Source organism: Pseudophryne corroboree, chromosome 7, assembly GCF_028390025.1.
Source record: "Pseudophryne corroboree isolate aPseCor3 chromosome 7, aPseCor3.hap2, whole genome shotgun sequence".
NCBI classification, from domain to species: domain Eukaryota; kingdom Metazoa; phylum Chordata; class Amphibia; order Anura; family Myobatrachidae; genus Pseudophryne; species Pseudophryne corroboree.
In genome coordinates this window covers 413976625-414048713 of record NC_086450.1, presented here as the reverse complement: position 1 = coordinate 414048713, position 72089 = coordinate 413976625, and the positions used below count along the sequence as shown (strand labels likewise).

The 72089-nt window shown below is 48.5% G+C and overlaps 1 long non-coding RNA gene across 1 annotated transcript; it reads left to right on the top strand.

The window, feature by feature from the left end:
* The first annotated feature begins 13324 nt into the window (after positions 1-13324).
* On the top strand, positions 13325-66031 carry LOC134943805 (uncharacterized). The gene is made up of 2 exons (XR_010181767.1): positions 13325-13385; positions 65894-66031. It is a non-coding gene; the product is annotated as an uncharacterized LOC134943805 (long non-coding RNA).
* The last annotated feature ends 6058 nt before the right edge of the window (positions 66032-72089 follow it).

Sequence of the window (72089 nt, the reverse complement as noted above, 5' to 3'; positions counted from 1 at the left end):
TAATACCGCATTTGGGGAATAATCAGCATGGATAGTTATTCTGAGAAATTGAAGTTGTCTGCGAGTAGAAAGGCGACGCCCTGACAGAAAGAGAAAACTCCCCGTGCAAGTTTGCGAATGCATCGCAGATCGCTATCTACTCGCAGATGCATACGCAATTTCCGGAACATTGAAGATTTTTTGCCGTCTGAGCAAATGTGAGTAGGTCTGAGGCTGTCACTATTCTGTGACTGAGACGGCCTGGAAGTGGTCTGCGCTGACGTCAGAGACCCTACCTAAAAACGCCTGGGCACGCCTGCATTTTTTCTGACACACCCAGAAATGCCGGCTTCCTGTCAGTCAAACAGCGGCTTCATTGCGATTATGATCTGCATGCAATTTCTGTCGCTATTACCCCTCGCGCGGGCGCAATGCAAACAATCTTGCATGCGCAGTCATTTGATAATCGCTCAATTTCCGAGTTCTCTGAACAGAAATCCATGCTGAATTAGGCCCTAGGTGTGATACGCTTTCTCAATGCCCGTGCGGGTTCATCAGACGCACGTGCAGTCATTAGCTACCGGAGAGAGACATCTCAATGGTGTTAGCCATCAGGGGAATCTCCCCAGTAGCACACATATTTTCTCCTTCAAGCGGCCATGATCGCCCTCTCTGGAAGCAGCTGAGAGCTTTGCCCTGGGGAAGAGATAGCAAGTTTGCGACCAACCAAAAGAGAAGGTGTGAATGTTATGGGAGTGGGCACCAAGACTCCCCCAACCCGCGCAATCCGCCACTACGATCACGGACAAGCCTGTTACATCTTGCAGTCTTTTAGTCCCTTCAAAAACCTATGGGAACTGTTTTTGAAATCTATGCTGCCATACAGTCTTAGGGGGGAATTCAAATGTTTGAAAAGTCGGTTGGGTGTCTGTTTTTTTCCCTGTATATTATATAGGAAAAAAGAGACACCCAACTGACTTTTCAATTGAATCTCCCCCTAAGAATATTCTGTGGATATTTACTTTAGATGTAACTCCTCATAAATCGTCTGTTTTCAGCAAAATCTGGTTAATATAAATGCTCCTAGGTGGGATCCTACCTTGCAGAGGTGTCTCCTGAAAACTGTGATTATATGGACAGTATTCGGGTGATAGATCTACAGTAAACTGATAGACAGTCAATAGGTCGACACCATAGGGTCGCCATGCATTAGGCCAATAGGTACAAAAGGTCGACGTGGTCAAAAGGTCGACATGTAAATGGTAGACAGTGAATAGGTCAATGGGTTCAAAAGGTCGACATGACAATGTAAAAAAAAAAAAATTCAACGTTTTCATCCTGTACCATCCATGTGGACTACGAACGGGAATAGTAGGGCACCTTCCCCGAAGCACGGTGAGCGAAGTGGTGCACTGATTGGGGTCATGTGATTAAACATAGAAAATGACACCTAAACTACTTTAAAAAAAAAAACCGTATGTTGACTTTTTGTACCTGGCCACCTTTTCTAATGTCTATTTTTCACGTCGACCTTTTCACCCTGTTGACCTTTTCCATGTTGACCATTTGGGGTCAACCTGACTGTCTATATGTTTCCTGTAGAGCCATACCCATATGGACAACCCTAACTTGCACTGTTGTAAAACCACAGCCTTCCCTGTGCACATCTTGTGCCCTTTGTAAATGATGTCCTGTGACTTGCTCAGGTGACTTTGTTCCGGGGGATCCTGATCATTCTTGATGAGATTTAAAGCTTGGATGGAATCCCTGAGAATCTGATAAAAATTCTCTAATTTGAGCATGCTTCACATTCCTCCGGATTTCACAATCTCCCTCTATAGATCCCTGCCGCCGAGTACTCTATGTTTAGACCTGGCAGAGACAATAAAAGCTGGTGTTTATGATAGGTGTTTCACAATGCAGGAAAGCGTTCTGCATCCACTGACAGGCAGGAGGTGGAAAATTACACATCACTGTCTCTTACCATCATGTCAGGGGTTCAGAGAAAACCAATCTGCTTTATTAGGTCTTTATTAAATAAGCACATTTCTATATTCGCAAATAATAGCATACCTGGAACTTTTGTTTAGGGCCGAGACTGCAACTGAAATGACGCACCTCGCGCCTCATACCAGGGGGGTTAAAGGTATGTTTGTGGAAGTCATAGGGTTCCTGTGTACTACTACTCCCCAAAATGTGACTCCAGGGGATGCATCCCCGCCCCCCATCGCTATCACAGTTATTCCTTTGCCTCATACAATGCCATAAACATTTGTATATGAGGCACGTGTACTTTAATAAACAAATAATGCAATTTGTAAGCATCATTCGCTCTACTGACAGGATACTTCTACTAAATCACACTGTATAAAGGGCCCTACACACTGGGAGATTTTGCAGATTTGAACGATCTGCCATTGCATACAAAGATATCGTCCATATTGGCTTGCAGAGATAAACGATGATAGACCAGTGATGACCAACTGCGGGGACGTGCATCGTTCATCGATGGTGCCTCCACACTGAAGAACATAAACGATTAATCGTTCATTTTTGAACGATATCGTTCATATCGTTCTGTAAAATCGCCCAGTGTGTAGGGCCCTTAAGTGATATTTAGTAAATTAATTTTGTTTTGTTGTGTTGCCCGCAAAACATCTTCTTAACAGCTGAATGGAAACCGGGCTCATTTGCTACCGCATTGCATCCACGCATATAAATGTGTATATTAGATTGAATGCAGAGATGTACGTTTTTTTATGGTGCCCCTGACCCCTATCTGTGCATTTGGTTTGCTTGGCTGCTTTGGGTCCAGTGGTGAATCGCTTAATTACATTTGCTGCCACAGCAGAGGGGCACATATGCAGTCACATGTTTCACTACATGATTGATCCTATAGGGCAGTGGTGGCCAAAGCGCCAATCGCGGTGGACGTCCAGCGGCAGCTAATAAGAACCAGGGTGATTCTTATTGGCTGCTGCACCAAAATCACTGCAGGCTGAAGCCATGGCTAGCAGAAGCCACGGCTGTCATGTTTACATCTGTGGTCTGGTGTATCATCATCAGCCAATAAGAATCAGGGGGTTTCTTATTGGCTGCTACAGTTACACTGAAGTCACTGCTGGCTCTGGCTGCTGGGTACGTCTGTGTTCTGTTGTCCCTGCAGCCGCCAGTAAGAAACAGGGTGATTCTTATTGGCTGCTGCGCTGAATGCACTGCTGGCTGAAACTGCAGCTACTTCAGGTCAGCCTTCTGTGGGGGACAATGTGTTTGGATTTTTTTTGCTTGTGGGGAACAATGTGTGATTTTTTCTCTGTAGGGGGACTAGTGTCTGATTTTGGCGGGACAGTCCCCACGTCCCCTTGCCTTTTTGGCACACAACGCCCCCTTTTTTAGGCACACGCAAATGTGCCTACTGGAGCACAAAGGATTTTCAGCTTGTAGAGTGGATCACTGAGTCCCAAAATCTGGACAACCCTGTTATAGGGGTCCAGTAGACTGCCATAGGACCCATCAAGCTGCGTCATTCACTGACACTATGGTCTAATAGTGTCATATCACACCCATGAGACAAGTCCTTTTCTTCCAACACAGATTTATTGGCCTCAGCAGCGGTGATGAGGAGCCCACTATGAGTAGCCTTAGGCTCACTCAGATGGCCGATGCTGCGACCAGTGATCACGATGGTGATCTGATGCTGCATCTTTGGACACAGCACTTGGATCTGCAATGCCAGCAGTGGGCGTTTTTTGCGTTCAGACGCTTCTTGAGGCATCATTTTGCACAGCAGCTGCATCCAAAGACATGCCAGAGCACCTGGCACCAAGGTACACCACCCAGAACCCCAAAACTTTCATTTTGTCCCGTCAGTCTATATACAAAGTAAAAGGTCTTTAATATTCTCCTAAAAACTTTTTGCAAACTCCCATTGCATATAACTGGACTGACAGGTAAATGACTCCCATGGATGTAAGACTATTGTCTTAGAGGGTTGGTAACATGTTGTGCTAGAAGCATGTTTACTGGCCAGAATGAAAATTGCAGCACTTTCTACACGTTTTTGCAAAGGAGTTTGTATGTTGCTATGAAGTCAGCTTTGTAAGACAATAGGGGGCAGCTTATCACGTGAGCTATCCACGGCATTACCCACTGTCCCCTGGCTCCAATGTGACCCCATTTATATACAGTCATCAATTGTCTCTATAAAGATTCTATACTATAAATGTCTTTGGGTCTGATTCATGATGGATCGCAAAAGCAAAATCTTTCTCTAATGGCCAAAACCATGTTACACTGCAGGTGGGGCAGACAGAACATGTGCAGAGAGTTAGATTTGGGTGGGGTGTGTTCAAACTGAAATCTAAATTGCAGTGTAAAAAATAAGAATTTACTTACCGATAATTCTATTTCTCGTAGTCCGTAGTGGATGCTGGGGACTCCGTCAGGACCATGGAGAATAGCGGCTCCGCAGGAGACAGGGCACAAAAGTAAAAGCTTTAGGATCAGGTGGTGTGCACTGGCTCCTCCCCCTATGACCCTCCTCCAAGCCTCAGTTAGGATACTGTGCCCGGACGAGCGTACACAATAAGGAAGGATTTTGAATCCCGGGTAAGACTCATACCAGCCACACCAATCACACTGTACAACCTGTGATCTGAACCCAGTTAACAGCATGATAACAGCGGAGCCTCTGAAAAGATGGCTCACAACAATAATAACCCGATTTTTGTAACAATAACTATGTACAAGTATTGCAGACAATCCGCACTTGGGATGGGCGCCCAGCATCCACTACGGACTACGAGAAATAGAATTATCGGTAAGTAAATTCTTATTTTCTCTGACATCCTAAGTGGATGCTGGGGACTCCGTCAGGACCATGGGGATTATACCAAAGCTCCCAAACGGGCGGGAGAGTGCGGATGACTCTGCAGCACCGAGTGAGAGAACTCCAGGTCCTCCTCAGCCAGGGTGTGCCCCCGACCAAGTAGCAGCTCGGCAAAGTTGTAAAGCCGAGACCCCTCGGGCAGCCGCCCAAGATGAGCCCACCTTCCTTGTGGAATGGGCATTTACATATTTTGGCTGTGGCAGGCCTGCCACAGAATGTGCAAGCTGAATTGTACTACACATCCAACTAGCAATCGTCTGCTTAGAAGCAAGAGCACCCAGTTTGTTGGGTGCATACAGGATAACAGCAAGTCAGTTTTCCTGACTCCAGCCGTCCTGGAAACCTATATTTTCAGGGCCCTGACAACATCTAGCAACTTGGAGTCCTCCAAGTCCCTAGTAGCCGCAGGTACCACAATAAGCTGGTTCAGGTGAAACGCTGACACCACCTTAGGGAGAAACTGGGGACGAGTCCGCAGCTCTGCCCTGTCCGAATGGACAATCAGATATGGTCTTTTGTGAGACAAAGCCGCCAATTCTGACACTCGCCTGGCCGAGGCCAGGGCCAACATCATGGTCACTTTCCATGTGAGATATTTCAAATCCACAGATTTGAGCGGTTTAAACCAATGTGATTTGAGGAATCCCAGAACTACGTTGAGATCCCACAGTGCCACTGGAGGCACAAAAGGGGGTTGTATATGCAGTACTCCCTTGACAAACTTCTGGACTTCAGGAACTGAAGCCAATTCTTTCTGGAAGAAAATCGACAGGGCCGAAATTTGAACCTTAATGGACCCCAATTTGAGGCCCATAGACACTCCTGTTTGCAGGAAATGCAGGAATCGACCGAGTTGAAATTTCTTCGTGGGGCCTTCCTGGCCTCACACCACGCAACATATTTTTGCCACATGTGGTGATAATGTTGTGCGGTCACCTCCTTCCTGGCTTTGACCAGGGTAGGAATGACCTCTTCCGGAATGCCTTTTTCCCTTAGGATCCGGCGTTCAACCGCCATGCCGTCAAACGCAGCCGCGGTAAGTCTTGGAACAGACATGGTACTTGCTGAAGCAAGTCCCTTCTTAGCGGCAGAGGCCATGAGTCCTCTGTGAGCATCTCTTGAAGTTCCGGGTACCAAGTCCTTCTTGGCCAATCCGGAGCCACGAGTATAGTTCTTACTCCTCTACGTCTTATAATTCTCAGTACCTTAGGTATGAGAAGCAGAGGAGGGAACACATACACCGACTGGTACACCCACGGTGTTACCAGAACGTCCACAGCTATTGCCTGAGGGTCTCTTGACCTGGCGCAATACCTGTCCAGTTTTTTGTTCAGGCGGGACGCCATCATGTCCACCTTTGGTCTTTCCCAACGGTTCACAATCATGTGGAAGACTTCCCGATGAAGTCCCCACTCTCCCGGGTGGAGGTCGTGCTGAGGAAGTCTGCTTCCCAGTTGTCCACTCCCGGAATGAACACTGCTGACAGTGCTATCACATGATTTTCCGCCCAGCGAAGAATCCTTGCAGTTTCTGCCATTGCCCTCCTGCTTCTTGTGCCGCCCTGTCTGTTTACGTGGGCGACTGCCGTGATGTTGTCCCACTGGATCAATACCGGCTGACCTTGAAGCAGAGGTCTTGCTAAGCTTAGAGCATTGTAAATTGCTCTTAGCTCCAGTATATTTATGTGGAGAGAAGTCTCCAGACTTGATCACACTCCCTGGAAATTTTTTCCTTGTGTGACTGCTCCCCAGCCTTTCAGGCTGGCATCCGTGGTCACCAGGACCCAGTCCTGAATGCCGAATCTGTGGCCCTTTAGTAGATGAGCACTCTGCAGCCACCACAGAAGAGACACCCTTGTCCTTGGAGACAGGGTTATCCGCTGATGCATCTGAAGATGCGATCCGGACCATTTTTCCAGCAGATCCCACTGAAAAGTTCTTGCGTGAAATCTGCCGAATGGAATCGCTTCGTAAGAAGCCACCATTTTTCCCAGGACCCTTGTGCAATGATGCACTGACACTTTTCCTGGTTTTAGGAGGTTCCTGACTAGCTCGGATAACTCCCTGGCTTTCTCCTCCGGGAGAAACACCTTTTTCTGGACTGTGTCCAGAATCATCCCTAGGAACAGCAGACGTGTCGTCGGAGACAGCTGCGATTTTGGAATATTTAGAATCCACCCGTGCTGTCGTAGAACTACTTGAGATAGTGCTACTCCGACCTCCAACTGTTCTCTGGACCTTGCCCTTATCAGGAGATCGTCCAAGTAAGGGATAATTAAGACGCCTTTTCTTTGAAGAAGAATCATCATTTCGGCCATTACCTTGGTAAAGACCCGGGGTGCCGTGGACAATCCAAACGGCAGCGTCTGAAACTGATAGTGACAGTTTTGTACCACGAACCTGAGGTACCCTTGGTGAGAAGGGTAAATTGGGACATGGAGGTAAGCATCCTTGATGTCCAGGGACACCATATAGTCCCCTTCTTCCTGGTTCGCTATCACTGCTCTGAGTGACTCCATCTTGATTTGAACCTTTGTATGTAAGTGTTCAAATATTTCAGATTTAGAATAGGTCTCACCGAGCCGTCTGGCTTCAGTACCACAATATAGTGTGGAATAATACCCCTTTCCTTGTTGTAGGAGGGGTACTTTGATTATCACCTGCTGGGAATACAGCTTGTGAATTGTTTCCAATACTGCCTCCCTGTCGGAGGGAGACGTTGGTAAAGCAGACTTCAGGAACCTGCGAGGGGGAGACGTCTCGAATCTCCAATCTGTACCCCTGGGATACTACTTGTAGGATCCAGGGGTCCACTTGCGAGTGAGACCACTGCGCGCTGAAACTCTTGAGACGACCCCCCACCGCACCTGAGTCCGCTTGTACGGCCCCAGCGTCATGCTGAGGACTTGGCAAAAGCGGTGGAGGGCTTCTGTTCCTGGGAATGGGCTGCCTGCTGCAGTCTTCTTCCCTTTCCTCTATCCCTGGGCAGATATGACTGGCCTTTTGCCTGCTTGCCCTTATGGGGACGAAAGGACTGAGGCTGAAAAGATGGTGTCTTTTTCTGCTGAGATGTGACTTGGGGTAAAAAAGGTGGATTTTCCAGCTGTTGCCGTGGCCACCAGGTCCGATGGACCGACCCCAAATAACTCCTCCCCTTTATACGGCAATACTTCCATGTGCCGTTTGGAATCTGCATCACCTGACCACTGTCGTGTCCATAAACATCTTCTGGCAGATATGGACATCGCACTTACTCTTGATGCCAGAGTGCAAATATCCCTCTGTGCATCTCGCATATATAGAAAAGCATCCTTTAAATGCTCTATAGTCAATAAAATACTGTCCCTGTCAAGGGTATCAATATTTTCAGTCAGGGAATCCGACCAAGCCACCCCAGCGCTGCACATCCAGGCTGAGGCGATCGCTGGTCGCAGTATAACACCAGTATGTGTGTATATACTTTTTAGGATATTTTCCAGCCTCCTATCAGCTGGATTCTTGAGGGCGGCCGTATCTGGAGACGGTAACGCCACTTGTTTTGATAAGCGTGTGAGCGCCTTATCCACCCTAAGGGGTGTTTCCCAACGCGCCCTAACTTCTGGCGGGAAAGGGTATAACGCCAATAATTTTCTATCGGGGGAACCCACGCATCATCACACACTTCATTTAATTTATCTGATTCAGGAAAAACTACAGGTAGTTTTTTCACACCCCACATAATACCCTCTTTTGTGGTACTTGTAGTATCAGAAATATGTAACACCTCCTTCATTGCCCTTAACATGTAACGTGTGGCCCAAATGGAAAATACGTTTGTTTCTTCACCGTCTACACTGGAGTCAGTGTCCGTGTCTGTGTCGACCGACTGAGGTAAATGGGCGTTTTAAAGCCCCTGACGGTGTTTGAGACGCCTGGACAGGTACTAATTGCGTCTCATGTCGTCAACCGACCTTGCAGCGTGTTGACATTATCACGTAATTCCCTAAATAAGCCATCCATTCCGGTGTCGACTCCCTAGAGAGTGACATCACCATTACAGGCAATTGCTCCGCCTCCTCACCAACATCGTCCTCATACATGTCGACACACACGTACCGACACACAGCACACACACAGGGAATGCTCTGATAGAGGACAGGACCCCACTAGCCCTTTGGGGAGACAGAGGGAGAGTTTGCCAGCACACACCAAAACGCTATATTATACAGGGACAACCTTATATAAGTGTTTTCCCTTATAGCATCTTAATATATAATAATATCGCCAAATAAGTGCCCCCCCTCTCTGTTTTAACCCTGTTTCTGTAGTGCAGTGCAGGGGAGAGCCTGGGAGCCTTCCTAGCAGCGGAGCTGTGTAGGAAAATGGCGCTGTGTGCTGAGGAGAATAGGCCCCGCCCCCTTTTCGGCGGGCTTCTTCTCCCGTTTTTCTGACAACCTGGCATGGGTTAAATACATCCATATAGCCCCAGGGGCTATATGTGATGTATTTTTAGCCAGCATAGGTACTTTCATTGCTACCCAGGGCGCCCCCCCAAGCGCCCTGCACCCTCAGTGACCGTTGGTGTGAAGTGTGCTGAGAGCAATGGCGCACAGCTGCAGTGCTGTGCGCTACCTCATGAAGACTGAGAAGTCTTCAGCCGCCGATTTCTGGACCTCTTCTCTCTTCAGCATCTGCAAGGGGGTCGGCGGCGCGGCTCCGGTGACCCATCCAGGCTGTACCTGTGATCGTCCCTCTGGAGCTAGTGTCCAGTAGCCTAAGAAGCCAATCCATCCTGCACGCAGGTGAGTTCACTTCTTCTCCCCTAAGTCCCTCGTAGCAGTGAGCCTGTTGCCAGCAGGACTCACTGAAAATAAAAAACCTAACAAAACTTTTACTCTAAGCAGCTCTTTAGGAGAGCCACCTAGATTGCACCCTTCTCGGCCGGGCACAAAAACCCAACTGAGGCTTGGAGGAGGGTCATAGGGGGAGGAGCCAGTGCACACCACCTGATCCTAAAGCTTTTACTTTTGTGCCCTGTCTCCTGCGGAGCCGCTATTCTCCATGGTCCTGACGGAGTCCCCAGCATCCACTTAGGACGTCAGAGAAATAAAGCAGCCAGTATTTACCCTGCACAGAAACAAAATAACCCACCCAAATCTAACTCTCTGCAAATGTTATATCTGCCCCACCTGCAGTGCACGTGGTTTTGCCCATTAGATAAAGATGTTGTGTTTGCCATCCATGCTGAATCAGGCCCTTTATATCTCTTATAAACGGCTATAAACATCCACATATATCCTATAAATGTCTATATATAGCTGCCTCTATATCATATCCTATAACTGCCCTAAAAATGTCAGCAATGTCTATATGATTATAAATGTCGATATATAGCCTATAAAAGTCTCTATATAGCTGTCTCTACATATATCGTATCCTATAAATGCCCTAGAAACATCCGCAGAATGTTGGGAGGTACGCTGATTATGAACTATGTACTAAGCAATACAAAAGGGGTTACTCCAGTAACCCCATACACCCAGGAGACAGTACTTTTAGTGTTACGCAGCATTTGTTAGCTTACTACATAGTGCACATGTCACAATACAGTAAAGCCACAAAACAACACCTGAAAACTTAGTGCTGAGGCATCCACATAAGTGGTCTGTTTACTCCAAGAGCACGCTTTGCAGAAAGTATAGAAACATTCTATACCTGCTTCATATTCCACATTCCATGGCCTAATGTCTGCAGAAATGGTATCCAGATGATAGATCGAGAATGTATAGGCCAGTGGTTCCCAAACTTTTTTGAATCATGGCACCCTAGAGTATCAGAATTTTTTTCACGGCACTCCTAGGCCAAAAGTTTTTTATTGAGAGCTTTATAATAACTATTAAATGAAGTAAATTGTGTTAATAGGTCATCTTTAAGTTAAATTTTGTGGCATGGGACAGCAATAGCATCTGTTTGTCCACATATTTTATGATTGGCAGCCACCAGCACTGGATTTGCCTATTACATTGATCATAAATAATTAAAATTGGTTCTGGACCACCAATCCAAGGCACCCCTGCAAGTGTCCTGAGGCACCCCAGGGTGCCTAGGCCCACAGTTTGGGAACCACTGGTATAGGCTGACAGTCATTAGGCATGAAAATGGACAATACAAAAATGGTTGACACATTTGTTTGGGTTATATTGTTCCAAATTTAGGATCTGCTTTATTTGCTATCCACATGAACATCTATTGAGAATAGTAAGCAAGCCTGAAGCATGACAAGCGAAGTGAGCCCGCAAGGGTACAAGTTTCCAGGCCCGCCATCAAGGGGAGACGGTGCAGTGGCGTGCGGTGAGGTCAGTGGCTGGTGAGGCACTGCAGCCATATTGTCCGCCGATGCCTCCGAGCTGAAGCCCGCTACTGCCACTGATTCTGCATGCCCTGAAGGCACACGTGCTCCCAGAAAACTGGTTGTGGTCTTGCAGTGAGGGTGTGGCCTCACAAGAGGAGTGGCTGACGGTGGATCCTGGAATCATCCCCTGCACTGCAGCTCCGACCGGGGACCCCTTAGATAGGGGGGCCAGGAAATACCACCTGCACCCATAGGCGTGCGCAGCACATTTTATTAGGGTGTGCACTGCCAGAGGGGTGTGTCTAGCACCACCTATTGGGCGTGTCTAGGAATGTTTTACAAATAGTGCAAGTGGGAGAGCATAAGAATACGAAAAAGAGGAGGAGCGCTGAATGGGATGGGTACGTGGGATCACTTCTGACTATGTCAGTCCCAGAATGCAGGTGTCGGCATTTTAACTGGATCGGCATTACAGCTGTAAACATGATGGCTAGGCAGCATGTTTAAAGTTGCTCTTGATCTGACTAACATGCTGTAAGTAGCATGTTGTAAACCTGCCAGCACCTACCTTCTGGGATAGACATTTTCACTGTGTATCCTGTAACTACTTCCTGCATTAAATAGAGAAATGCAATAGAAAAGGTTCTATAAAAAATAAACACTTTAATATTCTCAATTATGTGATTATATTGGTAGCATGTTATCAGTTAGAGTTTAAAATAGCACACTACTGTATATGACAGGGTTGGCTATGTTAAACTGTAAGGAACAAACAGCTACCAATATAATTATAAAACTTACAATACTAAAGTGTTGTTTTTTTAAGAGAACCTTTTATCAAAAGACTCACTTTCACCCACTGTCATTGTCTACCTCCCAAGATGGAGTCCGCATGGCGGTGGCATCCTTCTCCTCAATCTTGGACGGCGGTGCTGCTCAGTGCTGCTGGTCCTCTCTCTATGTCTGGGCCCCGATGTGACGTCATGACGACAAATCGCGACTTACACTGCTCTTTCCGAGGGGCAGACCTGCTTGGTAGTCGGCAGTGCTATGAAGATGATTCATCGGCTGTTGCTGCCTTTCTATGAACAGTGGCACTGCTGTGAGCGCTGACCCTGCGTGTGAGAGGGCCCGATTGTCAGGGAATATGCTGCCTAACGAGCAGAGTGGCCAGGTGCAGACTCTCAGCAGGCCAGGGTTAGCTTTCAGCCTAGGATCATCAGCACAGTGACATATGGCGGGGGGGGGGGGGGGGGTAAGTGTGTGTGTGTGTGTGTGTCGGGGGGTATGTGTTCCCATATTGGCACTCCCTGTAGTTGTAGTATTACAGATCCAGGTGCCTCCACAACATGCACAATACAATCTCAACAGGGTGCGATATTCCTGGAGTAAATTACTTTGCTCTTACAACTTCAGACAGTAACGTTTCAGTGGCACTTTATTAAAACAGCACTTTCATGTCTGATGAAAGCACCATATTAATAAAGAGGCACTGAAATGTTACGGTATGCCGTTGTAAAGGTGAAGTAATTTACCCCAGGAGTGCCGCACACTTTGGTATATATGATATGTAGCACTCTACGGTCTAATCAATAAATCAATCACGGAGCCAACAAAGGAACGTTTCGGGCTTTAATCACCCGTCTTCAGGCAGCACATACAACGGGCGATTAAAGCCCGAAACGGTGCTATGTTGGCTCCGTGATTGATTTATTGATTAGACCGTAGAGTGGCACATATCACCCATATAGAATCCATGTAGTGAGCACCGCAGCAAGCTGATGAATTAGAAGGAGAGTGCTGGCAGATCGACTTTGTGTGTATATATATATATATATATATATACAGTATACACACTGTGACAAGAACACTGGGATAGTGTTTGAGGGCAGGTATGTTTGTCCCAGGTTCTTGTCTTACATGTTTTAGAAAATGAAAACTTCTAGGAAAAATGCTTTTGTTTTGTCAGAACCTTTTCAGTTTGCTGTAAAAGCTGGGTAAAGGCTCTGAGAGAGAGATAAGGCGAGTTCTAGACATTGGGCCCAGTTCGGGTCTTTGGCCTCACAGAGGGCTAATCAGGGTTTCAGCTGTGTAAGAGTGTTATAGGGCTGCTAGCCTGATTAGTATGGGCAGACTGCCTGGGAAGACTGGAGGGATCTGTGTGAGAGAAACACGCTTCCGGATACAAGTGAGCTATACAGTGTTTACTGGAGAACCCTGTGTTTTTGTTTAGTGATAGTTAGGAACATCTTGTGTTTAGTTAGTGCCGGACAGGCAAGGTATTTTCTTTTGGTGTTTGTTTTTATTTTCTGTTTCAATAAAACTGGCCGGGGCCAGTTGTACCAGAAACTGGACTTGTGTTGTTCCTCAGCTCTGCGTGCTGCCATTTTCCCCAGGAAGAGTCGCCTTGCACCCCTACAGTGTTACAACTCACACACACACACACACACACACACACATATATATATATATATATATATATATATACACACTGTGTAAATGTATAATATATATATATAATAGCAGGGGGTCAACGCTATCACACACACACTGGTGTGAATAATACACCCTAAACACTAAGGCTTACTGAGCACCAGTACCTGGAGCTGGTTATCTTCAGTGACAGACCTGCTGGCTGCTGCATAAGTAGTGCACGCGATCGTGCACCCCTTCACAAATTAGCGCCGCATGATGTCCGTTGCCGTGAGTAATGGAGAGCAAGCCGTCTCCTGTACAAATGATCGAGGCGCTGCCGCACATGTGCACCTAGTCACAGTGTGGAGACGGAGCTGCCTCCGTCTCAATAAAATTTTTTGGGTGTTTGCGCTACTGGGGTAAGGCCGACATTAGGGGGTGCCTGTGTGCGTGAGGCATCCCCCTGCGCACGCCTATGCCTGCACCCCCTCCTTCCTTAATCCGACACTGCACTGCCCTACTTTCCCCTCCAGAGGACTGCAATCTACAGTCTGTTCCTGTGCACTGCTGGGAGATGGACTTGGGGGGGCGGGCCGCATATGCAAATAATAATTAAAAAAAATCTTAGATGACGGGGGTGGGGTCACTGCCACTGGCCAATCACATATAACTTAGTGACAGGGGCGCGTCAAAGCGGCACTTCTAGGATGTGCCGCTTATAGGGATTTTTTTAATGGGCTTTTACTGCCCGATGCTCGGACCTGCCCCCCACTTCCGGCTCTTTCCCATTGTTAGTTGGAGGCACCGAAAGCGGTGCCTCTGAAACATATTCAAAAGCATTTATTTATAAGCTTGAAATGATTCATATAATGTAAAGGCTACAGCAGATACTTATGACACAGAATATGTGTCATAAGTATCTTCTTTGTATTATTTTAATAATTAGTGACACGGGAGGCACTGCCTCCCCTGACTGCACGTCCCTGGGACGGTGGGGTCTCCAGGTCCGGGCCTTGACTGAGAGGGGGCCCGGGTGGCAACAGTGAGGATCGACGGGGAGGCAGCTCCTGATTGGCTGCTGGTCTGTGAGCTCTGAATATAACCGCCGCTCTCTGTGCCTTCCGTGGCGGCCTTCCAAGGCAGCTGGCCTGGCCCACGTCGATACTCACTGCTGCCACCTGAGCCCCCTCAAATTGGTAAACTTTGGGAGAGCTATGGGGCAGTATGTGGTGTGTGTGGGGGGGAGATCGCCAAATTTGTCGGTCTTGGGTCCCATCATTTCTGATGGCAGCCCAGCAAGTTTCTACTGATGGTGGTCAGATAACAGGAAAGAAATAACAAAAAAAAGAGTGTTGACCATATTCATGTTGACCTTTGAACCTTTCAACCTTTTGTACCTGTTAGTACAGTTGGTGTATTCCCGCACTGGTAAAAGATAGAGTAAATAAAGTAAATACCAACATTCGTGTTAATTATAGAGACTGAGCTGTCTTAGTTAAACCTGTTGGCGGTGCACCAAGGGTTCAGTAATGTCTTACTGGCAATACGTGTACAGAAAGAGAGAAAGAAAAAAAACTTTTTAGGCGCACTCGTTAAAGGAAAATTACTATGAAAGTTAAAACATAACGTTTATTGATATCCTTAAGATACAGGTTTCCTGAGAGACATACAACAAATATACAAAAAAAGATGTGACATAAACATTTTTGTTATTTTTTTATATATATGTTATAAATAACAATTTCGTCGGCCTAATGACTGTCTATCTAGACATTGGCGATCTATTAATCCACACCTTGCAGAAATGCGGCGCTGAAGATGTTAATGAATTTTTTATTTTTAAGACCACTTTTATGCTTTAATTGTTGGGCATCCTTTTTTTTTTTTTTTTTTGTGGGAACAATGCCGGCTGTGTAATGCTGGGTGATTGGATGACGCACCCTCTTCCCCCTGTGCAATGAGAAGTGCTTCCCATTACATATAATAATGCACTGAGAATTGAAAAAAGAATTTAATCTTCTGCCCGTTGTGGATCCCAGCAATCAGCTAAAAAGCAGGTTCATCAATCTGGCTTCAAATACTTGCTTATGTTAAATAATATCAGGCACCGCTGCGTGCGAAGCAGTTAACCCATTCATTCCCTTCCAGGCTTGACATATTGTTCCTAGAAAGCAATTCATGCATTGCATATACACATGGCAAAGAAATTAATCAATTGGACTGCTGAGTATAGTATATACATATATGGGGAAAATGCATTACTTTATATGCTGGGTCAGAGAAACGAGAATTACATGACTATTAATCATGTTCTATGGACAATGCTCGCTGTTTCCGAAATAGTATAACAACGACACATTACCAGCAATTAAACACACATGTGCCAGCCATAAAGCATACTTGGGTAGAAGTGGCAATGAGGGGCCATTCATTGATTAAGGTTATTGGGGGTCATTCCGAGTTGTTCGCTAGCAGATTTCGGTCGCTGCGCAGCTATCAGGCAAAAAATTGTCACCTCTGCGCATGCGTATACAGCGCAATGCGCACGCGCGTCGTACTATTACAACAAACGATGTAGTTTTGCACAAGGACTAGCAAAGCGTTTCAGTCGCACAGGCAGCCGCAGAGTGATTGACAGGAAGTGGGCGTTTCTGGGTGTCAACTGACCGTTTTCAGGGACTGTTTGAAAAAACGCAGGCGTGCCAGAAAAAACGCAGGCGTGGCTGGGCGAACGCAGGGCGTGTTTCTGACGTCAAAACAGGAACTGAATAGTCTGAAGTGATCGCAAGCGCTGAGTAGGTCTGGAGCTACTCCTAAACTGCACAAAAATCTTTTTAACCGCTCTGCGATCCTTTTGTTCGCACTTCTGCTAAGCTAAGATACACTCCCAGTGGGAGGCGGCATAGCGTTTGCACGGCTGCTAATAACTGCTAGCGAGCGATCAACTCGGAATGACCCCCATTGTTTCCAAGGTTTAAGGAAAGTGAAAGCAGTTGGAAAAAGGGTTGTAGTGGGAGTACATTAAGAGCCAGGCTTATTGGGAAAGATGGTGGAATTGAGTGCCCAGGGAGCTCAGCTATACCTAAGTGACCTGCATGTCTGATCTGCTCCTCCCCTCCTTTCTGTGTGATCGCGGCTTATTAGGGGGGGGATTTATGTTGGGGGAAGGATTCCTATTTAATTAATGTGGTAGCTAATGATTTAATGTGGCCACTGTAATAGTCAGGAATAGTGTGATTTGTGTGCACCTTGTCAATAATATATTTTAAATAAATCCTGCTGTACTTAAAATATACAATGCTCAGATATCATACCGGTACTTGAACAACCAACTCCATACACTACAGTCAGACACTTATCACATGGAGCTATTTGCTCCAGTGCAGGAAGTCTAGTAATTCTAACTACAGTATGGGCCTAATTCAGACCTTGGCCCTCATTCCGAGTTGATTGCTCGCTAGCAACTTTTTGTAGCGCTGCAATCAGATAGTCGCCGCCTATGGGGGGAATGTATTTTCGCTTTGCAAGTGTGCGAATGCTTTTGCAGCCGACGGCACAAAAAAGTTTTTTGCAGTTTCTGAGTAGCTTGGACTTACTCAGCCGCTGCGATCACTTCAGTCATTTTGGTACCAGAACTGACGTCAGACACCCGCCCTGCAAACGCTTGGACACGCCTGCGTTTTTCCAAACACTCCCAGAAAACGGTCAGTTGACACCCACAGACGCCTTCTTCCTGTCAATCACCTCGCAATTGGCTGTGCGAATGGATTCTTTGTTAAATTCATGCCCAGCACTGATCCTTTGTACCCGTACGACGCGCCTGCGCATTGCGGTGCATATGCATGCGCAGTTTTGCCGAGATTTAACCTGATCGCAGCGCTGCAAAAAGTTGCTAGCGAGCGATCAACTCGGAATGACCCCCCTTATCATAGCAGCAAATTTGTTGGCAGATGGGCAAATCCATGAGCACTGCAGGGGGGGGAGGGGGGCAGATATAACATGTGCAGAGAGAGTTAGATTTGGGTGGGTCATATTGTTTCTGTGTAGGGTAAATACTGGCTGCTTTATTTTTACACTGCAATTTAGATTTCAGTTTGAACACACCCCACCCAAATCTAACTCTCTCTGCACATGTTATATCTGCCCCCCCTGCAGTGCACATGGGGGGTCATTCCGACCCGATCGCACGCTGCATTTGTTTGCAGCGGTGCGATCGGGTCAGAACTGCGCATGATTGACAGGCAGAGGCGGTCGCTGGGCGGGAGGGAGCTGTACGGCTGCGTTAAGCCTCCGTTTAGGGGGCGCGGTCCGGCTGACGCAGGCGCGGCCGAGCCATTGGGGGGGCGGTCCGTGACGGCTGCGTGATGTCACACACAGCAACCCAGGCAGCGAAGAGGTTCTCCCGGCCAGCCGCAGGTGCTGCGCTGGCCGGGAGGTACCCCGCTGTGCGATGCTTTTGCACTTCTGTGGGGATGGGGGGGTGGGCGGCACTGACATGCGGGGTGGACTAGCCCTGTGATGGGTGTCCCCCCGCATGTCTGAGTGCCTGATTGTAGCTGTGCTAAATTTAGCACAGCTAGGATCAACTTGGAATGACCCCCATGGTTTTGCCCAACTGCCAACAAATTTGGTGCTACGATCAGGTCTGAATTAGGCCCTATAAGGGGGTAGTGCAGTTGCATTTGTTCATTTTGCAGCCCATATCAACAATGGAACCTTAGACATGCGTCTGACGCATTGTCTGGACCGTGTTAAGTTGGCTGCTGGGTTAATGTCACTTATGTGCCACAAGTATTAGGAGTGATGTTTCAACAAGTAGCATGTCCAAAGACAGAAAGGAACTGGCTTCTGTGCATGCACAGGATTAAGTATTAACTCATGGGCAGAGATCGCTAGTGTATACAGATTGATCCGTCTGTCAGCAGACCACACTATTCATGAAATGGATGTTTCTTGGTGGTAACTGGGTGGCATCCATGCAATCACATGGAACTGCTCAGTCCAGTGTGCGTGTCAGAGGAGAGTGCTGGGTGTGTGGGTTGACTTCTCTGCTCATCTGTGGTGCAAGGACTGAGACGGGACGTCTGTTTTAGAGACAGGTCCAGACAGAGAGGGGGGCTCGTCCAGTTCACACTGCCTGCCGGCCTTGGCTGATCTATACATAGGGGTATATGCAATTGCGGTCGAATTCCCGAAATTGTCGAATTTCGGGTCATTTTCGACCAAAAAAAAAATTCGCCTATGCAATTCAGTGCTTTCCGACCAAAAAACGGACTTTCAAAATTCGACTTTTTGAAATTCGACTTTTTGCAAATTCGACTTTTCTGCAATGATATAAGTGCTGCAATTCGACCAAAGCATATTCAATTCAAGTTTGGAAATTCGACAGCAGTGCTTTTAGACAGCAAATTCGTCATTTTCAATCCGCCACACTTTGGAGGGTGAAAACAAATAAAAAAAATTTAAACATGGTTTTTTTTGTGTTTTTTTTTTGGGGAATAGCAGATCTATTTATATTAGAAGGGATTAGGTACTTTTTTTTTTTTTTTGGAGGCACAAATATTATTTATAATTTTTTTAAAATATTATTTTTTTTTTTATTTTTTTTTATTGCTGGAACGGTACAATCCGAAAAAAAAATTGCGTGGGGTCCCCCCTCCAAAGCATAACCAGCCTCGGGCTCTTCGAGCTGGTCCTGGTTCTAAAAATGCGGGGGAAAAATTGACAGGGGATCCCCCGTATTTTTAAAACCAGCACCGGGCTCTGCGCCTGGTGCTGGTGCCAAAAATACGGGGGACAAAAAGAGTAGGGGTCCCCCGTATTTTTAACACCAGCATCGGGCTCCACTAGCTGGACAGATAATGCCACAGCCGGGGGTCACTTTTATGCCGTGCCCTGCGGCCGTGGCATTAACTACCCAACTAGTCACCCATGGCCGGGGTACCCTGGGGGAGTGGGGACCCCTACAATCAAGGGGTCCCCCCCCCAGCCACCCAAGGGCCAGGGGTGAAGCCCGAGGCTGTCCCTCCCCATCCAATGGGCTGCGGATGGGGGGGCTGATAGCCTTTTGTGATAATAAAAATAAGAATTTACTTACCGATAATTCTATTTCTCGGAGTCCGTAGTGGATGCTGGGGTTCCTGAAAGGACCATGGGGAATAGCGGCTCCGCAGGAGACAGGGCACAAAAGTAAAGCTTTCCGATCAGGTGGTGTGCACTGGCTCCTCCCCCTATGACCCTCCTCCAGACTCCAGTTAGATACTGTGCCCGGACGAGCGTACACAATAAGGGAGGAATTTTGAATCCCGGGTAAGACTCATACCAGCCACACCAATCACACTGTACAACCTGTGATCTGAACCCAGTTAACAGTATGATAACAGGGGAGCCTCTGAAAAGATGGCTCACAATAACACTAACCCGATTTAGTTAGCAATAACTATGTACAAGTATTGCAGATAATCCGCACTTGGGATGGGCGCCCAGCATCCACTACGGACTCCGAGAAATAGAATTATCGGTAAGTAAATTCTTATTTTCTCTATCGTCCTAGTGGATGCTGGGGTTCCTGAAAGGACCATGGGGATTATACCAAAGCTCCCAAACGGGCGGGAGAGTGCGGATGACTCTGCAGCACCGAATGAGAGAACTCCAGGTCCTCTTTTGCCAGGGTATCAAATTTGTAGAATTTTACAAACGTGTTCTCCCCTGACCACGTAGCTGCTCGGCAGAGTTGTAATGCCGAGACCCCTCGGGCAGCCGCCCAAGATGAGCCCACCTTCCTTGTGGAATGGGCATTTACATATTTTTTGCTGTGGCAAGCCTGCCACAGAATGTGCAAGCTGAATTGTACTACAAATCCAACGAGCAATAGTCTGCTTAGAAGCAGGAGCACCCAGCTTGTTGGGTGCACACAGGATAAACAGCAAGTCAGATTTCCTGACTCCAGCCGACCTGGAAACTATATTTTCAAGGCCCTGACAACATCCAGCAACTTGGAGTCCTCCAAGTCCCTAGTAGCCGCAGGTACCACAATAAGCTGGTTCAGGTGAAACGCTGACACCACCTTAGGGAGAAACTGGGGACGAGTCCACAGCTTTGCTCTGTCCGAATGGACAATCAGATATGGCTTTATGAGATAAAGCCGCCAATTCTGACACTCGCCTGGCCGAGGCCAGGACCAACAGCATGGTCACTTTCCATGTGAGATATATCAAATCCACAGATTTGAGTTGTTTAAACCAATGTGATTTTAGGAATCCCAAACTACGTTGAGATCGCCCAGTGCCACTGGAGACATCAAAAGGGGGTTGTATATGCAGTACTCCCTTAACAACTTCTGGACTTCAGGAACTGAAGCCAATTTCTTTCTGGAAGAAAATCGACCGGTCGAAATTTGAACCTTAATGGACCCCAATTTGAGACCCATATACACTCCTGTTTGCAGGAAATGTAGGAATTAACCTAGTTGAAATTCTTCCGTGGAGCCTTCCTGGCCTCACACCATGGAACATATTTTCACCTAAGCGGTGATAATGTTGTGCGGTCACCTCCTTCCTGGTTCTGACCAGGGTAGGGATGACCTCTTCCGGAATGCCTTTTTCCCTTAGGATCCGGCGTTCACCCGCCCTGGCGTCAACGCAGCTGCGGTAAGTCATGGAACAGACATGATTCTTGCTGAATCAAGATCCTTTCTAGTATCTCTTGAAGTTCCGGGTACCAAGTTCTTCTTGGCCAAACCGGAGCCACGAGTATAGTTCTTACTCCTCTCCTTCCTATCATTCTCCATACACTGGGTATGAAAGGCAGAGGAGGGAACACATACACCGACTGGTACACCCACGGTGTTACCAGAGCGTCCCAGCTATTGCCTGAGGGTCTCTAGACCTGGCGCTTCATGTGAGACGCCATCATAACCACCTTTGGTCTTTCCCAACGGTTTACAAACATGTGGAAACTTCCAGATGAAGTTCCCACTTTTCCGGGTGGAATTCATTCATGCTGAGGAAATCTTCCTAGTTGTCCACTCCCGGAATGAACACTGCTGACAGTGTTATCACATGATCTTTCGCCCAGCGAAGAATCCTTGCTGTCATTGCCCTCCTGCTTCTTGTGCCGCCCCGTCTGTTTACGTGGGCGACTGCCATGATGATGTCCTACTGGATCAGCACCGGTTGACTTTGAAGCAGAGTTCTTCCTAGGCTCAGAGCATCGTACATTGCCCTTAGCTAAAGTATATTCATGTGGAGAGAAATCTCCAGACTTGACCACACTTCCTTGGAAATTTCTTCCCTGTGTGACTGTTCCCCAGCCTCTCAGGCTGGCATCCGTGGTCACCAGAACACAGTCCTGAATGCTGAATGTGCTGTCCTCTAGAAGATGAGCACTCTGCAGCCCCCACAGAAGAGACACCCTTGTCCTTGGAGACAGGGTTATCCGCTGATGCATCTGAAGATGCGATCCGGACCATTCGTCCAGCAAATCCCCCTGAAAAGTTTTTGCGTGAGATCTGCCGAATGGAATCGCTTCGTAAGAAGCCACCATTTTTCCCAGGACTCCTGTGCATTGATGCACTGATACTTGGCCTGGTTTTAGGAGGTTTCTGACTAGGTCGGATAACTCCCTGGCTTTCCCCTCCAGGAGAAATACCTCTTTCTGGACTATGCCCAGAATCATTCCTAGGAACAGCAGACGTATCATCGGAAAACAGCTGCGATTTTTGGAATATTTAGAATCCACTCGTGCTGTCGTAGAACTACTTTAGATAGTTCTTTTCCGACCTTCAACTGTTCTCTGGAAACTTGCCCCTTTCAGGATATCGTCCAAGTAAGGGATAATTAAGATGCCTTTCTTCTTTTAAGAATCATCTTTTCGGCCATTACCTTGGTAAAGGCCCGGGGTGCCGTGGATAATTCAACGGCAGCGTCTGAAACTGATATTGCCAGTTCTGTATCACGAACCAGAGGTACCCTTGTTGAGAAGGGCAAATTTGGACATGGAGGTAATCCTTGATGTCCAGGGACACCATATAGTCCCCTTTTTTCCGGTTCTCTATCACTGCTTTGAGTGACTCCATCTTGATTTGAACCTTTTTATGTAAGTGTTCAAAGATTTCAGATTTAGACTATGTCTCACCAAGCCTTCTGGCTTCAGTACCACAATATAGTGTGGAAGACTAATACCCTTTTCCTTGTTGTAGGAGGGGTACTTTGATTATCACCTGCTGGAAATACAGCTTGTGAATTTTTTTCCAATACTGCCTCCCTGTCGGAGGGAGCCGTTGGTAAAGCAGGCTTCAGGAACCTGCGAGGAAAAAATGTCTCGACTCTCCAATCTGTACCCCTGGGATAATACTTGTACGATCTAGGGGTCAACTTGCGAGTGATCCCACTGCGCGCTGAGACTCTTGAGACTACCCCCCCACTGGTGGAGGGCTTCTTTTCCTGGGAAGGGGCTGCCTGCTGCAGTCTACTTCCCTTTCCTCTATGTCTGGGCAGATATGACTGGCCATTTGCCCGCTTGCCCACATGGGAACGGAAGGATTGAGGCTGAAAAGACAGTGTCTTTTTCTGCTGAGATGTAACTTGGGGTAAAAAGGTTGGATTTCCCAGCTGTAGCCGTGGCCCCCAGGTCCGATGGACCGACCCCAAATAACTCCTTCCCTTTATACGGCAATACTTCCATGTGCCGTATGGGATCTGTATCACCTGACCACTGTCGTGTCCATGACATCTTCTGGGAGATATGGACAACGCACTTATCTTGATGCCAGAGTGCAAATATCCCTCTGTGCATCTCGCATACAGTATATATATAGAATGCATCCTATTAAATGCTCTATATCAATAAAATATTTTTAGTCAGGGAATTCGACCAAGCCAACCCAGCACTGCATCTCCAGGCTGATGGCGATCGCTGGTCGCAGTATAACCACCGTATGTGTGTATATACTTTTTAGGATATTTTTCCAGCTGCCTATCAGCTGGCTCCTTGAGGGCGGCCGTATCTGGAGACGGTAACGCCACTTGATAAGCGTGTGAGCGCCTTATCCACCCTAAGGGGTGTTTCCCAACGCGCCCTAACTTCTGGCGGGAAAGGGTATAACGCCAATATTTGCTATCGGGGTAAACCCACGCATCATCACACACTTCATTTTATTTTATCTGATTCAGGAAAAACTACAGGTAGTTTTTTCACTTCCACATAATACCCATCTTTTGTGGTATTTGTAGTATCAGAAATATGTAACACCTCCTTCATTGCCCTTAACGTGTGGCCCTAATGAGGAATACGTTTGTTTATTCACCGTCGACACTGGATTCAGTGTCCGTGTCTGTGTCTGTGTCGACCGACTGAGGTAAATGGGCGTTTTTTTTTTTTGTGTTTTTTTAAAAACCCCTGACGGTGTTTCTGAGACGCCTGGACCGGTACTAATTGTTTGTCGGCCGTCTCATGTCGTCAACCGACCTTGCAGCGTGTTGACATTCTCACGTAATTCCCTAAATAAGCCATCCATTCCGGTGTCGACTCCCTAGAGAGTGACATCACCCTTACAGGCAATCTCTCCGCCTCCTCCAACATCGTCCTCATACATGTCGACACACACGTACCGACACACAGCACACACACCTGGAATGCTCTGACAGAGGACAGGACCCACTAGCCCTTTGGAGAGACAGAGGGAGAGTTTGCCAGCACACACCAAAAAAACGCTATAATTACATAGGGACAACCTTATATAAGTGTTTCTCCCTAATAGCATCTTTATATATATATTTATATCGCCAATTAGTGCCCCCCCTCTCTGTTTAAACCCTGTTTCTGTAGTGCAGTGCAGGGGAGAGCCTGGGAGCCTTCTCTCCAGCCTTTCTGTGAGAGAAAATGGCGCTGTGTGCTGAGGAGATAGGCCCCGCCCCTTTTCCGGCGGGCTCGTCTCCCGCTCTTTAGTGAAGTTTGGCAGGGGTTAAATATCTCCATATAGCCTCTGGGGGCTATATGTGAGGTATTTTTAGCCAGTATATAGGTTTACATTTGCCTCCCAGGGCGCCCCCCCCCAGCGCCCTGCACCCTCAGTGACTGCGTGTGAAGTGTGCTGAGAGGAAAATGGCGCACAGCTGCAGTGCTGTGCGCTACCTTTAGAAGACTGCAAGGGTCTTCAGCCGCCGATTCTGGACCTCTTCTTACTTCAGCATCTGCAAGGGGGCCGGCGGCGCGGCTCCGGTGACCATCCAGGCTGTACCTGTGATCGTCCCTCTGGAGCTGATGTCCAGTAGCCAAGAAGCCAATCCATCCTGCACGCAGGTGAGTTCACTTCTTCTCCCCTCTGTCCCTCGTTGCAGTGATCCTGTTGCCAGCAGGACTCACTGTAAAATAAAAAACCTAAGCTAAACTTTCTCTAAGCAGCTCTTTAGGAGAGCCACCTAGAATTGCACCCTTCTCGGCCGGGCACAAAAATCTAACTGGAGTCTGGAGGAGGGTCATAGGGGGAGGAGCCAGTGCACACCACCTGATCGGAAAGCTTTACTTTTGTGCCCTGTCTCCTGCGGAGCCGCTATTCCCCATGGTCCTTTCAGGAACCCCAGCATCCACTAGGACGATAGAGAAAAGATATTGTTTCTCTATCGTCCTAGTGGATGCTGGGGTTCCTGAAAGGACCATGGGGAATAGCGGCTCCGCAGGAGACAGGGCACAAAAAGTAAAGCTTTACGATCAGGTGGTGTGTACTGGCTCCTCCCCCTATGACCCTCCTCCAAGCCTCAGTTAGATTTTTGTGCCCGGCCGAGAAGGGTGCAATCTAGGTGGCTCTCCTAAAGAGCTGCTTAGAAAAGTTTAGCTTAGGTTTTTTATTTTACAGTGAGTCCTGCTGGCAACAGGATCACTGCAACGAGGGACTTAGGGGAGAAGAAGTGAACTCACCTGCGTGCAGGATGGATTGGCTTCTTGGCTACTGGACATTAGCTCCAGAGGGACGATCACAGGTACAGCCTGGATGGTCACCGGAGCCTCGCCGCCGGCCCCCTTGCAGATGCTGAAACGAGAAGAGGTCCAGAATCGGCGGCAGAAGACTCCTCAGTCTTCTTAAGGTAGCGCACAGCACTGCAGCTGTGCGCCATTTTCCTCTCAGCACACTTCACACGGCAGTCACTGAGGGTGCAGGGCGCTGGGAGGGGGGCGCCCTGGGAGGCAAATGAAAACCTTTTTTGGCTAAAAATACCTCACATATAGCCTCCGGGGGCTATATGGAGATATTTAACCCCTGCCAGAATCCACTAAAGAGCGGGAGACGAGCCCGCCGAAAAAGGGGCGGGGCCTATCTCCTCAGCACACAGCGCCATTTTCCTCACACAGCTCCGCTGGTCAGGAAGGCTCCCAGGCTCTCCCCTGCACTGCACTACAGAAACAGGGTAAAACAAGAGAGGGGGGGGCAAAATTGTGGCAAAACTATATTATTAAAGCAGCTATACAGGGAGCACTTATTATAAGGCTATCCCTGTCATATATAGCGCTTTTGGTGTGTGCTGGCAAACTCTCCCTCTGTCTCCCCAAAGGGCTAGTGGGGTCCTGTCTTCGTTAAGAGCATTCCCTGTGTGTCTGCTGTGTGTCGGTACGTGTGTGTCGACATGTATGAGGACGATATTGGTGTGGAGGCGGAGCAATTGCCAAATATGGGGATGTCACTTCCTAGGGGGTCGACACCAGAATGGATGCCTTTATTTATGGAATTACGGGATAGTGTCAACACGCTAAAGCAGTCGTTTGACGACATGAGACGGCCGGACAATCAATTAGTGCCTGTCCAGGCGCCTCAAACACCGTCAGGGGCTGTAAAACGCCCTTTGCCTCAGTCGGTCGACACAGACCCAGACACAGGCACTGATTCCAGTGGCGACGGTGACGAATCAACCGTATTTTCCAGTAGGGCCACACGTTATATGATTTTGGCAATGAAGGAGGCGTTACATATTGCTGATACTACAGGTACCACAAAACAGGGTATCATGTGGGGTGTGAAAAAACTACCTATAGTTTTTCCTGAATCAGATGAATTAAATGAGGTGTGTGATGAAGCGTGGGTTGCCCCTGATAAAAAAAAAAAATGCTAATTTCAAAGAAGTTATTGGCTTTATACCCTTTCCCGCCAGAGGTTAGGGCGCGCTGGGAAACACCTCCTAGGGTGGACAAGGCGCTCACACGCTTATCAAAACAAGTGGCGTTACCCTCTCCTGAGACGGCCGCACTTAAAGATCCAGCAGATAGGAGGATGGAAAATATCCAAAAAAGTATATACACACATACAGGTGTTATACTACGACCAGCTATAGCGACAGCCTGGATGTGCAGTGCTGGGGTAGCTTGGTCAGAGTCCCTGATTGAAAATATTGATACCCTGGATAGGGACAATGTTTTACTGTCTTTAGAGCAAATAAAGGATGCATTTCTTTATATGCGTGATGCACAGAGGGATATCTGCACACTGGCATCACGGGTAAGTGCTATGTCCATTTCGGCCAGAAGAAGTTTATGGACGCGACAGTGGTCAGGCGATGCGGACTCAAAACGGCATATGGAAGTTTTGCCGTATAAAGGGGAGGAGTTATTTGGTGTCGGTCTATCGGATTTGGTGGCCACGGCTACAGCCGGGAAATCCACCTTTTTACCTCAAGTCACTCCCCAACAGAAAAAGACACCGACTTTTCAACCGCAGCCCTTTCGTTCCTTTAAAAACAAGAGAGCAAAGGGATATTCATATCTGCCACGAGGCAGAGGAAGGGGGAAGAGACAGCAACAGGCAGCTCCTTCCCAGGAACAGAAGCCCTCCCCCGCTTCTACAAAAGCTTCAGCATGACGCTGGGGCTTCTCAAGCGGACTCGGGGGCGGTGGGGGGTCGTCTCAAGAATTTCAGCGCGCAGTGGGCTCACTCGCAGGTAGATCCCTGGATCCTGCAGATAATATCTCAGGGGTACAGGTTGGAACTAGAGACGGATCCACCTCGCCGTTTCCTGAAGTCTGCTTTACCAACGTCCCCCTCCGACAGGGTGACGGTCTTGGAAGCCATTCACAAGCTGTACTCTCAGCAGGTGATAGTCAAGGTACCCCTTTTACAACAAGGAAAGGGGTATTATTCCACTCTATTTGTGGTACCGAAGCCGGATGGCTCGGTAAGACCTATTCTAAATCTGAAATCCTTGAACCTGTACATAAAGAAGTTCAAGTTCAAGATGGAGTCACTCAGAGCAGTGATAGCGAACCTGGAAGAAGGGGACTTTATGGTATCCTTGGACATCAAGGATGCGTATCTCCACGTTCCAATTTACCCCTCACACCAGGGGTACCTCAGGTTCGTCGTACAGAACTGTCACTATCAGTTTCAGACGCTGCCGTTCGGATTGTCCACGGCACCTCGGGTCTTTACCAAGGTAATGGCCGAGATGATGATTCTTCTTCGAAGAAAAGGCGTATTAATTATCCCATACTTGGACGATCTCCTAATAAGGGCAAGGTCCAGAGAACAGCTAGAGATGGGATTAGCACTGTCTCAAGAAGTGCTAAAACAGCACGGGTGGATTCTGAATATTCCAAAATCCCAGTTAATTCCGACAACACGTCTGCTGTTCCTAGGGATGATTCTGGACACGGTTCAGAAAAAGGTTTTTCTCCCGGAGAAAAAAGCCAAGGAGTTATCCGAGCTTGTCAGGAACCTCCTAAAACCAGGAAAGGTGTCTGTACATCAATGCACAAGAGTCCTGGGAAAAATGGTGGCTTCTTACGAAGCAATTCCATTCGGCAGATTCCACGCAAGAATTTTCCAGAGGGATCTGTTGGACAAATGGTCAGGGTCGCATCTTCAGATGCACCAGCGGATAACCCTGTCTCCAAGGACAAGGGTATCTCTTCTGTGGTGGTTGCAGAGTGCTCATCTATTGGAGGGCCGCAGATTCGGCATACAGGATTGGATCCTGGTGACCACGGACGCCAGCCTGAGAGGCTGGGGAGCAGTCACACAAGGAAGAAACTTCCAGGGCGTGTGGTCGAGCCTGGAAACGTCTCTTCACATAAACATTCTGGAACTAAGAGCAATCTACAATGCTCTAAGCCAGGCAGAACCTCTGCTTCAAGGAAAACCGGTGTTGATCCAGTCGGACAACATCACGGCAGTCGCCCATGTGAACAGACAGGGCGGCACAAGAAGCAGGAGTGCAATGGCAGAAGCTGCAAGGATTCTTCGCTGGGCAGAGAATCATGTGATAGCACTGTCAGCAGTGTTCATCCCGGGAGTGGACAACTGGGAAGCAGACTTCCTCAGCAGACACGACCTTCACCCGGGAGAGTGGGGACTTCATCCAGAAGTTTTCCACATGCTGGTAACCCGTTGGGAAAGACCAATGGTGGACATGATGGCGTCTCGCCTCAACAAAAAACTGGACAGGTATTGCGCCAGGTCAAGAGATCCGCAGGCAATAGCTGTGGACGCGCTGGTAACGCCTTGGGTGTACCAGTCGGTGTATGTGTTTCCTCCTCTGCCTCTCATACCAAAAGTATTGAGAATTATACGGCAAAGAGGCGTAAGAACGATACTAGTGGTTCCGGATTGGCCAAGAAGGACTTGGTACCCGGAACTTCAAGAGATGATCACGGAAGATCCGTGGCCTCTACCTCTGAGAAGGGACTTGCTTCAGCAGGGTCCCTGTCTGTTTCAAGACTTACCGCGGCTGCGTTTGACGGCATGGCGGTTGAACGCCGGATCCTAAAGGAAAAAGGCATGCCGGAAGAAGTCATTCCTACTTTGGTTAAAGCAAGGAAGGAAGTAACCGCGCAACATTATCACCGCATTTGGCGAAAATATGTTGCGTGGTGCGAGGATCGGAGTGCTCCGACGGAGGAATTTCAACTGGGTCGATTCCTACATTTCCTGCAAACAGGAGTGTCTATGGGCCTGAAATGGGGGTCCATTAAGGTTCAAATTTCGGCCCTGTCAATTTTCTTCCAAAAAGAACTAGCTTCAGTCCCTGAAGTCCAGACTTTTGTTAAGGGAGTGCTGCATATACAGCCCCCTGTGGTGCCTCCAGTGGCACCGTGGGATCTCAATGTTGTTTTGGACTTTCTCAAATCTCATTGGTTTGAACCACTAAAAACTGTGGATTTGAAATATCTCACATGGAAAGTGACCATGCTACTAGCCCTGGCTTCGGCCAGGAGAGTGTCAGAACTGGCAGCTTTATCTTACAAAAGCCCATATCTGATTTTCCATTCGGACAGGGCAGAACTGCGGACTCGTCCGCATTTTCTCCCTAAGGTGGTGTCAGCATTTCATCTGAACCAACCTATTGTAGTGCCTGCGGCTACAAGCGACTTGGAGGACTCCAAGTTGTTGGACGTTGTCAGAGCTTTAAAAATATACATTTCAAGGACAGCTGGAGTCAGGAAATCTGACTCGCTGTTTATACTATATGCTCCCAACAAGTTGGGCGCTCCTGCGTCTAAGCAGACTATTGCTCGCTGGATTTGTAGTACGATTCAGCTTGCACATTCTGTGGCAGGCCTGCCACAGCCAAAATCGGTAAAAGCCCACTCCACAAGGAAGGTGGGTTCTTCTTGGGCGGCTGCCCGAGGGGTCTCGGCATTACAACTCTGCCGAGCGGCTACGTGGTCGGGGGAGAACACGTTTGTAAAATTCTACAAATTTGATACCCTGGCTAAGGAGGACCTGGAGTTCTCTCATTCGGTGCTGCAGAGTCATCCGCACTCTCCCGCCCGTTTGGGAGCTTTGGTATAATCCCCATGGTCCTTTCAGGAACCCCAGCATCCACTAGGACGATAGAGAAAATAAGAATTTACTTACCGATAATTCTATTTCTCGGAGTCCGTAGTGGATGCTGGGCGCCCATCCCAAGTGCGGATTATCTGCATTACTTGTACATAGTTACAAAAATCGGGTTATTATTGTTGTGAGCCATCTTTTCAGAGGCTCCGCTGTTATCATACTGTTAACTGGGTTTAGATCACAGGTTGTACGGTGTGATTGGTGTGGCTGGTATGAGTCTTACCCGGGATTCATAAATCCTTCCTTAGTGTGTACGCTCGTCCGGGCACAGTACCTAACTGAGGCTTGGAGGAGGGTCATAGGGGGAGGAGCCAGTACACACCACCTGATCGTAAAGCTTTACTTTTTGTGCCCTGTCTCCTGCGGAGCCGCTATTCCCCATGGTCCTTTCAGGAACCCCAGCATCCACTACGGACTCCGAGAAATAGAATTATCGGTAAGTAAATTCTTATTTTTTTCCATTAGTACTACAAGTCCCAGCAAGCCTCCCCCGCAAGCTGGTACTTGGAGAACCACAAGTACCAGCATGCGGGAGAAAAACGGGCCCGCTGGTACCTGTAGTACTACTGGAAAAAAAATACCCAAATAAAAACAGGACACACACACCGTGAAAGTAAAACTTTATTTCATACGCCGACACACACATACTTACCTATGTTGACACGCCGACTGCCGCGGTCTCCGACGATCCGAGGTACCTGTGAAAAAATTATACTCACCTTCCAGCGTCCAGAGGTATATCCAGGTCCAGAGATAATCCACGTACTTGGCAAAACAAAAAAACGAACACCGATCCATACCGGACTAGAAAGGGGTCCAATGCTTTCACACCAGACCCCTTTCTCCCGAATGCCGGGACATCACGTGACTCCTGTCACTGAAGTCCCTTTAGCCAATCAGGAAGCGCTACTTCCGTGGCGCTCATCTGATTGGCTGTGCGCTGTCTGTGATGTGACAGCGCATCGCAAAGCCGCTCCATTACTTTCAATGGTGGGAACTTAGCGGCTAGCGGGGGGGTCACCCGCCGGTCAGCCGCTGACCGGCGGGTGACCTCACCGCTAGCCGCTAAGTTCCCACCATTGAATATAATGGACTGGGCTGTGCGATGCGCTGTCTGCTCAGACGCACAGAGCCAATCAGATGAGCGCAACGAAGTTGCGCTTCCTGATTGGCTATAGAGACCTTTCTGTGACAGCTGTCACTGACAGGTCTCTCTGCATTCGGGGATAGGGGTCCCATGTGTCAGCATGGGACCCCTTTCAGTCCGTTTGGTCGGGTATTTGCGGTTTGTTATTTTCTACAAGTACGTGGATGTATCTCTGGACCATGGCTGAGGTGAGTATATTGATCTTTTTTTTCAGGTACCCCTGGATTCTACATGGAGAAGAGGACCGATGTCGGCGTGTGAACATAGGTAAGTATGTGTGTGTCGACGTAAGAAATAAAGTTTTACTTTCACGGTGTGTGTGTCCTGTTTTTATTTGGGTATTTTTTTTCCAGTAGTACTACAGGTACCAGCGGGCCCGTTTTTCTCCCGCATGCTGGTACTTGTGGTTCTCCAAGTACCAGCTTGCGGGGGAGGCTTGCTGGGACTTGTAGTACTACTGGAAAAAACAATATCTTTTAATTATCACAAAAGGCTATCAGCCCTCCCATCCGCAGCCCATTGGATGGGGGGGGGACAGCCTCGGGCTTCACCCCTGGCCCTTGGGTGGCTGGGGGGGGACCCCTTGATTGAAGGGGTCCCCACTCCCCCAGGGTACCCCGGCCAGGGGTGACTAGTTGGATATTTAATGCCACGGCCGCAGGGCACGGCATAAAAGTGACCCCCGGCTGTGGCATTATCTGTCCAGCTAGTGGAGCCCGATGCTGGTGTTAAAAATACGGGGGACCCCTACTCTTTTTGTCCCCCGTATTTTTGGCACCAGCACCAGGCGCAGAGCCCGGTGCTGGTTTTAAAAATACGGGGGATCCCCTGTCAATTTTTCCCCCGCATTTTTAGAACCAGGACCAGCTCGAAGAGCCCGAGGCTGGTTATGCTTTGGAGGGGGGACCCCACGCAATTTTTTTTTCGGATTGTACCGTTCCAGCAATAAATAAAAAAAAAAAAAAAAATTAAAAAAAATTATAAATAATATTTGTGCCTCCAAAAAAAAAAAAAAAAGTACCTTATCCCTTCTAATATAAATAGATCTGCTATTCCCAAAAAAAAAAAACACAAAAAAAACCATGTTTAAAATTTTTTTATTTGTTTTCACCCTCCAAAGTGTGGCGGATTGAAAATGACGAATTTGCTGTCTAAAAGCACTGCTGTCGAATTTCCAAACTTGAATTGAATATGCTTTGGTCGAATTGCAGCACTTATATCATTGCAGAAAAGTAGAATTTGCAAAAATTCGAATTTCAAAAAGTCGAATTTTGAAAGTCCGTTTTTTGGTCGGAAAGCACTGAATTGCATAGGCGAATTTTTTTTTTGGTCGAAAATGACCCGAAATTCGACAATTTCGGGAATTCGACCGCAATTGCATATACCCCTATATAAGTCATGATGTTATGTTGATTGGAATATACAATACACATTACCCCTCAGACCAGGGACATACACTACCCGCCCTACCACCACCCCACCCCTTCCAAACAAGATGCATATACTACCCACCCTACCCCAACCCAAGGACATACACTCCACCCCCTCCCCAGAGACATATACTGTCCACCCTGCCCCATAGACCTAAACTACCCCTGGCACCGTAGACCTAAACTTACCCTCAGCTCCCGAAACACAGTAACCCCCTAACCCAGGGACATGCAGTATCCATTCTACCAACACCTCCCCGACAACCCCTTCCCCCCCTCCGCATGCTCCCATGTGGCCCCACCTCTTCTTGATTGATAGACAGCTCGCCAGTGCTGACAGGCACCCCCAGGCATTTGTCATAGCATTCGCTTTGCTAACGTTGCTCCCGGCACAGTGGTTGCTGCTGGCAGCTTGATGCGTGTCAGTGGAGTAGAGGAGGATGGACCTTCCGCAGAATATTGAGAGTAGAGCTGTTGTATTTCCTAGGTGATTTCCAGTGGAGGTGGTCATTCTAGGAGGAAATTTTCGACCGAGTAGCTGGCAGGGAGCCTCCATGGGATGTCCAGTGGGGGCTGGAATTGCTGTGTGGCTGAGCTGGGCCTGAACTTCCCCTTGCTGGAAGTCCCACTTGCAGGTGACTCCAGGGGGATGGTGGGACGGGACGCCAAATTACTGCCTTACCCCAGGTGACAGATATCCTAGTTTTGTACCTGTTTATGGAAATGACTGGCTGTTCTTCTTCAGGTTGTTCTGCATAGTCTTGTTTACAGTTGCAGTCATATTTTATCTTTACTTCTAGGAAGTGTTTTTGAAAACTACCAATTAGGGAAAACCCCTGCATTACCATTAGAATATGTGATGCAATACCCTTACAATTACACTCCAACCTTGATACACTTATGTGCATTCACCAAACGGCTTTGTTGGTTCTCTGGCAATGGGAGTAGGAAACACAATGCACCAGGGTCACATTGAACCATGACTTGTAGAATGAGCAAGTAATTCACACAGAGAGAGCTTAAAAGGGTGGGCACAACATGGAGTAAAATGCCTCATTAATCACCACTCACCCCAGTAAACATCAAGTGTCAGGTTTTACTGAGGTAGGTGGGGCTTAATGACATGATGTTCCACCCACTCAATGACGTGACTCCCCTCACCAAGCCATGCCCACTCTATTATTTTCTTTCGTATCCCTTTTAAGCAATGAGAGGAGTTTAGCCAATCAAGTCCTCTCAATCTAAATTTGGGCAGGTTGTGTTAATCTGCCTTGAACAAAAATAATTTGCTTTGTGGATTATATATTAAAGTAAAGAGGTGGAGGTTGTGTATTAACAAAAGGTATTCTATGTTTGCAGGCCACCACAGATCTTCTTACTTCCATCAAAATGACTTGATTGTCATGGGTGCCAGTAAAGTAAATGGGAGTTGACCTATTATGTTACTTGTCAATAATAGTATGGCTTTTTTTTTCCAATTGTGGCACAAAAAATATCCAAACACATTAGAAAGCATTGTGCCCTGCCTCTACAACTTCCGATAGCTTTCTGATGAAGTGCGTAGTTTGCCTGTGAAACGCGCGTCAAAGCATTCCTAAAGCAAAACTACTTAGTCTTATCTATCTTATCTAAAGGGTTGTTTTTTTTTTTGTTTTGTTGCTATCAGTAAAGATTCATCACCTTCTTCCAAAGACTTTATCTGGGAAATAGTGAAGTTTATTGTTTTATGGAATTTGTTGCTGAATGTCAGCATTTTAACTTTAGCAATATATATATATATTACTGTATTTTGCTTTATAATCTCTGTACTCTTGAGCCAAAAGAGAATTTCACTTCCAAAGTATACTTATAAAATAAGATTTTACTCACCGGTAAATCTATTTCTCGTAGTCCGTAGTGGATGCTGGGAACTCCGTAAGGACCCTGGGAACTCCGTAAGGACCATGGGGAATAGCGGCTCCGCAGGAGACTGGGCACAACTAAAGAAAGCTTTAGGTCACCTGGTGTGCACTGGCTCCTCCCACTATGACCCTCCTCCAAGCCTCAGTTAGGACACTGTGCCCGGACGAGCTGACATAATAAGGAAGGATTTTGAATCCCGGGTAAGATTCATACCAGCCACACCAATCACACCGTATAACTCGTGATACTATACCCAGTTAACAGTATGAATATAACTGAGCCTCTCAACAGATGGCTCAACAATAACCCTTTAGTTAGGCAATAACTATATACAAGTATTGCAGACAATCCGCACTTGGGATGGGCGCCCAGCATCCACTACGGACTACGAGAAATAGATTTACCGGTGAGTAAAATCTTATTTTCTCTGACGTCCTAGTGGATGCTGGGAACTCCGTAAGGACCATGGGGATTATACCAAAGCTCCCAAACGGGCGGGAGAGTGCGGATGACTCTGCAGCACCGAATGAGAGAACTCCAGGTCCTCCTCAGCCAGGGTATCAATTTTGTAGAATTTAGCAAACGTGTTTGCCCCTGACCAAGTTGCAGCTCGGCAAAGTTGGAAAGCCGAGACCCCTCGGGCAGCTGCCCAAGATGAGCCCACCTTCCTTGTGGAATGGGCTTTTACAGATTTTGGCTGCGGTAGTCCAGCCGCAGATGCGCCAGCTGAATTGTGCTACAAATCCAGCGAGCAATAGTCTGCTTAGAAGCAGGAGCACCCAGTTTGTTGGGTGCATACAGTATAAACAGCGAGTCAGTTCTCCTGACTCTAGCCGTCCTGGAAACATAATTTTTCAAGGCCCTGACTACGTTCAGTAACTTGGAATCCTCCAAGTCCCTAGTAGCCGCAGGTACTACAATAGGTTGGTTCAAGTGAAAAGCTGATACCACCTTAGGGAGAAACTGGGGACGAGTCCTCAATTCTGCCCTATCCATATGGAAAATCAGATAAGGACTTTTATATGACAAAGCCGCCAATTCTGATACACGCCTGGCCGAAGCCAAGGCCAATAACATGACCACTTTCCGCGTGAGATATTTTAGATCCACGGTTTTTAGTGGCTCACACCAATGTGATTTTAAGAAACTCAACACCACGTTGAGAACCCAAGGTGCCACTGGAGGCACAACCGGGGGCTGAATATGCAGCACTCCTTTTACAATGTCTGAACTTCAGGTACTGAAGCTAGTTCTTTCTGGAAGAAAATCGACAGAGCCGAGATCTGTATCTTAATGGAGCCTAATTTTAGGCCCATAGACACTCCTGCTTGTAGGAAATGCAGAAATCGACCTAGTTGAAATTCCTCTGTTGGGGCCTTTTTTGGCCTCACACCAAGCAACATATTTTCGCCATATGCGGTGATAATGTTTTGCAGTTACATCTTTCCTGGCTTGAATCAGCGTAGGAATGACTTCCTCCGGAATGCCCTTTTCCTTTAGGATCCGGCGTTCAACCGCCATGCCGTCAAAACGTAGCCGCGGTAAGTCTTGGAACAGACAGGGCCCCTGCTGCCGCAGGTCCTGTCTGAGCGGCAGAGGCCATGGGTCCTCTGATATAATTTCTTGAAGTTCTGGGTACCAAGCTCTTCTTGGCCAATCCGGAACCATGAGTATCGTTCTTACTCCTCGCCTTCCTATTATTCTCAGTACCTTTTGTATGAGAGGCAGAGGGGGGAACACATAAACCGACTGGTACACCCACGGTGTTACCAGAGCGTCCACAGCTATCGCCTGAGGGTCCCTTGACCTGGCGCAATATCTTTTATAGCTTTTTGTTGAGGCGGGACGCCATCATGTCCACCTGTGGCCTTTCCCAATGGTGTACAATCCTTTGGAAGACTTCTGGATGAAATCCCCACTCTCCCGGGTGGAGGTCGTGTCTGCTGAGAAGATCTGCTTCCCAGTCGTCCACTCCGGGAATGAACACTGCTGACAGTGCTAACACATGATTTTCCGCCCATCGGAGAATCCTTGTGGCTTCTGCCATCGCCATCCTGCTTCTTGTGCCGCCCCGTTGGTTTACATGGGCGACTGCCGTGATGTTGTCTGATTGGATCAGTACCGGCTGGTTTTGAAGCAGAGGCCTTGCCTGACTCAGGGCATTGTAAATGGCCCTCAGTTCCAGAATATTTATGTGTAGGGAAGTCACCTGACTTGACCAAAGTCCCTGGAAGTTTCTTCCCTGTGTGACTGCCCCCCAGCCTCAAAGGCTGGCATCCATGGTCACTAGGACCTAGTCCTGTATGCCGAACCTGCGGCCCTCTTGAAGATGGGCACTCTGCAGCCACCACAGTAGAGATACCCTGGTCCTTAAAGATAGGGTTATCAGCCGATGCATCTGAAGATGTGATCCGGACCACTTGTCCAACAGGTCCCACTGAAAAGTTCTTGCATGGAACCTGCCAAATGGGATTGCTTCGTAGGAAGCTACCATTTTTCCCAGGACTCGCGTGCAATGATGCACCGATACCTGTTTTGGCTTCAGGAGGTCTCTGACTAGAGATGACAGCTCCTTGGCTTTCTCCTCCGGGAGAAACACTTATTTCTGTTCTGTGTCCAGAACCATCCCCAGGAACAGTAGACGTGTCGTAGGAACCAGCTGTGACTTTGGACTGTTTATGCTGTTGTAGCACTTTCCAAAATAGTGCTTCCCCGACTAGCAACTGCTCCTTGGACCTTGCCCTTATAAGGAGATTGTCCAAGTACGGGATAATTAAAACTCCCTTTTTTCGAAGAAGTATCATCATTTCGGCCATTACCTTGGTAAACACCCTCGGTGCCATGTACAGTCCAAACGGCAGTGTCTGGACTTGGTAATGGTAATCCTGTACCACAAATCTAAGGTACTCCTGGCGAGGATGGTAAATGGGGACATGCAGGTAAGCATCCTTGATGTCCCGGGATCCCATGTAATCCCCCTCGTCCAGGCTTGCAATAACCGCCCTGAGCGATTCCATCTTGAACTTGAATTTTTTTATGTATGTGTTCAAGGATTTTAAATATAAAATGGGTCACACCGAACCATGCGGTTTCGGTACCCCAAACCGTGTGGAATAGTAACCCCGTCCTTGTTGAAGTAGGGGCACCTTGAGTATTACCTGCTGGGAATACAGCTTATTAATTGCCTCTAGCGCAGCCTCCCTGCCTGAGGGAGTTGTCGGCAAGGCATATTTGAGGAAACGGCGGGGGGGAGATATCTCGAATTCCAGCTTGTACCCCTGAAATACTACTTGAATGAAACAGGGATCCACCTGTGAGCGAGCCCACTGATCGCTGAAATTTTTGAGACGGCCTCCCACCGTACCTGGCTACACCTGTGGAGCCCCCGCGTCATGCTGTGGACTCAGAGGAAGCGAGAGAAGAATTTTGATTCTGGGAACAGGCTGACTGGTGCAGCTTTTTCCCTCTTCCCATGTCTCTGTACAGAAAGGAAGCGCATTTGACCCGCTTGCTTTTCTGAAGCCGAAAGGACTGTACCTGATAATACAGTGCTTTCTTAGTCTGTGAGGAAACCTGAGGTAAAAATATTTCTTCCCAGCTGTTGCTGTGGATACGAGGTCCCAGAGACCATCCCCAAATAATTCCTCACCCTTATAAGGCAGAATCTCTATGCGCCTTTTAAAGTCAGCATCACCTGTCCAGTGACAGGTCTCTAATACCCTCCTGACAGAATGGACATTACATTCATTTTGGATGCCAGCCGGCAAAATATCCCTCTGTGCATCCCTCATATATAAGACGACGTCTTTAATATGTTCTCATGTTGACAGGGTCACCGACCACGCTGCAGCAGCACGATCTGCAGGTCTCAGTCTAGTACCTGAGTGTGTAAATACAGACTTCAGGATAGCCTCCTGCTTTTTATCAACAGGTACCTTCAAAGTGGCCGTTCCTAAAACGGCAGTGTCACCTTTTTTGACAACCGTGTGAGCACCTTATCCACCCTAGGGGATATCTCCCAGCGTAACTTATCCTCTGGCGGGAAAGGGTACGCCATCAGTAACTTTTTAGAAATTACCAGTTTCTTATCGGGGGGAACCCACGCTTTCCACACACTTCATTCATTCATTTGATGGGGGAACAAAACACTGCCTGCTTTTTCTCCCCAACATAAAAACCCATTTTTAGAGGGTTAATGTCAGAAATGTGTAACACATTTTTTTTATTGCCGGGATCAAGTCACGGATGTTCCTAGTGGATTGTGTATATGTCTCAACCTTGTCGACACTGGAGTCAGACTCCGTGTCGACATCTGTGTCTGCCATCTGAGTGAGCGGGCGTTTTTGAGCCCCTGATGGCCTTTGAGACGCCTGGGCAGGCGCGGACTGGGAAGCCGGCTGTCCCACAGCTGTTACGTCATCCACCCTTTTATGTAAGGAGTTGACACTGTCGGTTAATACCTTTCACCTAACCATCCACTCTGGTGTCGGCCCCACAGGGGGCGACATCACATTTATCGGCATCTGCTCCGTCACCATATAAGCCTCCTCATTAACATGTCGACACAGCCGTACCGACACACCGCACACACACAGGGAATGCTCTGACTGAGGACAGGACCCCACAAAGCCCTTTGGGGAGACAGAGAAAGAGTATGCCAGCACACACCAGAGCGCTATATAATGTGGGGATTAACACTATAACTGAGTGAAATTTCCCCAGTAGCTGCTTATATATATAATATTGCGCCTAAATTTAGTGCCCCCCCTCTCTTTTTAACCCTTTGAGCCTGAAAACTACAGGGGAGAGCCTGGGGAGCTTTCTTCCAGCTGCACTGTGAAGAGAAAATGGCGCCAGTGTGTCTGAGGGAGATAGCTCCGCCCCTTTTTCGCGGACTTTTCTCCCGCTTTTTTCTGGATTCTGGCAGGGGTATTTACCACATATATAGCCTCTGGGGCTATATATTGTGGTATTTTTGCCAGCCAAGGTGTTTTTATTGCTGCTCAGGGCGCCCCCCCCAAGCGCCCTGCACCCTCAGTGACCGGAGTGTGAAGTGTGTATGAGGAGCAATGGCGCACAGCTGCAGTGCTGTGCGCTACCTTGGTGAAGACTGATGTCTTCTGCCGCCGATTTTCCGGACCTCTTCTTGCTTCTGGCTCTGTAAGGGGGACGGCGGCGCGGCTCCGGGACCGAACACCAAGGCTGGGCCTGCGGTCGATCCCTCTGGAGCTAATGGTGTCCAGTAGCCTAAGAAGCCCAAGCTGGCTGCAAGCAGGCAGGTTCGCTTCTTCTCCCCTTAGTCCCTCGCTGCAGTGAGCCTGTTGCCAGCAGGTCTCACTGAAAATAAAAAACCTAATTCTATACTTTCTTTCTAGAAGCTCAGGAGAGCCCCTAGTGTGCATCCAACCTCGGCCGGGCACAAAATCTAACTGAGGCTTGGAGGAGGGTCATAGTGGGAGGAGCCAGTGCACACCAGGTGACCTAAAGCTTTCTTTAGTTGTGCCCAGTCTCCTGCAGAGCCGCTATTCCCCATGGTCCTTACGGAGTTCCCAGGGTCCTTACGGAGTTCCCAGCATCCACTAGGACGTCAGAGAAAAAAAGTGTATTCATGAAATCCTTTAATACAAATGTGTGCCCTCTTTTCCCTCTATGGGGCTGATTCTCAGTCACTGGCTGCTGCGACCCCTTTGGCGTCTTTTCCACGTTTGCATCTGCATCTATGGGGATATCCAATTACCTGCGGTACATTACCGCGGGTAATGATATCTCCCGGGGCTATTAGTCCCGATAAGATACGGCTTATTGGAGACTGTGAGGCATTCCTCAGCACCATTACATTTGGCTCCCTAGACATGACCCGTTTCCGTCACATGACCCCTGAGAGATCTAATTGGATACCCCATAAAAAAATATCAGTGAAACATCTGGAAAAATTAACTCCCAATGTTTCATCACACCTAATTGTATACCCCCTATATGTTAATGCTAATAAGAGCCCTTTCCCTCACGTACAAGCATGCATCTGAATGTAGAAGGGCAGGAACGTCTGACACTATTACCACTTAGCTTGATTATGGCTTCCATTGCGAGCTATTAGCATTTGGTGTGGGAGAGATGTATAAAGCAGTAAAATGAGTGAAGAAGTGAGCCAGGGGAGAAGTTGCCTATGGCAACCAATCAGCTGCTACCTAAAATTTTATTAAATGCAGTTGAGAAATGTTACTTCAAAGCTGATTGGCACACTTCTCCACTGTTTTCACTGCTTCATACATCTCTCACTTCAGCGGCATGCCTGCGACACTCCCATAAAACGCCCATAAGACAGCACATCTCCGTGGATCTAAATAGCCACCTCTTATCACACGACCCAGTCATCTGAATGCCCAATACATGTTCAATACAGTCGCTACTGCAACTCTGTATGGACAGAATTGGGAAGCATGCGCGGTGCAACTTACACGCATGTACAGTAAAGAAACAATATCACTCAACTGCATTGGACATTGACACAGTGTGCGAATCAGGCCTTATGGTGCTAGCCCATTCCTAGCATTACAGATATACTGCAAATGCATAATTATGTCAGCCAGTGCTAATATAATAGTCATGCTAATGAATAATGGGGCATATCCATGGCCGGACTACCCATCTGGCACTTCTGGCAAATGCCAGAAGGGCCTAATGGTGGGTGTGCCAATCCAATCACAGAGATAGCCGGGAAGGCCGCGCACAGCGCAGCTCCTTGCTCACTGTGGGGCTAATTCAGACCTGATCACTGCTGTGTTCGCACAGCAACGATCAGGTCTGAAGTGCGCAGTGCGCCGGCACATGCCAGACAGCCGACGGCTGTCACAGCCCAGCGATTGCCTCTGCCTAACTGACAGGCAGAGGCGGTCGCTGGGCAGGAGTGGGCGTTTAGGAGGGCGCGGTCCGGGCAACGCAGGCGTGTCTGGACCGTTGGGGGGGGTGGGCCGCGGTGGCTACGTGGCGCTGCGACCCAGGCAGTGACGAGTAGCTCCCTTCCAGCGTGCAGGAGCTGCGCTGGATGGGAGCTACTCCTGAAGTACAAAAGTATCGCCGCTGTGCAATACTTTTGTACTTCTACGACAGGGCAGGGAATGACATGCGGGGCGGGTTAGCCCTGTGCTGGGCGTCCCCCCGCATATCAGAGTGCCTGATCAGCTTGATTGGGTGGTATTCAGTATGCCGGCTGTTGGGATCCCGTCGCTCAGTATACCGGCGCCGGAATCCCGACACCCGGGATACCGTCAGGTATGCAGGCGGTCGGGATCCCGGCCGCCGGCATACCATACTACACCCGCTTGATTAACTCTGAATTACCCCGTGTGCCCCCCTGAAGTACCTGTTTGTCCGCAAGTCCACGCCCCCCCCCCCCTGACTCGCGACACACCCCCGTGAGCAATGTTCGCACACACCTTTCATGGTGCGTGCGCGCCTTTGGCGTAATGCCAGGGATGAAAAGCGTCCCCAGTCCGTCACTGGGCATATAAAAAACAATTTTGTAGTTGTGCTGCCTCAGACAAAGCAGTAGAATGTTATGGGTCAGGATGCACTTTATATATTTTGCATATTACAGTATAACGTATATTGTAATTTCATCCATTTTCATCCCCTTTACTAAACACTATAGTTTGCTCTTTCCATAAGAGTCAGCGGACTTTTTATCATTCAGATAAGCTACACTGCACCACCCAGATTTATTATCTTGCTTACGTACTCACAAATAGTAACCAGCTCCGTGTACATCATGGCTGTAAATCCATACCTTGAAAGACATAAAGGATAAAGTGTACCCCTCATCTATACACAAAGGGTGGAGCCAGGGGCGTTTTAAGAGAGGAGGTGGCCCGTGTGCAGCATTCTGCATCAGGGGCCCCCTCTTCTCTGACCGATGCACAAGGTTTTAATACTTACCTCTCCGGAGTCCCCCGGCGGTGCCATCCTTCTCCGTAGTGGCAATAGAGTCTGAGCACTGACTCTATTGCGCCTGCGCCTGCCCGAACCTCCGGGAACGCGGGGCAGTGGCCATTTTCCTGAAGATTTTCCTAATGTGCATGCGCGAACATTTCCGAAGTTTTCAGCTGGCGCAATAGAGTTTGTTCCCCCTAGTGTTCAGACTGTATTGCGCTGCTGAGAAGGAATGGCTCCGACGGGGGACTCCAGAGAGGTAAGTATTAAACAAATGGGTGCAGTGTGTGCCCCCTTGGATCCCGGGGCCCGTATGCCCCACACACACTGCACCCATTACAGATACGTCAATGGGTGGAGCGCTGTTACAGGAGTCACCATTTTCTTTTAGATTATCTAAAAGAGGCTTTTCTTCAGCTCTCATTGTTAATCATGTCATTGTAGTCCTGCCCCCCACTTTACAATGCTGGTAATCTCCGCATTATATAGCGGGGACGGGGGCCACGATCAGTAGCGGATTTACCACAAGGCAACCAAAGAGCTGCTTAGGGCCCTCTAGCTCCTAAGGGGCCCGCGGACAAGGCTGTATAAATGGCATTTCCAAAGGACCTTGAGCGCCAAAGAAATTATCTGAGAGTTGGACTGGCTGAATACTCCCGGTAGGCTGTCAGTTATTAAACACCTGTCGGGTGCCGGCCTGTGTCTCCAGTCCTGCAGTATTACTGTCACGGCTGGCAAGGTTTGGGGATCCGGCAGCTGAGACTTGCCCAAGGAGGTAGTTGACTGTGGGTGAACAAAGCGAGGGGGTTGGATATAGTTCCTTCTCATAGGTCAAAGGGCAATGAAGAGTGTAGGCGGGGCTAATAGTCAGTGGATTGTAGTTCTTGTGGACAGGGCTGAGGTAGAGAACTGTGGCTGGTGAATGATGACTTAAAGACGTAGTTGTAGACAAGGAACTGCGGGTTGTGGCTTGAAAGACGAGGTTTGTAAATAATGAACTGTGGAACTGTGAATGGTAGTTGGAGACGTGGCTGGAGACAAGGAACGGTGGACTGTGGTTTTGAAAGACGAGGCTGGAGATAATGAGCTGCGGACTGTGGTTTCAGAAACGTGGCTGGAGACAAAGATCTGTAGACTGTGGCTAGAAAGACGAGGCAGGAGCCCCGAGGCCGACAGTACCCAAAGGGTCTTACTGGACCGGGTGTTCCAGGAGCGTTTCCACAGGCAGCAGCGGGTTAGGAACGGCAGGGCTGCAGCAGCAACTGAGAACCGGATAAGCAGGATTAGGAGTAACCAGAATACGGCAAGAATCCTGGGAGCACAGGGCTAAAGCACCTACAACAGGGTTGTAACTTGAAGCACTGGCGTCCCTGTCCTAAACCAGCCTCCTTTTATAGAAAGAAGTTTCCCGGGATTGGCTCGAAAGAACAGGAGGCAAGAATTATGCCTCAAACTTGGTCTCCTACATGGCGGCGCCCAGTAATGCAGACCTTTTTACATAACCATACAGCACACTGCCCCTGGTCTCCTAGCAACAGCTCAGCAAGAGAGACCCGCTGCAGTGGCGTCCCGCCGCCATGAGCGGACCTCACCGCCGCTACCGCTGCCCTTGGACCCGGTGCAACAGCCCACGTCTGCCGCTGCCCAGCCGTCTGTGAAGCCATCCCCGCGGCCCCAGCGTGCCTGGAAATTTGGTATGAAATGTCCGAAGAAGTCTTAGAGCATGGACATCCTCTGCTTCTACGCGAGACCTTTCCTCCGGTCCATATCCTTTCCAATCAATAAAGTACTGGAGGCGACCATATCGTCTGTGGGAGTCGAGGATCTTGTGAATCTCAAATTCGTCTCCTTGTGCTGACTGGATCTTGGGTGACTTAGGCAAGGCAGCTCTGAATCGATTGAGTACCAATGGTTTTAAGAGAGAAATATGAAAAGCATTAGGGATTCTTAAATGCGGAGGCAACTTCACCTTGTAAGCCACAGGATTTAATACTTTTTCGATTGGGTAGGGCCCAATAGATCTGGGAGCAAACTTTTTAGTAGGGACCTTTAACCTTAGATTACGTGTGGAAACCCAAACCCGATCTCCCACCTTAAGACTTGGTACAGCTCTTCGCTTCAAAACTTGTCTCTAGGTTTTGGTAAATTGTTGAAGTGCTGATTCTGCGGCAGGAACCTCGAGCGTAGGTAGACGTTGGAAGTCTGGAACTTTTGGATGATAACCATAATTAATGAAAAATGGAGATTTTGTGGCAGAATGATAGAGATTGTTATGGGCAAATTTTGCAAATGGGAGGAAGTCCAGCCAGTCGTCCTGAGAGGAGGACATGAATAAACGCAAAAATGTCTCCAGGTCCTGGTTCACTCTCTCTGTTTGACCATCCGTTTGGGGATGATATCCTGAGGAGAAATTACATTTTATACCGAGAGCAGAACATAGGGACCTCCAAAACTTGGCCACAAACTGAGGACCTCTATCAGACACGATCTCCTGCGGTAGACCATGGAGTCGGAAGATCTCTGTTATGAATAACTTTGCCAACTGGGATGCCGATGGAAGACCAGCAGAGGAACGAAGTGTGCCATTTTAGAGAACCGGTCAACTATGACCCACACAGCATGTCATCCGCCAGATGCAGGTAAATCTGTAATAAAGTCCATAGAAATATGCGTCCATGGTCTTTGCGGCACAGGTAAACGGAAGTAGCCCGGCTGGAGGACCTTTGGGACTTTTATGCTGGGCACACTTCGGACAAGTAGCCACAAATTCCTGAATGTCAGTCCTGAGGTGAGGCCACCAGTAGGAGCACTGAATGAATTTCAACGTTTTATGACCACCCGCATGGCCCATGAAGGGGGAGGAGTGAGCCCATGTAAAAGTTTCTTGCGTAAATTTGGTGCAACAAATATTTTTCCCGGAGGAGGAAGTGGAGAGGTATTAGTTGCTGAGAAAGAGGTGGTCTCCAAGATTAATTGTTCTTTTGAACGGTCAGAGGGTTCTTCAGAACTTAGGGAACGGGATAATGCATCTGCCTTTTTGTTGAGGGAACCTGGTTGGTAACTAAGTTTAAAGTTGAAACGAGTAAAGAAGAGTGCCCATCTTGCTTGGCGTGGGTTCAGACATCGAGCTGACTGTAGATATAGGAGGTTCTTGTGATCTGTGGTTACTGAGATTGGGTGCTGGGCTCCCTCCAACAAATACCTCCACTCCTCAAAGGCTAACTTAATTGCCAGTATCTCTTGTTCCCCAATAGCGTAATTTTGTTCAGCAGGAGAAAATCTTCGCGAGAAGAATGCACAGGGATAGACCTTCTTGTCCTCGAAGAGCTGAGACAATACTGCTCCTACTCCGACAGTGGAGGCATCAACCTCCACCAGGAACGGACGGCTGAGATCGGGTTGTTGAAGGACAGGTGCGGTCATGAAGGCCTCCTTTAAAGACGAAAAGGCTTCCAAAGCTTCCGGAGACCACTTGGCAGGATCTGCTCCTTTCCTAGTTAATGCGGTTATGGGAGCTATGACAGAGGAATAATTCTGAATGAATCTTCGATAGAAGTTAGCGAATCCCAGGAAACGTTGAACCCCCCTTAAGGGTAGCTGGAAGCAACCAATCCTGGATCGCCTGGACTTTAGCGGGGTCCATCTGTAACTTCTGCCCCAAGAGGATGTAGCCGAGGAATGGAATCGTGGGTACTTCGAAGGTGCACTTCTCTAATTTGCAGAATAACTGATTCATCCTTAAACGAGTTAGGACCTCTTTGACTTGTTCTCGATGGGTTTTTAGATCTCTAGAAAAAATGAGGATTTCATCCAGATATACCACCAAGCAGTCATAGAGGAGGTCTCTGAAAATGTTGGTAACGAATTCTTGAAAGACAGCTTGGGCGTTACACAGGCCGAAAGGCATTACCAGGTATTCGTAATGCCCGTCGTGGGTATTAAATGCCGTCTTCCATTCATCACCTGGGCGAATACGTATAAGATTGTAGGCCCCTCATAGGTCCAATTTGGAGAACACAGTACAGTAGCTCCTTTAACACGGTCGAACAGTTCTGGAATTAGGGGCAACGGATATCTGTTCTTAATTGTTATGTTGTTGAGCCCTCTATAGTCAATACAGGGCCTTAGACCCCCATCCTTCTTTTTGACAAAGAAAAACCCCGCCCTGGCCCGGAGAGGTGAAAGACCTGATGAACCCTTTATCCAAGTTTTCCCGGATATACTCCATGACCTGTGTCTCAGGGAGTGAGAGAGGGTAGGTTCAGCCTCGGGGAGGAGTCTTGCCTGGTACCAGATCAATAGGACAGTCCCAAGTGCAATGCGGAGGTAAGGTGTCCGCCCCATGCTTACTGAAAACATCTTGAAAGGCCTGGTATTCCACAGGAAGGCTGGAAGGGCTGGAAGCACAGAGGGGTCTTACTGAGGGTAAACAGTTCTGAAAGCAGTTTCGTCCCCAAGAGAGAACATCCATGGTTTGCCAGTCTATGTGGAGATTGTGTTTTATTAACCATGGAAATCCTAGGATCAGTTCGTGAGAGGCTTTAGGAATTACTAGAAAGGAGATGTTTTCCAAATGAAGAACTCCGACCTTCATCTTGAGAGGAATAGTACGAAAAGATATAATTCCCTCAGGAATATGACTTCCATCCACCGCAGTAATTGAAATGGTACAATCCAAACGGACCATTTGTATTCCAGATCGTTTAACCAGAGCTGATGTAATGAAGCTTTCGGCGGCTCCGGAGTCAAGTAGTGCAGGGATGAGAAGAGAAGAAGAAGGGAGCTCCAGGTGAGTTAACAAGATAGACTCTTTCTTGGCAAGTAATTCCGAAAATTCTCCTAGCTTGACCTCTCCGGCACAGGCTAGGAGCAGGCGTTTCCCGGACATTGACTGCAAGATTTCACAAAATTATCAGATGCACCACAGTAAAGGCATAAGTTCCCTTGTCGCCGTCTCTGACGTTCCTCGTTGGAGAGACGGGAACGATTGCTTTGCATAGGTTCTTCGGTAGTTTGTGATGATGGTGTTGGCGGAAGAGCGACTCGAGGCTTGGGACGATCTGACCGTGATCTCTCCATACAGCGTTCTCTGTACCTCAGGTCTAATTTATTGCATAAGGAAATTAACTTATCCAACTTATCAGGTACGTCCTGAGTCGCAAGGTCATCTTTGATTTTTTCGGAGACCGCTCCGGAAAGCTGCGATGAGAGCCTCCTCATTCCAGTTCAGTTCTGAGGAGAGAGTACGAAACTGGATAACGTACTTACTGACTGACCACACGCGTGCCCTGACGCAGGCGCAGGATTTCCAATGAGGTGGCAAAAGTCCTGCCCAGTTCGTCGAAGATTCTTCGAAAGGTGGCCACGAATTTTGAATAATTAGACAGAATGGGATCCGTCCTCTCCCACAAAGGTGATGCCCATTCCAACGTTTGCCCAGTAAGCAAAGAAATTATGTAAGCTACCTTGGTTCGTGCTGATGGGAAGTTGGCCAACTGTAGTTCGAACTGGATTTCGCACTGGTTAAGAAACTCACGGCATTGTTTTGGATTCCCATTGAACTTACTGGGAGAAGGTAAATGCAACCGTGGAAGTGGTACTGATACAGGAGGAAGCGGAACCGGGGGTGCTAATGTGGAAGCAGATGTAGAAACCTGAGGGGCCGTCATGGCAACACAGAGAGAATCGAGACGTTCGGACATATTCTGCATGAACTGCACTATTTGAGATTGGGTGGCCTCCTGCTTACTCAAGCGAGACCAGATATCTGCAGTTGAATCACCTCCTGAGGCCTGATCACCCGTCGAATCCAGTGGGCCAGTGCTTACTGTCACGGCTGGCAAGGTTTGGGGATCCGGCAACTGAGACTTGCCCAAGGAGGTAGTTGTCTGTGGGTGAACAAGACGAGGGGGTTGGATATAGTTCCTTCTCATAGGTAAAGGGCAATGAATAGCGTAGGCGGGGCTAAGAGTCAGTGGATTGTAGTTCTTATGGACAGGGCTGAGGTAGAGAACTGTGGCTGGTGAACGATGACTTAAAGATGCAGTTGTAGACAAGGAACTGCGGGTTGTGGCTTGAAAGACGAGGTTTGTAAATAATGAACTGTGGAACTGTGAATGGTAGTTGGAGACGTGGCTGGAGACAAGGAACGGTGGACTGTGGTTTTGAAAGACGAGACTGGAGATAATGAGCTGCGGACTGTGGAAACGTGGCTGGAGACAAAGATCTGCGGACTGTGGCTAGAAAGACGCTGACCGTACCCAAAGGGCCTTACTGGACCGGGTTTTCCAGGAGCGTTTCCACAGGCAGCAGCGGTTTAGGAACGGCAGGGCTGCAGCAGCAACTGATAACCGGATAAGCAGGATTAGGAGTAACCAGAATACGGCAAGAATCCTGGGAGCACAGGGCTAAAGCACCTACAACAGGGTTGTAACTTGAAGCACTGGCGTCCCTGTCCTAAACCAGCCTCCTTTTATAGAAATAAGTTTCCTGGCATTGGCTGGGACAGGAGGCAAGAATTATACCTCAAACTTGGTCTCCAACATAATGCAGACCTTTTTACATAACCATACAGCACACTGCCCCTGGTCTCCTAGCAACAGCTCAGCAAGAGAGACCCGCTGCAGTGGCGTTCCGCCGCCACGAGCGGACCCCCCGCCGCCACTACCGCTGCCCTTGGACCCGGCGCAACAGCCCACCTCTGCCACTGCCCAGCCTCCTGTGAAGCCAGCCCCGAGGCCCCAGCGTGCCGGTAAGACCCCGGACGCTGACAATTGTGCATGTGACCCATCATGACACACATGTATAAAGTCAGACCACAGATAGAGGAGTCGGGGCGCGGACAGAGAAAAATGTGAGGATTTCCAGTGTTTGAAGGAGAGGGGCCCTAAATCAGTATCTTGCTTAGGACCCCTTGAGGTCAAAATCCCTCTCTAAAGTGATTGTGTCGTCATACACTATGCACTGCCCATCTATGCCACGCCATGCCAACCGGATTGCCCCCTCTGTATGCAGACATCACTGCTCTCTCCCAATCTCCTCACAGACACAACACTGACACAGCGCTACCGCGCAGTCAGTGGCACTTCCCTGTGTATACAAGAATTCCAACCAGCAGCAGGCGAGGAGGAGGAGACGACAGGGTAAATGCCAGAAGGGCCAATGGCCTGATGGACCGCTCCAGCCTAAAAGCTGGTCAGAGAGAGACAGGGGCTTGCTGAGTAGCTCCGCCTCCCGGCGCTCTGCTCAGCTGCCCGGTTTACAGCCCTGGCCCCCATTACTCGTGGCACGCCCACGTGAGACATAACCATGCCCCCTTGTCATGTCTACACGCCGAGAGTGAAGTATCAGGGCTGTTTTAGAGCCCCAGTCAGTCCCTGCGAGGAGGGGTATCCACGTGCAGCTGGGAATTGTAGTTTGGCATAGGTTTAGGAGCTTATCACTACAGTGCACTGAACCTCCCTCTAGGACTACAGAGACCATCATGCAACATGAAGGTGTCTGCTTTCCTAACTGTATCAAACTGAATGAATGTGTTATGTTTGTCCCCGCATTGATTGGCACCCCACGACACATTGAACTGACTTGAGCCACACTTAAGTGTATGGGAAGGGGGGTGTGAGCCTCTCCTCTTGCAACCCAAAGTCCGTATGCACGTGCGCAGAAGGACGCGACGGCCACAGGGCATACTGGGAGGGATTCGATCTGATCCCTCACACAGCGCAATGCGGTAAGAAGCCCACAGGCTTCTATAGGGTAGCTCCAGTTATAGCTGGCATTACCCTCCGCAACGGAGCCCCGGTGTCGGGTCTTTAGTACATTTGGAAATTAGGTAAAAAACCCGAAAACTGTATTCTTACCGCATTCTACTTAGTGAGACATAAAGCTGATTCTGTGCTGCAGTTGTTTCTCACCTCTGAAGTCCTTTTAATTAATTACTTTAGTATTAAGGGTTGTAGAATAAGCTAGCATCGGGAAGGGTTGTAGAATAAGCTGGCATCGGGAAGGGTTGTAGAATAAGCTGGCATTGGGAAGGGTTGTAGAATAAGCTGGCACCGGGAAGGGTTGTAGAATAAGCTGGCATCGGGAAGGGTTGTAGAATAAGGTGGGATCGGGAAGGGTTGTAGAATAAGCTGGCACTGGGAAGAGTTGTAGAATAAGCTGGCATCGGGAAGGGTTGTAGAATAAGCTGGCATCGGGAAGGGTTGTAGAATAAGCTGGCATCGGGAAGGGTTGTAGAATAAGGTGGGATCGGGAAGGGTTGTAGAATAAGCTGGCATTGGGAAGGGTTGTAGAATAAGCTGGCATCGGGAAGGGTTGTAGAATAAGGTGGGATCGGGAAGGGTTGTATAATAAGCTGGCATCGGGAAGGGTTGTAGAATAAGCTGGCACTGGGAAGAGTTGTAGAATAAGCTGGCATCGGGAAGGGTTGTAGAATAAGCTGGCACTGGGAAGAGTTGTAGAATAAGCTGGCATCGGGAAGGTTTGTAGAATAAGTTGGCATCGGGAAGGGTTGTAGAATAAGGTGGGATCGGGAAGGGTTGTAGAATAAGCTGGCATCGGGAAGGGTTGTAGAATAAGGTGGGATCGGGAAGGGTTGTAGAATAAGGTGGCATCGGGAAGGTTTGTAGAATAAGGTGGCATCGGGAAGGATGCTACAGCATAGAGTTAATCTAACAATGACAGGAACATTCTGTTGGAACATTTTCAGGTAGTTATAGAGATCTTCACTGAATGCAAATTCATATGAAGCTGATATAGCAGAGCACAGGCTGGCAGGAGGCCAGCGGGAGATAAAGTAATGAGGAATACTATGAATGGCAGCGTATTTCATGTTTCCTTACATGCTTTCACTAAGTATGATGTCTGCAAATTTAGGGATATTCTCCCAGAGTCAAAGCACCTATTGTGTTCACTGATTTCCTCAAAAAAATCTCTGCGTTATACATTTTGAAACAGTATGGGTGCCCGGCGGTCATGAGACAGGTGGGATCCTGAAGGCGAGAGCAGCATGTTTCCTCGTGGGCACACTGCGCTCGCCACGCTTTGGGCACAGTAACTAATTTATTCCCCCTCGGGGGGTGCGTGGATTAAGATCTCCACACAAGGTGGAATGTCCTGCATTAAGAAGGTCGGAGCTCACTGGACCCCCCACCCTCCTCCCCTGCCTTTACACTCACTGCAAACTGCTATTTTCTCAGCCCTGATGTCCTGCAGATGTGAGACTGTCATGTAAGATTCAAGAGCTTCCAATAGGGATGAAGTGTCGCCCTCATAAATAAGGTGACACATAAAACAAAAAAATTAACTAGGGCACTACTATGGGGCATAACACCATCTACTGCACTGTTATGGGGCATACCATTAGGGCACTATAGGGCAAAATAATAAGTAAGGTACTACTATGGGGCATGGCATTAACTAGGGCATAAAATCAAATAGGGCACTACTATGGGACAAAACATCAACCAGGGCACTACTATAAGGCATAACATTAACTAATGCACCACTATAAATTAGGGCACTGTTATGGGAAAAAACTAGAACACTACTATGGTACCTTTAACATCTACTTTATGTTTTAAAAAAAAATCACCCATTGCTCCATTACCACCATTAAGGATCTGTGCAAATATGGGGGGTGATTTAGATCTGATCGTAGATGTGCTAAATTTAGCACATCTACGATCATTTTCTCTGACATGCGGGGGGACGCCCAGCACAGGGCTAGTCCGCCCCGCATGTCAGGCCCTGCCCCCCCCCACGGGTGAGAAAGCATTGCATGGCAACGATGCTTTTGCACCCGCCGAGTAGCTCCTTGTTTGTGCAGCCTAGCTGCGCTGGCAGGCGGCTGTCCGCCACATCCCAGGTCGCATCGGCTGCGTGAGACGACACGCAGCCGCCGCGACCGCCCCCGCAACTGTCCGGACACGCCTGCGTTGTCTAGACCGCAGCCCACCAATGGTGTTCTAATGCCGTTGGCACGCCCCCGCCCGCCCCGCGACCTCCCTTTAGCATCTCACTGGGCCTCCTGGGGTGGGCACGCACTCCCCATAGGGCTTCAGACTGCAATTGCTGCCGCAATCCAGTCTGAATTAGGCCCATGGAGAGCTGACATTCCGTCAATAACACACTACGTTCTGTCTACTGCACTTGTCTGTGGTACATGTGTGTGAGGATCTTTATAGCACGTAGGACGGAGCTGTACTCAGTAACATGTATTGGGGGTGGGTATGAAAATTGTGTGAGACTACCGTGTCATTGGGTCTATACATTGCACGTTTTCTGCCTGAAGGCAATGTATACCAGGTTGATTGTTCTGATTGGGAGGATAGGAGATAAATAGTCTATAGATCCTTTCAGCTATCCCAATAGCAGTTTATCGATTTTACTATCTTAGTGTAAAATGATATCACTTCATGTGAAGACAATAAAACAACTATTTATTGTGGCTGTTATCATTGCTGTGTAAAAGTGCAACGAGGTATTTACTGTGTACATTGTGACCCGTGTCCCTTCCAGCCACACTACTGTTCATTATACTGTAATTTATCTCTTGTATCAATGAATGACAGTATTTAAATGAGCAAGTAAACCCACTAGTAGACATTAAAATAAATCAATGCCTGTTGGAAAAAAATGAAATATAAAAATATAATAAGCTAATCATATAACACAAATTTTAGTTCGGTATTATTTATGTACAGTTATTTATACAGTCTATACATATTCCACAGCACTTTACATCAGTCCCTGCCCCAATGGAGCTTGCAATCTATAGTCCCTACCACATTGGCACACATATACACACTAGAGTTCATTTTTGTCAGGAACCAATTAGCCTTCAAGTATATATTTGGAGTATGGGAGGAAACTACAGTTCTCAGGGGAACTCACACAGACACTAGAGAACATACAAACTCCACACATTTAGCGCTGTGGTGGGAATCAAATCCAAGGAACTCAGGGCTGTAAGGCAGTAAGACTAATCATTATGCCAACCATACTGCCCAAAAATATATATATATGTATGTATATATGTATGTATGTATGTATATATGTATGTATGTATGTATGTATGTATGTATACATGAGCAGTTAGGGGCTGTAGAAGACAAATCTCTGTTAAGATGAAACTGTGTTTTACATACAGATGTGACTTTGTGCATTTTTTCGCCTATGTCCGTCCTATTCTGAGTTGCACAGAATTTGGCCGGATTTATCATTCTTTGGAATTAGGGTTTTCGGGGACAGCCACTGGTTGACAAGAATGTGATCACACGGAACATCTCTCTCATGTGGTAGTGTCATGGGCATGTATCAATGAGCTCCAATTCTCGTGTGTTCCAGGAAGGAAAGCCTGCTTCTCACTGACTTCTGCACCATGCATGGGGCCGTTGCAAAAGCCAGTGGTGGTGGTTGTGGCGGCTTGCGTAAAATCATTAGCATAAGGTGGTAAATCAGGCTTCTGCGGCTGCCAGCAACTAAATCCGCTTTGCGTGCGACTTATGGCCCCCATACATCAGAGATATATTCGGGCAATGGCCAAAAATCCCTGACGATCTGTATGGGGGAATCAGGCATTTTTAAATAAGGTACTTTCTGAACTTAGACTAGAAAAGGGTTTTAAAGCGCCATCTTCATATAGTTGCCCTATGGACACTATTCCCCAGCGTCCCCAGACCAAATTCCAACTGCAGGTTCCACAATTTCCTCAATTTGGCCATCCCCCACAGAGGAGTATTAGGATCCAGGTTTACAACTGAATAATCCAGCAATCTATTGAGCAGGCGCCAGATCCGCTTGGCTTGGGAAATAAGGGGTAAATCCAAATTGGCAACATGACACGCCAGAAGGACCTGTAGGGGAGAGTGGCCCAGACCAGACTGCACAACCAATAATTAAGATAAATCCTGACTCCCCAACCTGCACTCACTCCTGGAGATGTGCAAACTGTGCCGCAAAATAGTATAATGTAAAAATAGGTAGGGCTAACCCACTGGAAGTGCGGGGCCTTGTAAGGGTTTGCAATATAATGCGTGGGCGACGTTCCATCCAGATCAGAGAGGACACATAGCTGTCAATTTGACAGAATATATGTAGGGGAAGGAAACTTGGAGAATTGTGAAAGACATTCTGTATAGCAGCTAAGGTTGTAGAACCATTTTAATAAGATTCACCTTAATAGTTAGATTTAGCAGAAGCCTGCGCCAGGTATGTAATCTAGACTTTAGATACTCCAGTTGCGGGGAAATGTTCAAAGTAATATAGTCAGATGGGTTATTGAAAACCAAAAGTAATTAAAGGTAGTAACCCACTGTGGAGGTATAGAGGGAGAAGGGGCCGAGGGTCAATCCCCTCGCAGAGGAAGGATATGTGACTTACTCCAATTGATGGAGAGGCCGGAAAAAGGGGCAAATTGATTCATTACTTGTAAAACAAAAATTAGTGAGGATTGGGAGTCAGCAAGAAAAAGGAGGAGGTCATCAGCATATAGGGGGTCATTCCGAGTTGATCGCTAGCTGCCGTTGTTCGCAGCGCAGCGATCAGGCTAAAATCGGCATTTCTGCACATGCGTATGCACCGCAATGCGCACGCGCGACGTACGGGTACAAAGACCTTTATGGTTTTGCACGGGTTCTAGCAAAGCTTTAAGTCGCACGGCACAACGCAAGAAGATTGACAGGAAGGGGGCGTTTCTGGGTGGCAACTGACTGTTTTCAGGGAGTGTTTGGAAAAACGCAGGCGTGCCGGGGAAAATGCAGGCGTGGCTGGGCGAACGCTGGGCGGGTGTGTGACATCAAAAGCCATGCCTCCAACGTTAGAATCATCGCACACGAAGAGTAAGTCCAGGGCTGGTCTTGTTTTGCACAAAATGTTTTTGCAGGCGCTCTGCTGCACAGGCGTTCGCACTTCTGCAAAGCAAAAATACACTCCCCCATGGGCGGCGACTATGCATTTGCACGGCTGCTAAAAACTGCTAGCGAGCGATCAACTCGGAATGACCCCCATAGAGTGACCCTGTCCCCTCTACCACCTAGTCAAAGCCCTTCAATGGAGGGATGGGTACGAAGTTTGCACGCCAAAAGGCTCTATTGCCAGGGCAAAGAGAAGGGGCTCATCCCCCTGGATAAGGTAAAAGGTGCTGAAATTCCTTGATGGATCACCGATCATGAACATAGAAATCTACCTTCTGTATGCATGTTGTCACAGCATGAGCCGTTTGTATATACAGTACTGTGTCATGTGGAGTGGGTCATTATGATTTGCCGAAGGGCAGGATGCCGGCTGTTAGAATACCGACAACCCCACACTAAGTCCCCTAACCCTCCTCTGCTCCCTACCCTAACCCTCCCTTGTGGGTGCACAACCCTAACCATTCCCGGTGGTGCCTAACCCTAACCCTCCCTTCCCCGCTGCCTAAACCTAACCCTCCCCGCTTGACGCCTAACCCTAACCTCCCCTTCTATGTGCCTAACCGTCCCTCCCTGGTCCCTAACCCTAACCTTCCCGGTCCAGCAGCCTAATCCTAACCTCCCGTGTGGCAGGACGACAGCGCGTCCCGCTGTTCGGACGATCGGGATGCCGGCTGTCACTAATGTGACGTGGGCAACTCGTGCGGCGTCATTATCTTGATGCCGGCATTGCGTCCTTCCTCGGAATACCGGCGTCGGTATATCGACCGCCAGGATCCCGTCTGTCGGGAAGCTAACTGCTTCCCGAGGGGAATGCATACATACGTTGAAACCCACATTGATGACTGTCATGGCATTTGTGTGCACCTAGTTTGTGTAATCATCTGCATTGTACAGATACCAGAGTACACTACAGTACAGGTTTTACACATAAAAAAACTACCACTAAACATGGTTTATTGCTCACATCTTGTATGACAATAATACTCATGTGTTTTTAGTATGACAACAGGCCTTCATTTCATGTCATCAATATTTGATTTTTCCCCCCTTAATTACACTGGTTTCCATGGCCGTAACTTGGTGTGTGCGGATGGGGCACTGCACATAGCGCTGCAGGGTAGGGGGCGCTGTTGGCGGCACTTGTCAATTATCTGTTTTAATTACTTTCACTTGCAGCTTCCCCCCTTTTTGAAGCCCAGTATCTCCTGACTGCCCCTGTCTCCTACCCTGACCCCTTCGTTCGCTAATACCTATACAACATTCATTAACTCAGTTTGAGATTTATTTGCTATTCAGTCACACTGTCCTTTATTACATTTCAAGAAGCTGACATACCTGGGATTCAAACCCATTGCCTGTGGCATTGCAGTCAATCTGTACATTTAGCTACAGTATATGCCCTTAGCTAGAAAGGTAGATAATTCTAAGTTAGAAAATTCTAACTATTTGAAGCTCACCTTGTCCTTTGTGAAAAAATGATCAGCATTGCGGCTGAGCAGATCTATGTAGTGTGTGGCTGCAAGAGATTGGATGTGTGGCTGCACACTACATAGATCTGCTCAATTGCAATGCTGCTGATTATTATTATTATTTTTTTTACAAAGTACCAGTAGTTTCATATAGTGTTCATAGTTTTTATGCAGGATCAAATAGCTCAATGAGTAGAGTGTTTGCTTAGAATTTAACAAGTTGTAGGCTTGAATCCTTGGTATGGCAGTATATTGAATTATTCTATTTTATAAAGGGTATTGTAACTAAATAACAACGAGCTCTCAAGTGCATGAATGTGGTATAAAGAGAATTTGTTTCCAAATCCACTTTCTTGCAGTGATCTGTAAATGTGTGTGTATTATTTATATAACATATATATAAAATGTGGTGTGGGCATCATAGCATGGGCTTTCTCTGGGATCAATCTTGTCATGCCCCTCCCCCACGAGGCATGCACCTTATGTCCCTATTGAAAAAAATGGGGGGGGGGGGGGGCACACCAATTATCTCTCTGCCACAGAGCGCCAAAAAGTCTAGTTACGGCTCTGCTGGTTTCATACAAAAATCTTCATTTGTATCACTTTTGGTCAAAGTTTTCCCAAATTCAGTCATTACATGTATTAAGGATATCCATGCTTGAGAACAGGTGACTTATTTAGTACCTCTGTCAATTAGATGTAACAATCTAGACTCAAGCATGGGTATCCTTAAAACTAGAGATGTGCCGGCCCATGTTTTGGTTTTGGCTCTAATTCATCATCGTGTTTGGTTTTGTCAAAACCACCCTCAAGTGTTTTGGTTTGGATTTGGTTTTTGGTTCGGTTAAAAATCAGTTTAAAAAAATCGATAATCATCAATTGAAATTGATAAAAACAGCTAAAATCATGTAATTTTTGTAATTCAGATTTAAAAGATCTGAACCAGGACTTGGTTAGGATGGGATCTCCTTTGGAGATCCTAACTGTGTTTTGGCTCAGTTCAGATCCATAAAATGCGGGTGAATTCGGATTTCTTGAGGACTGAACAACACTTCTCTACTTAGAAACCTGCACTGTAACTGTGGCCCTAGCGGCGACTCCTACCTTTGTGGAGGAGGGGGGCTGCCGCTGGCCATGCTGCCGGCTCCCTTGTCCCTACCGCAGGTCCCTGCTCCGTTGTACCCACCGATGGGTCCTGGCACTGTAGTGTACAATGTCAGTCTCAGATGCCAGGACCGGCGCATGCGCAAATTCCCGGCTTTTGTGGACTGCATCAGGTGCAGGCCATAGAAGCCACCTAGGGCTGCCCGGAACACAGAGAGTGGCTTCCTACAGGAAGCCAGCTCTGCTATTCGCAGCCCAGTCTGGCAGTCCCAGAGGGAGGGAGGGAACACCACCCAATGGGACAGCCTGCAGTGTCTCTGACTGGCAGGTAGGACTTCCAATAAGAAGTCACTGCCAGTCACAGTGAAGCCAGTGCAGTCTCACGGACTGCATCTGGCTTCACTGACACTTAGCTGGGTGGCGGATTTTACCTGGGGGGCTGCAGTCCTGCAGCCCATAGGTAAAAACCGTCACTGCTCTGGTCTAAGGGACAGGCTTACAGTCTTGCAGGTACCAGTAGAGGCTTGTGGATTCACGCACTGGTCTGCATTCATTCATGTTATAGGAAGAGAACCAGAAACAACTGTGGCACACAGGACAATTTAATGAACAGCGCTGAAAGAAGCAGAAATATTTTGTGGGATGAACATAAGAAGTAACGCTAACACGCTGCTATTTGCTTACTCTCCTGGAGTGTCGGGAAGACTTCTAAAATAGTGAGTAAGCTCATGGCGTGGTGGCACAACAAGACTTGGATAGGCAGGATGTTATGACCAAGCCCTCCCAATGCTACAGAGCTAACCACCACAGCTATTGTAGAGGCAGTCAATTATCACTGACCTGGTTTGGGAGTGTTGTGGACTCGGGGCTTCTTCCGATGACCGGGAAGAGGAACCGCCACTGGGTCGTAGTAGAGATGGCCGGATGTAGGTCTTCCTCATGCAGAACTAAGACGGCAGGCGGGAGGCCCAGAGGAATTCTTGTAGGTCTCCTGTAAGACAAGACTTGTAGAAATAATGAAGGCTGGGGTACTGAGATATTGGAGACACTGTGGTATTGAAGGCACTGAGGTACTGGGAGTACAGGGAGTGCTGGGAGACCCTTGGAGGCACGGAGGTGTTTGGAGGCACGGAGGTGCTTGGAGGCACGGAGGTGTTTGGAGACACCGAGGTGTTTGGAGGGACGAGGTGCTTGGAGGCACGAGGTGCTTGGAGACACGGAGGTAACTGGAGGCACGGAGGTGCTTTGAGGCGCGGAGGTGCTTGGAGGCACGGGGTGCTTGGAGGCACGAGGTGCTTGGAGGCACGGAGGTGCTTGGAGGCACGGAGGTAACTGGAGGCACGGAGGTAACTGGAGGCACGGAGGTAACTGGAGGCACGGAGGTGCTTGAGGCGCGGAGGTGCTTGGAGGCACGAGGTGCTTGGAGGCACGAGGTGCTTGGAGGCACGGAGGTGCTTGGAGGCACGGAGGTGCTTGGAGGCACGAGGTGCTTGGAGGCACGGAGGTAACTGGAGGCACGGAGGTGCTTGTAGGCACAGGATGCTTGGAAGCACAGGTTGCTTGTAGGCACAGGATGCTTGGAAGCACAGGTTGCTTGTAGGCACAGGATGCTTGGAAGCACAGGATGCTTGCAGGGACAGGATGCTTGGAAGCACAGGATGCTTGCAGGGACAGGATGCTTGGAAGCACAGGATGCTTGCAGGGACGAGGGAGCTCTGGATCATAGCTTCCACAGGAGAAACGAAGATACTCAGGCATCGGATCTCTGCCTGGTATCTGATTTTAAATTCCCCGCCCTAGCCTGATTGGCGGAGCAGGCAGGTGACGTCAGACCTGCTCCGCCTCCTTGCCCTTGCTTGTGATGGCGGCGCCCTTGCTTCCGGGAAGCCGCCGGAGAGCAGCGCCGACCCGCCGCTGAAGCCGGAGACTGACAGGGGAAGAGAGGCGCCGGGCAGACCAGGCCACCCGCAGGGACAAGCGCGGTCGCCGCTGCCCGAGGTTCGTGACAGTACCCCCTCCTCCAGGAGTGGCCCCTGGACACTTCCCGGGCTTAGTCGGATGTCTGGAGTGGAAGATCCGAATCAGACGAGGAGCCGTTACTTCAGTAGCCCCAATCCAACTTCTCTCCTCAGGTCCATAACCCTTCCAGTCCACCAAGTACTGTAATTTTTTATGAAGATAACGAGAGTCCAGAATAGCTTTGATTTCAAACTCCGCTCCAGCTTCTGCCACTACGGACGTTGGCCTTGGGAGTGCTGAGTGGAATCGATTCAGTATGAGGGGACGGAGTAGAGAAACATGGAAGGCGTTAGGTATGCGAAGATGGGCAGGCAAACCCAGTTTACAGACCACAGGATTTAAGACTTGTAGCACAGGGTAAGGACCGATGAACCTTGGAGCGAATTTCATGGTGGGCACCTTCAACCGGAGATTCCGTGTGGACAGCCATACCCTGTCCCCAACTTTATATTGAGGTGCGGCTTGCCGTTTCTTATCTGCAAAGAACTTGTACCGAACAGAAACCTGCTTAAGATTAGCATGAACCTTTCTCCAAATTTGTCCAAAGTGTCGTAGAGTGGACGCTACAGCAGGAACCTCTATTATCGGAAGGCTTGGAAATTCCGGAACACGGGGATGGAACCCGTAGTTGACGAAAAATGGTGATTCCCCAGTGGAAGAATGAAACAAATGGTTATGGGCAAACTCCGCCCAAGGCAACAACTCCACCCAGTTGTCCTGTGAAGGAGAGAGATACAACCGAAGAAAAGTCTCTAGATCTTGATTGACTCGTTCCGTTTGTCCATTTGTTTGGGGATGATAAGCCGACGAAAACTTAAGTTTAATGTGTAGAGTTGAACAAAGGGCTTTCCAAAACCTGGCGGTGAACTGTACTCCACGGTCAGAAACAATCTCTTGTGGCAACCCATGCAAACGAAAATGTTCTCGGATAAACAATAGAGCCAGTTTCGGTGCTGTCGGAAGACCAGTCAAGGGCACAAAGTGTGCCATCTTCGAAAAACGGTCAACGATAACCCAAACGGTGTTGCAACCCTTGGAACAGGGCAAGTCAGTGATGAAGTCCATGGAAATGTGAGTCCAGGGTCTCACAGGGATAGGCAGAGGACGAAGTAACCCTGCAGGAGGCAGACGAGGAGATTTATGTTGTGTACATTGGGGACATGAATTAACGCAATCTTGTACATCCTTCCTCATGGTGTTCCACCAGTAAGACCTTTGCAGAAACTTGTACATCTTCTGAGCGCCGGGATGACCGGAAAACTTGGAGTTATGGACCCACCGTAGTATTCCTGGGCGGAATCTAGCTGGTACGGACATTCTTCCAGGAGGAGGAGCTGGAGTAGTTAAAGCAGCAGAGACAGAAACTGGATTCAGAATTAAACCCCGCTCCGGAGGTTCATCCTCGTCTGTGGGAACCTGTGAACGGGAAAGCGCATCTGCTTTAATATTGAGAGTCCCGGCACGGTACTTGATAATGAACGAGAATCGGGAAAAGAAAAGTGCCCATCTCGCCTGGCGAGGATTCAAACATTGTGCGGATTTGATGTACAGTAAATTCTTGTGATCCGTGTAGATGGTAAACACATGTTTAGCCCCTTCTAGAAGATATCTCCATTCTTCCAAGGCAGATTTGATTGCCAAGAGTTCCTGGTCTCCAATAGAGTAATTTCGTTCGGCTGGAGAGAATTTACGAGAGTGGAAGCCACACGGATGTAATTTCTTATCAGAGGAATGCTGGGAGAGGACAGCCCCCACCCCGACTGAAGATGCATCAACTTCTAAGAAGAAGGGTTCCTCGAAATTTGGTTGTTGGAGAACTGGAGCCGTCGTGAAAGCTAACTTTAAGCGAGAAAAAGCTACAATGGCTTCCGGAGGCCACAAACTAGGATTAGAACCCTTTCTCGTCAGGGCAGTAATGGGTGCAACAATGGTGGAGAAACCTTTAATGAATTTCCTGTAGTAGTTCGCAAAGCCCAGGAACCTTTGTATTGCTTTCAGGGAAAGAGGCTGAGTCCAATCACGAATGGCCGACAACTTTTCCGGATCCATGCGAAGCTCCGTCCCCGAGATGACATAACCGAGGAACGGAATAGATGTTACTTCAAAGGTACATTTGGAAAGCTTGGCGTAGAGATGATTCTCTTGTAAACGGTGTAGCACCTCTTTGACTTGAGTCCTGTGTTCGACAAGATTCTTGGAAAAAATCAGTATGTCGTCCAGATATACCACAACGCTCTGATACAGCATATCACGAAAGATTTCGTTGACGAATCCCTGGAAAACCGCGGGAGCATTACTAAGACCAAACGGCATCACCAAGTATTCGTAATGCCCATCTCGGGTATTAAAGGCAGTCTTCCATTCATCCCCCTCTCGGATGCGTATAAGATTATAAGCTCCTCTCAAGTCGAGTTTTGAAAAAATGCGGGCACCACGAACCCTATCAAATAACTCTGTGATTAGTGGCAAGGGGTATTTATTCTTAATAGTAATGTCGTTTAGGCCGCGGTAGTCGATGCATGGTCTCAACCCCCCGTCCTTTTTCTTCACGAAAAAGAAGCCTGCACCAGCAGGGGAGGAAGAGGGGCGAATGAATCCCTTGAGCATATTGGACTTAATATACTCCGACATGGCTTGAGTCTCGGGAAGAGACAGAGGATATGTGCGACCACGAGGTGGCGTCTTCCCTGGGACAAGGTCAATAGGGCAGTCCCAAGGCCTGTGAGGTGGTAACAGGTCAGCAGCTTGTTCCGAAAATACGTCCTTGTACCCTTGATATGCCTCCGGAATGTGCTCTTCATCCGTTTTGGAGGTAACACGGAGCGGACAAACAGGAGTAAGACAATTAGTGTGACAAAAGGAACTCCAGGACAGAATTTGTGACGACTTCCAATCGATGTGGGGGTTATGACTTTTCAGCCAAGGCATTCCAAGAACCAGATCATGGGGCATTTCTGGGATTACCAAGAGTTCCAAATCTTCCTGATGTAGAGCCCCGACCCGCAGCTTAACTGGCCCCGTGCGCCACATTATGAGACCTTTGGAAATTCTAGTCCCGTTGATAGCCGTCAGTGAAACTGGCCGCTCGATAGGCCGTAACTTTAAACCCAAACTTTGGGCACAGAAGGAAGAAACGAAGTTCCCTGCAGCTCCGGAATCCAATAGGGCTTCACAAGACCTGGAGACTGAATTGGAGACTAGAGTTACTGGAAGCAAGCAGTCCGAAGTTGGAGAAGCTTTTGTCGTAACTCCCAGCTTGACTCCTCCGGAACAAGCTAGGTCTGCCCGTTTCCCGGACGGACTTTACAAGATTTAAGAAAATGATCTGCGGCTCCACAGTAAAGGCAGAGTTTACCCTCACGACGACGCTGTCGTTCTTCCGGAGACAGTCGGGAGCGGTTAATTTGCATGGGCTCATCTGAGCTAGGTGAGGCCACCGGCCTAGGAGTAGGATTCCGGAACCTGGAACGATCCGAACGGTTACGTTCTCTTCCACGCTCCTGCATCCGAAGATCCACCTTGACGCAAAGGGAAATCAAATCTTCTAATGGATCCGGCAGATCTCTAGTAACCAGCTCGTCTTTCAGCCGGTCGGAAAGACCGTTCCAGAAGGCAGCTCTCAGGGCATCATTATTCCAGCGTAGTTCGGAAGCAATGGTCTGGAAATGAACCACGTACTGGCCCACGGAACGGGCGCCCTGCCGAACACGGAGCAAATCGGAAGAAGCAGTGGTCATTCTGCCGGGCTCGTCGAAAATCCTTCGAAAGGACGAGATGAAGTTGGTGTAGTTGGAAACCATGGGATCAGATCGTTCCCATAATGGAGACACCCAATCCAAAGCAGAACCTTCCAACAGAGAAATAATATATGCTACCTTGGACCGGTCTGTAGGAAAGTTGTGTGCAAGTAGCTCGAAATGTACCTCGCACTGGTTCAAGAAACCACGACAATTTTTGGGATTCCCATTATAGCGGGACGGAGTAGGCAACTGAAGGCGTGGAGTGACACCGGCCGATGGTTGAACATTGCTGGCAACGGCAACTGGTGCGACTGCTGGAACAGGAGCCGGAATTACTGAGGCCAGAGACGCCTGAATCTGATCCAGACGCCCGGACAACTGCTGGAGGTACTGCATCACCTGACCTTGTGCTGCTTCCTGACTTTGCACTCGAGAAGCCAGGTTCTGGATGGCACTAGAGTCCGTGTTCCGATCCCCCGAGTCCATGAGGCCTGAGTATACTATCACTGACCTGGTTTGGGAGTGTTGTGGACTCGGGGCTTCTTCCGATGACCGGGAAGAGGAACCGCCACTGGGTCGTAGTAGAGATGGCCGGATGTAGGTCTTCCTCATGCAGAACTAAGACGGCAGGCGGGAGGCCCAGAGGAATTCTTGTAGGTCTCCTGTAAGACAAGACTTGTAGAAATAATGAAGGCTGGGGTACTGAGATATTGGAGACACTGTGGTATTGAAGGCACTGAGGTACTGGGAGTACAGGGAGTGCTGGGAGACCCTTGGAGGCACGGAGGTGTTTGGAGGCACGGAGGTGCTTGGAGGCACGGAGGTGTTTGGAGACACCGAGGTGTTTGGAGGGACGAGGTGCTTGGAGGCACGAGGTGCTTGGAGACACGGAGGTAACTGGAGGCACGGAGGTGCTTTGAGGCGCGGAGGTGCTTGGAGGCACGGGGTGCTTGGAGGCACGAGGTGCTTGGAGGCACGGAGGTGCTTGGAGGCACGGAGGTAACTGGAGGCACGGAGGTAACTGGAGGCACGGAGGTAACTGGAGGCACGGAGGTGCTTGAGGCGCGGAGGTGCTTGGAGGCACGAGGTGCTTGGAGGCACGAGGTGCTTGGAGGCACGGAGGTGCTTGGAGGCACGGAGGTGCTTGGAGGCACGAGGTGCTTGGAGGCACGGAGGTAACTGGAGGCACGGAGGTGCTTGTAGGCACAGGATGCTTGGAAGCACAGGTTGCTTGTAGGCACAGGATGCTTGGAAGCACAGGTTGCTTGTAGGCACAGGATGCTTGGAAGCACAGGATGCTTGCAGGGACAGGATGCTTGGAAGCACAGGATGCTTGCAGGGACAGGATGCTTGGAAGCACAGGATGCTTGCAGGGACGAGGGAGCTCTGGATCATAGCTTCCACAGGAGAAACGAAGATACTCAGGCATCGGATCTCTGCCTGGTATCTGATTTTAAATTCCCCGCCCTAGCCTGATTGGCGGAGCAGGCAGGTGACGTCAGACCTGCTCCGCCTCCTTGCCCTTGCTTGTGATGGCGGCGCCCTTGCTTCCGGGAAGCCGCCGGAGAGCAGCGCCGACCCGCCGCTGAAGCCGGAGACTGACAGGGGAAGAGAGGCGCCGGGCAGACCAGGCCACCCGCAGGGACAAGCGCGGTCGCCGCTGCCCGAGGTTCGTGACATCAATGCTTTTACCCTATAGTATGCCGCATACCCACAATGAACGTATAATTTACATTTAAACAGTTATACCATTTACACACAAAATACTGGTAAATGAAATGGTCATCTCTCATTTATTACAGGTACCAGTCACAGGATGGAGCCTTTTATGACAACCAGATGCAGCTGCACAGATCTCATCAGGAAGACCAGTCCGCACATGTTGTAATTATTTGTTTTTATATAGAACAGCAGCAGCTAGTAAAGTATCATTTACAAGACACCAGTCTGGACTTTATAATGTAACCAGCTTCGAAAATAAACTGTAAGTGTTGCAACAATACCAGTAAATTAGATAAGTCTGGTTTTGATTTGTATTGTGTAACATGAACTCTTGGTGGCATGAAATACATAAATGAATGTAGCTCTGCCTACAGCGAATGGGAAGGGGTATGCGGTTTTGTAACAGATTAAATATTTGTATTCCATATATAATGGTACAATGTATGGCAGCTGTCACCACAGAGATCACCAATTGACGGAAGCAGCAATGACAGTTGAGCTCACTGGGTCCAGCAGCAGAACTGAGATGGTTGCAGTAAATGCCCGAAACCACTTTTTGTAATCACTCCTCAGCACTAACATGTAATTTCCTACATGTGTCACTGTGTAATATCAGTGAGGAGATGATGGTGTGGGGCACAGGGCAGAGAGCTGATGCACAGCCATCACCAACTGCCGCCCGTGTTCCACATTTGAATTCTCCATGATATGAAACCCCATCATATGGCAATATCACTGGCATTTACTCAGTGGAAGCTGTTGCTGACATGAGAAAAGCATTTGGAAGAGCAAACTAGTCTGTACTCTGTACCTAGTGAATACTTTCGGCAATTGATCAGTGACCCGACCAGAACACAAAATCAAGTCTGTGCTGAGTGTGTGATATTTTTTTACTTTTGCAATGAGTTAGATGGAATTAGCTCAGCTGATTGCATAGGGTCCAGTCCAGAACATCAATGGGACGTGGCTGAGATCAGGACGTCTCAGGCCATCAACAAGGGCAACCTCATGAAGACCAATCTCTAGTAGACCAACCTTAGGAAGGGTACAACCAGAAAGGGCACCGTCAGAAGAACCATCCTCTGTTGGACTACTGTACTGTTGCACTGTTGAACTACAATAATCCAGAGAGACCTGTGTACCATCTGTTTCTCACAACTTGAGATTGGAGAGAAAGTAGCAGTGCCACCCTGCCTCCATGTTTTCCATGTACCATGCTTGGTTCAATGGCTTCAGATTAATACTGTTTGCCCCCTGTGCTGCGCACTGTGCTTTGACTTCAACATGTTCTGCAAGTCTCTATGAAAGAGATAAACCAACAATCCCAGCAGCGACTATTCTACAGGCCAAGGCAGCATATAAAACTTGTGGGGCAGATGTATTAACCTGGAGAAGGGATAAAGAAGTGATAAACCACTGATAAGTGCAAGGTGATAACTCACCAGCCAATCATTATGGATTTGAAAAAGGACAGGAGCTTTCTGGCTGGTGCGTTATCACCTTGCACTTATCACTGCTTTATCACTTCTTTATCACTTCTCCAGGCTTAATACATCTGCTCCAATGTGACTAGCGACAATGAGGGATGAGACAGGTAAATCTCTTTTAGACGTTTCATATAGCTGTTCCTGGGGGTTCACTACGGCTGGCCAGCGGTCGGGCTCCCGGCGACCAGCATCCCGGCGCCGGGAGCCCGACCGCCGGCTTACCGACAGCTTGGCGAGCGCAAATGAGCCCCTTGCGGGCTCGCTGCGCTCGCCACGCTACGGGCACGGTGGCGCGCTACGCGCGCCACACTATTTTATTCTCCCTCTATGGGGGTCGTGGACCCCCACGAGGGAAAATAAGTGTCGGTATGCCGGCTGTCGGGCTCCCGGCGCCGGTATACTGAGCGCCGGGAGCCCGACCGCCGGCAAACAGAAGACCACCCGTTCCTGGAACTGGGAGGTCTGTGGCTTCTGAGATCATTGGACAGGGAAGTACAGTGCTTTTTTACTGCATCCTTTGAATACTGTGTGGTTTGCTTTTCTCTTCTTTTTTTTTTTTTATTCCATCTCCACCCCCTTCAATTTATTATTTGAGTCCTGCTTTGTCTATCCCCTCTTGCTCTATCTCTTATTTTATTTTTATCTCTTTCATTTCTCTGACGTCCTAGTGGATGCTGGGACTCCGTCAGGACCATGGGGAATAGCGGCTCCGCAGGAGACAGGGCACAAAATTTAAAAGTTTGACCACTAGGTGGTGTGTACTGGCTCCTCCCCCTATGACCCTCCTCCAAGCCTCAGTTAGGTTTTTGTGCCCGTCCGAGCAGGGTGCAATCTAGGTGGCTCTCCTAAAGAGCTGCTTAGAAAAAGTTTGTTAGGTTTTTTATTTTCAGTGAGTCCTGCTGGCAACAGGCTCACTGCAACGAGGGACTTAGGGGAGAAGAAGTGAACTCACCTGCGTGCAGGATGGATTTGCTTCTTAGGCTACTGGACACTAGCTCCAGAGGGACGATCACAGGTACAGCCTGGATGGGTCACCGGAGCCGCGCCGCCGACCCCCTTGCAGATGCCGAATAGAGAAGAGGTCCAGAAACCGGCGGCAGAAGACGTCTCAGTCTTCATGAGGTAGCGCACAGCACTGCAGCTGTGCGCCATTGCTCTCCGCACACTTCACACCAGCGGTCACTGAGGGTGCAGGGCGCTGGGGGGGGCGCCCTGGGCAGCAATGTAATATACCTATTCTGGCTAAAATATATCACATATAGCCCCTGGGGCTATATGGATGTATTTAACCCCTGCCAGGTTCCAAAAAAACCGGGAGAAGAAGCCCGCCGAAAAGGGGGCAGGGCCTATTCTCCTCAGCACACAGCGCCATTTTCCTGCCCAGCTCCGCTGCGAGGAAGGCTCCCAGGACTCTCCCCTGCACTGCACTACAGAAACAGGGTAAAAACAGAGAGGGGGGGCACTTATTGGCGATATTTATAATATTTGAGCTGCTATAAAGGGAACACACTTATTAAGGTTGTCCCTATATATATTTATAGCGCTTGGGTGTGTGCTGGCAAACTCTCCCTCTGTCTCCCCAAAGGGCTAGTGGGGTCCTGTCTTCTATCAGAGCATTCCCTGTGTGTCTGCTGTGTGTCGGTACGTGTGTGTCGACATGTATGAGGACGATGTTGGCGTGGAGGCGGAGCAATTGCCTGTAATGGTGATGTCACCCCCTAGGGAGTCGACACCAGAATGGATGGCTTTGTTTATGGAATTACGGGATAGTGTCAGCACGCTACAAAAGTCGGTTGACGACATGAGACAGCCGGCAAACCAGTTAGTACCTGTCCAGGCGTCTCAGACACCGTCAGGGGCTGTAAAACGCCCTTTACCTCAGTCGGTCGACACAGACCCAGACACTGACACTGAATCCAGTGTCGACGGTGAAGAAACAAACGTATTTTCCAGTAGGGCCACACGTTATATGATCACGGCAATGAAGGAGGCTTTGCATATCCCTGATACTGCAAGTACCACAAAAAGGGGTATTATGTGGGGTGTGAAAAAACTACCGATAGTTTTTCCTGAATCAGAGGAACTGAATGAAGTGTGTGATGAAGCGTGGGTTACCCCAGATAGAAAACTGCTAATTTCAAAGAAGTTATTGGCATTATACCCTTTCCCGCCAGAGGTTAGGGCGCGCTGGGAAACACCTCCTAGGGTGGATAAGGCGCTCACACGCTTATCAAAGCAAGTGGCGTTACCGTCTCCTGATACGGCCGCCCTCAAGGATCCAGCTGATAGGAGGCTGGAGAATACATTAAAAAGTATATACACACATACGGGTGTTATACTGAGACCAGCAATCGCCTCAGCCTGGATGTGCAGTGCTGGCGTGGCTTGGTCGGAGTCACTGTCTGAAAATATTGATACCCTGGATAGGGACAGTATTTTACTGACTATAGAGCAGTTAAAGGATGCATTTCTTTATATGCGAGATGCACAGAGAGATATTTGCACTCTGGCATCAAGAGTAAGTGCGATGTCCATATCTGCCAGAAGAAGTTTATGGACGCGCCAGTGGTCAGGTGATGCGGATTCCAAACGACATATGGAAGTATTGCCGTATAAGGGGGAGGAATTATTTGGGGTCGGTCTATCGGATCTGGTGGCCACGGCAACGGCCGGAAAATCCACCTTTTTACCCCAGGTCACCTCCCAGCAGAAAAAGCCGCAGGCTTTTCAGCCGCAGTCCTTTCGTTCCTATAAGAACAAACGAGCAAAAGGACATTCCTATTTGCCCCGAGGCAAAGGAAAGGGTAAGAGACTGCAACAAGCAGCTCCTTCCCAGGAGCAGAAGCCCTCCCCGGCTTCTACAAAGGCGTCAGAATGACGCTGGGACCTTACAAGCAGACTCAGGGGCGGTGGGGTGTCGCCTCAAACATTTCAGCGCACAGTGGGCTCACTCGCAGGTGGACCCCTGGATCCTGCAGGTAGTATCTCAGGGTTACAGGTTGGAATTCGAAAAGTCCCCTCCTCGCCGTTTCCTAAAGTCTGCTTTGCCAACGTCTCCCTCCGACAGGGCGACGGTATTGGAGGCCATTCACAAGCTGTATTCTCAGCAGGTGATAGTCAAGGTACCCCTCCTACAACAGGGACAGGGGTATTACTCCACGCTATTTGTGGTACCGAAGCCGGACGGCTCGGTAAGACCGATTCTAAATCTAAAATCTCTGAACCTGTACATACAAAAATTCAAGTTCAAGATGGAGTCACTCAGAGCAGTGATAGCGAATCTGGAAGAAGGGGATTTTATGGTGTCCTTGGACATCAAGGATGCTTACCTTCATGTTCCAATTTGTCCTTCACACCACAAGGACAAGAGTGTCTCTGCTATGGTGGTTGCAGAGTGCTCATCTGTTAGAGGGCCGCAGATTCGGCATACAGAACTGGGTCCTAGTGACCACGGATGCCAGCCTGAGAGGCTGGGGAGCGGTCACACAGGGAAGAAACTTCCAGGGCGTGTGGTCAAGCCTGGAGACGTCTCTTCACATAAATATACTGGAGCTAAGAGCAATCTACAATGCTCTAAGCCTGGCAAAACCTCTGCTTCAGGGTCAGCCGGTGTTGATTCAGTCGGACAACATCACGGCAGTCGCCCACGTAAACAGACAGGGCGGCACAAGAAGCAGGAGGGCAATGGCAGAAGCTGCAAGGATTCTCCGCTGGGCAGAAAATCATGTGTTAGCACTGTCAGCTGTGTTCATCCCGGGAGTGGACAACTGGGAAGCAGACTTCCTCAGCAGACACGATCTGCACCCGGGAGAGTGGGGACTTCATCCAGAAGTCTTCCACATGATTGTGGTCCATTGGGAAAGACCAATGGTGGACATGATGGCGTCCCGCCTCAACAAAAAACTGGACAGGTATTGCGCCAGGTCAAGAGACCCTCAGGCAATAGCTGTAGACGCTCTGGTAACACCATGGGTGTACCAGTCAGTGTATGTGTTTCCTCCTCTGCCTCTCATACCAAAAGTACTGAGAATTATACGGCAAAGGGGAGTAAGAACGATACTCGTGGCTCCGGATTGGCCAAGAAGAACTTGGTACCCGGAACTTCAGGAGATACTCACGGAAGATCCGTGGCCTCTACCTCTAAGACGGGACCTGCTTCAGCAGGGACCGTGTCTATTCCAAGACTTACCGCGGCTGCGTTTGACGGCATGGCGGTTGAACGCCGAATCCTAAGGGAAAAAGGCATTCCGGAAGAGGTCATCCCTACCCTGGTAAAAGCCAGGAAGGAGGTGACTGCACAACATTATCACCGCATTTGGAGAAAATATGTTGCGTGGTGTGAGGCCAGGAAGGCCCCGACGGAGGAATTTCAACTGGGTCGATTCCTACATTTCCTGCAAACAGGATTGTCTATGGGCCTCAAATTAGGGTCCATTAAGGTTCAAATTTCGGCCCTGTCGATTTTCTTCCAGAAAGAATTGGCTTCAGTTCCTGAAGTCCAGACTTTTGTAAAAGGAGTACTACATATACAGCCCCCGGTTGTGCCCCCAGTGGCACCGTGGGATCTTAATGTAGTTTTGGATTTTCTCAAATCCCATTGGTTTGAGCCACTCAAATCGGTGGATTTGAAATATCTTACATGGAAAGTAACCATGCTACTGGCCCTGGCTTCAGCCAGGAGAGTGTCAGAATTGGCGGCTTTATCGTATAAAAGCCCATATCTGATCTTCCATTCGGACAGGGCAGAACTGCGGACGCGTCCTCACTTTCTGCCTAAGGTGGTTTCAGC